Consider the following 72089-nt stretch of genomic DNA (forward strand, 5'->3'; position numbering starts at 1 on the left):
GTAACCGAAATTACAAAGGTTAGACCGAACAAACTGCGAGTTGTTGTGAGTAGCTTGAAGCAAGCAAACGCAATTGCTAGCCACGAGCTCTTCACGAGAGAGTACCGCGTGTACATCCCTGCCAAGGACGTGAAGATCGACGGTGTGGTTACCGAAGGAAGCCTCACGGTCGATGACATTTTGCGTCACGGGGTTGGCTGCTTCAAGAACCCCCTGATTCAAGATGTAAAGATACTGGATGTCAAGCAATTGCATTCAGTATCCATCGAAGAAGGGAAGAAGAAATTCTTCCCTTCGGATTCCTTCCGTGTAACATTCGCCGGATCCGCACTGCCGAACTACATCTCTTTGGACAGGGTTCGTCTGCCTGTACGCCTGTTCGTACCGCGGGTCATGCATTGCCAAAACTGCAAGCAGTTAGGTCATACAGCCACCTACTGCTGCAACAAGGCACGCTGCAGCAAGTGCGGAGGCAATCATGCTGAGACCGCTTGCAGTGAGGATACTGAAAAGTGTCTTTACTGCGAGGGAACTCGGCATGACTTTTCGGCGTGTCCCGCGTACAAACAGCGCGAGGAAAAAATAAAGCGTTCCCTCAAGGAACGATCAAAGCGCTCTTTCGCAGAAATGCTGAATAGTGCTGAGCCACCCTCGACAGGAAACATCTTTTCCTTTTTGCCAACCGATGAGGGTACATCTGACGATCCCGTCGAAGGGTGTTCTTATGCCATGCCAGAAGGATCTAGGAAAAGGAGAATGATCAACTCTCCTAATCTTTCTCGCAAAGGTCGCAAGATAACCCCTAGCGGAATGACCAATAAGCCAACACAAAAAGGAAGCGGTGAAGAAAAACCGAAGCAAGTACCTCCCGGTTTTAATTTTAAATCAAACCAGGAGTACCCACCGCTTCCTGGGGCAACAAAAACCCCTCGTGCACCCATTTCTCGATCAGAAGATAAAAAAGAAACAGGGTTCATAAAATTTTCTGATATTGTGGACTGGATATTTAAAACATTCAACATACCAGATCCCCTACAAAATATTCTTCTTGCCCTTCTTCCTACAGTGAAAACCTTTTTGATGCAACTAGCAGCAACTTGGCCCCTCATTTCAGCTATCATATCTTTCGATGACTAATACGGCGAAAGAGGTTAGGAATTTTATCACTGTATTACAGTGGAATTGCAGAAGTATCATCCCCAAATTCGATCTATTTTCTCATTTAATAAATACATACAAATGTGACGCATTTGCGCTCTGTGAAACCTTTCTCAATTCAAACGATCAACTCAATTTCCACGATTTTAACATTATTCGTCGAGATCGAGACTCACACGGTGGAGGGGTACTTTTAGGGATTGAAAAGTGCTATTCCTTCTTCCGAATCGACCTCCCCTCGATCTCGAATATTGAAGTCGTTGCCATTCAAACGAATATGAATGGAAAAGACCTATGCCTTGTTTCGTTATATATGCCTCCATTCGCGCGGATTGAACAGAAGCATCTCATTGATATAGCAGAGTTGCTTCCCGCGCCTTTTCTGATATTGGGAGATTTTAATTCTCACTGTTCGCTATGGGGGTCGCTGTACGACGACAACCGATCTTCTTTAATCTGTAACTTGATCGACGACTTCAATATGACAGTTTTGAATACTGGGGAAGCGACACGTGTACCTAATCCTCCAGCACGTGAAAGCGTGCTTGACCTATCCCTTTGCTCGACATCACTAGCGTTAGATTGCCGGTGGAAAGTAATCAACGATCCCCACGGTAGTGATCATCTTCCAATCGTTATATCAATTGCTAATGGTTCAACTCCCCCGAACCCAATCAATATTTCCTACGACCTTACATGTAATATTGATTGGAAGTGTTATGAGTCTATTATAGCGCAATCTATCGAGACTCACGAGGAACTTCCTCCGGAGGAAGAATACGCGTTCTTAGCTGGCTTGATAATCGACGCCGCGACTCAAGCTCAGACGAAACCGATACCCGGGGTAACGATTAGACAGCGCCCTCTCAACAAATGGTGGGACAAAGAGTGCTCTGAGCTGTACGCGCGAAGGTCCGCGGCGTATAAGGACTACCGGAAGTACGGCACTGTCAACCTGCTTCGAAAGTACGAGGCACTGGGCAGGCAGATGAAGAGCTTAGTAAAGGCGAAAAAACGCGGGTACTGGCGGCGGTTCGTAAACGCGTTGTCCAGGGAAACAGCGACGAGCACTCTTTGGGATACCGCCAGGCGCATGCGGAACCGTGACGTTTCGAATGAAAGCGAGGAGTATTCAGATCGCTGGATACTCGATTTTGCCAAAAAGGTCTGTCCAGACTCTGTACCGGAACAGAAAACCTTTCGCGACGCGTTATTAGTAACTACGGAAGAGCCTCCATTTTCGATGTTGGAATTTTCAATGGCTCTCCTGTCGTGCAACAATAAGGCTCCAGGGTTAGATAGAATAAAATTCAACCTGTTGAAGAATCTACCCGACTCTGCAAAAAGACGCTTGTTGAATTTGTTCAACAAGTTTCTTGAGCTAAATATTGTTCCGCATGACTGGAGGGAGGTAAAAGTCATTGCTATTCGGAAACCCGGGAAACCTGCCTCTGATCACAATTCATATAGGCCGATTGCGATGCTCTCTTGCCTCCGGAAATTAATGGAGAAAATGATCCTCTTACGGTTAGACAAATGGGTCGAAACAAACGGGTTACTTTCAGATACTCAATTTGGCTTTCGCCGGGGCAAAGGGACGAACGATTGCCTAGCGTTGCTTTCTACTGAAATTCAACTAGCCTTTGCTCGAAAAGAGCAAATGGCTTCTGCGTTCATGGATATTAAGGGGGCTTTTGACTCTGTCTCTGTAGAAGTTTTAAGCGCGAAACTTCATTCGCAGGGAATTTCACCAAATTTGAATAACTTTTTGCTAAATTTGTTGTCAGAAAAGCATATGTATTTCTCACATGGCGATTCGACAACTTCCCGAATTAGTTACATGGGCCTCCCCCAGGGCTCATGTTTAAGTCCTCTCTTATATAATTTTTACGTCAATGACATCGATGAATGTCTTGCAAATTCATGCACGCTAAGGCAACTTGCAGACGATAGCGTTGTATCCATTACTGGTGGCAAGGCTAGCGATCTGCAAGGACCATTGCAAGATACCTTAGACAATTTGTCTGAATGGGCTCTTAAGCTGGGTATCGAATTCTCTCCGGAGAAAACTGAGCTGGTCGTTTTTTCTAGGAAGCATAACCCAGCTCAGCTGCAGCTCCTACTAACGGGTAAAACGATCTCTCAGGTTTTAGTCGCTAAATATCTCGGGGTCTGGTTCGACTCCAAATGCACCTGGGCTTGTCATATTAGGTATCTGACACAAAAATGCCAACAGAGGATTAATTTTCTTCGTACGATTACCGGAACTTGGTGGGGTGCTCACCCAGGAGACCTTCTAAGGTTATACCAAACAACGATATTGTCAGTTCTTGAGTACGGCTGTTTCTGCTTTCGCTCCGCCGCAAACACGCACATTATAAAATTAGAGAGAATACAATATCGTTGTTTGCGTATTGCCTTGGGTTGCATGCAGTCGACCCATACGATGAGTCTTGAAGTGTTAGCGGGTATTCTTCCGTTGAAACATCGTTTTTGGAATCTCTCTTACCGGTTGCTAATTCGATGCACAGTTATGAACCCATTAGTAATTGAAAATTTCGAGAGGTTGGTCGACCTTCAATCTCAATCCAGATTTATGATTTTATATTTTGACTATATGGCTCAAGATATTAATCCTTCTTCATACGATTCCTCCAATGTCGCACTTTTAGCTACTTCTAATAATGCTATATTCTTCGACACCACCATGAAACAAGACATTTCTGGTATCCCGGATCAATTGCGACCCCAAGAGATCCCTAAGATTTTTTCCAATAAGTTTAAACATGTTAGTTATGATAAAAGGTTTTTCACTGACGGATCTAATCTAGATGAGTCCACTGGCTTCGGTGTTTTCCACGAAAATTTTACCGCCTCCTACAAACTCGATGCTCCTGCTTCCGTGTACGTCGCAGAACTTGCTGCTATTCAGTACTCTCTTGGAATCATCGAAACCCTACCCATAGACCACTACTTCATCTTCACAGATAGTCTCAGTGCCATTGAGGCTCTGCGATCAATGAAGCCTGTGAAGCACACCCCGTATTTCCTGGGGAAAATACGGCGGTTTTCAAGTGCTTTAACAGATAAAAATTACCGGGTTACCTTAGCGTGGGTCCCTTCTCATTGCTCGATTCCGGGTAACGAAAAGGCTGACTCTTTAGCTAAGGTGGGTGCTATTGACGGCGATATTTATGAAAGACCAATTGCTTATGATGAATTTTATAGCATTTTGCGTCAGAGAACACTCAACAGTTGGCAATCATCATGGAACTCAGATGAACTGGGACGGTGGCTACATTCCATTTTTCCTAAGGTATCGACGAAAGCATGGTTCAAGGGGTTGGATGTAGGTCGGGACTTCATTCGCGTGATGTCCAGACTTATGTCCAATCACTATACGTTAAACACGCATCTCTTTCGTATAGGGCTTGTAGACAGTAATCACTGCGTTTGTGGCGATGGCTACCATGACATCGAGCATGTTGTTTGGTCGTGTACCGAATACGGTGGTGTTAGGTCTGAGCTTATAGATTCCCTTCGGGCCCGAGGAAAACAACCGAACGTACCCGTTAGAGACATTCTGGGAAGCGGTGATCTCCAGTACATGACACAGCTATACGTGTTCATAAAACACGCTGGTATTAAAATATGAAACTCTTCTATCTATTTGTTAGATTACCATTCCCGCTACACGCTGAAAGAAGATGATACACTAAGCTGGAGACACTCAAACGAAGACTCGGCATCTTTATGCTCACGCAGACACCTCAGTCCAAACTGCTCAAATAGAACATAACTGCTTAGCCATGTACAAATAAATAAATCGTATAACTCAATATAGTTAAAATCAAAATTGTAACTCCCCTCCTCTCACCTTAAATCCCCACTAGCTCGTAGTCAGCCGCGAGAATAAAGAAAAGGCCTCCCTCTTTTCCCTGCTAATTTAGAATTTAAAAAAAATGTACTTGGCTCAGTTAAACATAAATTGTATCGTGCCGTGTCAAATAAACTATTTAAAAACTAAAAAGAAAAATCTGTATACTTGGCAGCCCTGTGTAAAACCGAAGAATACTGCAGAATATACAGGGTTGCCGGATCTGCGATGTATTAACTACTTTACAGGGTTGAAGTTAAACACAACCCGACAATCGGTACCGTGAAATTCTAGGATTAATAATAAAGTAAGTATAGAGAGTTTAATGAGATGAATACGGTCTCTAAAGAAGAGGGAAAATATTGAAAATGTTGAAGTTTAATCGATGTTCTATTGATAAATCTTTAACATTTTTCCCAATTTTCTTTAGAAACCATATTAATCTCTTCGAACTTATTTATTATTTATTACACTATTGGACAACAAACAATAAATAATAATAAACTTATTTATACTTACTGTATTCAATGCACTATTTGACCTGGCTCAATAATCCTAGATTCAAACCTTGTTTGAAATTTTCGGAACAACACAGTGTATTTAGTTTTGGTTTATAAGTTTATTACTTTTAAATTACGCATGAAGTCTTTGAAATTCTACATAATTACTTTTTATTATGTTCAGATGATTTTCACTGAAATATGCTTTCAATATCATGCATGAATGGTCATCAACTATATTCTAATGAAAACTTTTGCTAGGCTGCACAAATTCCTTCGTTTACTATCCTCTTATGTAACATTACAAATAGAACCTAACATACCTCGGTTAGAATGCGAATTGTGGTGTCGATCATTTTATGACTATACGCGCTTGCAGCAGAGATTCTACAGATGATGGCATCTTTAGCCGTGGGTAAAGTCAGCATACTACTATTGGTAGTGGCACGACTTTATCATGCTTTCTGCCGATGTCGATGAAGTTGTATATTTGGTATATCTATGATATAGTATGTTGTTTCGTTCAATATATTTGATTTCAATTAGGTAAATGATATTAGTAAATAAAAATAATCATGTACAACAGTTAATTATCTTTCTACATTCAATATTTTTAATTAAATATATTTATTTAAGTTTTTTCACAATACATGCCATCTGCTTTGATGCTGCTCTACAAAATTTATGTTATGCTTTTCCTAATATGCGGATATTCGTTTTGTGGAAATTTTGCAGGTGTCTTTTACTGTTTTTTTTCTTATGTTAAATACATTAATATGCATATCAAAAAGAGTTAGTTAGGACTCATTCGGATTTTATGTTGTGTTATAAGGACAATTTATTCTTGTTGTTTTGTATTAGTCTTGCCCAGAGTTTATTTACAACAACTCAAAAATCTAAATTGCACTTTTTTGGTTAAAATAAATGGAATGAGGTAATTAACATTACCCGAGTGCTTCAATCAGATGTTTTCCTCCTATTGATAACTTCTCGAATTGTTGTTATTAGTATGCAAAAAATTTAAAATGCTTTAGCAACTATTTGAGCAGTTGGTTTCTCTCAGACTAGAATAAATCTTTGGCGAAAAAGATTACAAGTTGATAACATTTGGCTTTATTGTTTTGTTATCCGTCCACTCTAACTGGTAACCAATTTGAAATGTGATCATTTTATCATGAGAGTGTATCAAATAGATATTGTAATCTATAGACATTAACACATAAAACAATCATAGTTGATGATGGTGGTCAAGGATGCATTCACTTGTGTTCGCATTTCATATTGCATCTGAATGTCAATGCATTAATACCAAATGGCCGTATTTTTTTTTTGGTCAATTACAAATAGCTGGAAATAAAAAACTGAAAAACGTGAAGCTGAAGTCCAAAAAGCTAAAATTTCGGAAGGCTGAAAACACACGAGGCAATCAGACTACTAAAAAATCTTTCTATTGTTCTATTGTTTCTATGTTTGAAATGTATGTTATCCCCACTCGCTATCACTTTTTTGGACAGAACTAAGAGATAACGCCAAGGAATCAGTAGATGTAGAAAAACTAATCAACTTTATCAGGAATGATTTAACGTTAGTCGTCTATATTTTCAATTTTAAAACGGTTGAATACGATTAACCATTATTTAAATTTTTGTTCGTATCATAATATATCGGAGCACACAGTAGAACTGGAATAGATTATTTAGTTTGAGAGTGGTGTGGCTTATATCATTCAGTGCATTGTAGTCAGAGTTGCCCCAGGCCCTTTTTAACTTCAGCTTGTCGTAATTAAGCTTTTCGAGACTCAACCATTCGTTACTCATCTAATTTGTTTTTTTTTGTGTTCCCTATCAACATTAATATATTATTCCGATTTTTTGGGACTATAGTATAACGTCAAAAATCATAAAAATATTATGTTTTCAATGTGTTGTAAGTCTTGCCTTTTATATGGTTTTGTTCTGTCTTTAAAGCTACAACTTAGTGTCAGTAGTAATATTGGGAGGGGAGTTTATGCTGTGTAATACTAGTCAATAATGCTAATGCTCCCATTATCATACATATTTTTATCCAAAATTTCATGAATCTGTTGGCGGCTTCATTTATCATTGCTGCCAACAAGTATCGTGTACATTCCGCCTGTAACGATTCAACTTTGTGTGTTTCAGTCACCCTGTTTCAAAGTTATACTAATTTAACACTTTCAAAGTTTAGTATAGCCTACAACTCAGTAACCGCATAGAAACTGTTCTCATCACTATTGTTGTTTGTGTTCGTTGGGTTCGCAGTGCAATTTCCACATGCTACGCTGTTATTACCATTGGATGCACCATTTGTGTGAGTATTTGTAATCTTTTTAGTAGCGTAGATTACCTCTTTTAAATCACTTTTGACAACGTTCATATTCGTGGAATCGTCGTGATAGACAATCTGCCCATCTTCATCAACCGGTGGCGGGGGTGGAGGCAGTGGTTCCTCTATTAATTCGGGTGGCGGTAGCGGCAGGGGCAAAGATTGAATTTGGGTTGTGGTCATGGTATTAACGTTTGTTGTTACGGGAGGTGATGGTAAAGGATCAGTGATCGTAGTCATCGTATTTTCATTAGCTGTGCCAGTTGATAGATTTTGTTGTTTTGTCTGTTGGGTATTTTTTTTCTTCTGAGCTTCAATTTCCAGGGCCTCTATTTTTGGAAGCGGAATTGCTTTTAGTGTGGCAAACTTACTATTTTGGTCTATCAATTTGCGTTTAACATAAATTTCATCTTTCGAGACTAGTGACTGTGAATTTTTCGGAATGGCCGGTAGTGGTGTGTTAATGATTGATGCTAGTGGTTTTGTTGTAGTTGATGCTGTTGAATTGAACGTAGTTTGATTTTTAATTGTATTGTTAGTGGGTTTCATGGTACCATATGAGTTGTTCCCATTGTTTTGATAACTGCAAGAATTGTTCGTTTGACTGTTAGTGCTACTGCTGTTACTGCTGCTAGCATTGTTGTTCAAGTTTTGATTGTTTGGATTTTTTAACGAAGAACAAATATAAATTTGCTTATCGCGTTCATTGACGGAACTATCGTTTAGACTTGGTATTGCTTGAACTGTTTCTAGTGCTTTCTGTGGATTGCGTAGAGGCGGCAGTGGGGGCGGATTATCTTCACTATAGTGACTTTGCTCAATCATTTTTCGATTAATAGTCATAGTGTGACTCGGATGACCCACTGAATGCTGGTGATGTCTAGCGTTTGGGGGCATCTGCTGATGCTGCTGTTGCAAAAGCTGTTGCTGCTGCTGTTGATGTTGCAGCTGCATTGGTATTAGCTGTTGCTGTTGTTGAGGACTCAATGTGTGATAATGCTGCATATTCGGCGGGTGAAACTTCTTATCGTTACAGGCGGCGTAACTTCAGTAAAAATCATTAGCATCCAGTGTTTTGCAGTGCTTGCTCAAAGTAGCATATTTGCCATTGTTTGGGCCTTGCATATGAGTTGGGCTATTGTTATGAGAAGGTAAACGACCGAGGGTGTGTGTTCCACCTGGTCGCATCATGGCTTTATGGTGATGATGCATATGAGCTTGCTGTTGTGGAGTCATTTCATGTTTAGCATTGCGTGCCGGATGTGCCAGTGTGTGCGAACCGCTAATCACCGGTGGGCTACAAGAAAACCTAAAAGTTAATATTGAGCTAATAACTTCAAATTACTAACTTTACCCCTTATGAATGTGTGGCATTGCTCGCGTAGAGGCGTTTTGATGATTTTGTGATTGGAGTTGATGGGCTGAGACGTATGACTGTTCTTCTACCTGAGCATAATCGTTCCTTAAAACAGAAATATTTAATGTTGCAATATTATTAAAAAAATAGGGTAGCACGCGGGTGTGTTCAATTATGTTTAACCCATCTTGAGGCTACACAATCGGGTTTTCACATAGCATGCAAAACGTTTAGAATTATTGATATCTTGATATACAGGTCGGACTCGATTATCCGAAACATCAGAAAATTTTTTATTCCGGATAATCGAGTTTTCCGGATAGTCAAATCACAGAAAATATATTCAAATTAGTGGTTAAGGAACATAAAAGAAATATTTCCTTTTTTATTTTACTTGTATGATGCAGTGGCGTAGCCAGAAATTATTTCTGAGGCGAAAAGGGCTAAATTTCAAAAAGCAAAAAACATGTTTCATGCATACCGGAAATGACATAAATGGTAACAAATATGCCAGAAGGGATGGTGAAGGTAAAACTTCGGAACAAAAATTAGAAACGAACACCGAAAAAATTGAATTCCGGATAATCGGGTCTAAATTTCCAGATAATCGAATTCCGCATAATCGAGTCCGACCTGTATTCTGTGTTTATTTGTCACCGAATATAACTACCTTTAGTATCCCACAGGGATTTAAACAATTCAAAAAGTAAAAATTTATTGGTTGAAAAGCTGAACTATTAACGAAAAATACCAACTTTTTTTTTATTTTTCTCGAGCAAAAAGATAGGTATAGTATAATACTTAAACAACCTTGGATATCATCAGCGGTCTTATCATTTGAAAGACTCCATAAAACAATACATTTCCAAGCAACATAGGGCAACGATTTTAATCGAATTGCAGTAATTCATTATAACTGGAAATTAAGTACGTATTCTTCACTTTCAGATATATTCCAACTTTCGAGTCGTCATTAAATGCTCGAATGCATGCTAAAATCGGCTCGCTTTGACCAAACAAAGTCCGGTGAAAGGTTGGCTGTGATAACGATGTATTCGGGAGAGTCCTATAAGGTACGCGAGAGTTCATCTTTTCAAGTAGTTTGGGGGCATCAATTTCACCGTACAACATTTTCGTCCCGAACAGTAGTATCCTTGTAGTAGTATCCTTCGTTGTTCCAGTGTATCGGGAGCCAGTAGTCGACATCTGTCAGAATAAGGTGGCAAACTATGGGGATTCCTCCAAGGCAGATTTCGCAGTGCAAACGAATGGACCGCTTCTGGATACGTTCGATTCTAAGGTTCCACGAAAGTTGATGCGGTTGCCACACGATTGACGCATTCTCTAAAATTGGGCGGACGATAGCACAGTACAGTGACTACCAGCAATGTAGGTGCGAGAAGTCTCTGGCAATCTTAGAGAGGAAACCTAACTGCCGCGTTGCTTTGAAAATGATCGCTGTTTGGTGTGAGTCAAAACTCATTCTAGAGTCCAGTTTAACTCCCAAATCGGACACTTCAGTGACTCTGGGGATGATTTTCCCTTCAATGCTATAATCAAACAATATCGACTGTGATGTGCGGTGGAACGATATGACCTGACATTAATTGACGCTAATTGTCAGTTTATTCCTACGGCACCAATCAGCAAACGTGGTCAGCAAGTCTTGTAGAAGCCGACAATTCTCTTCAGTGCGCACTTCAATATAGATTTTTAAGTCGTCAGCATATAGCAGCTTGAAACCTTCTTTCAGAACAAAGACTGTGTCGTTAAAAAATAAAATGAACAGTAGCGGGCCGAGGTTGCTACCTTGAGGCACTCCCGATTTGTTTAAAAACGGTCTTGAAACAAAACCGTCAACGTTGACGCGAAGTTCCCGCTCCGTTAAATAAGATTCCAACCAAGACGTTAGTTGCGAAGAAACACCAAGGCGAGTCAGCAGAAGTATTTTATGGTCATTTTTATAAAAAGCCGCCTTTAAGTCCGTATAGATTACGTCAACTTGCGCTTTCTTTTCCAGAGATATATGCATTCTGACGTAAAATTCAGCAAATTTGTTGTTATTGATCGACCTGGCATGAAGCCATGTTGGTCGACAGATATGTTGCATTTTGTTGCATTAAGAATTACCCTGCTCATTATTTTCTCAAATAATTTTGAGACTGCCGAATGACTTGTGATTCCACGATAATTAGTCGCGTCATATCGATCTCCTTTTTTTAACACGATACAATACAGCGGCATATTAAAATTGCAGGCAGACCATCGAAACCAGGTACATACGATCGCTTCAACTTTTTTGTTGCTGACAAAATCATATCTGAACTCACGGCAAACACTCCTAGATCAATGAGGTCGATAGGAACGATACGAATAGCTTTAACGATCTCTAGTTCAGAAACGCGATTTGCTTCGAAAACAAAATGCAAAATGTTTTGCGAGTAACTGACTTGATTCTAAAGCAGATTAAAATATACATTTTTGGGATAGCAGTACATTTCCGCTTCGAATTGACATACCGCCAAAAACCACTAGGATTTGCTCTTAATTTTATCTGCACACGCAATACGTAAGATTTATATAAGGTAGCATTCAATGAACGGTACGCGTTACTGGCTGACTGAAAATCTCTTGTTGTCAGGCGTTCGTTGGCGGCGAAGTTTACGCTGGAGTGCATTTCACACACGTTCCAATGATCGTAAACGAGGATTACTTCATGCAGGTGAAGCTGGCGGTTGTGTTCTTGGAACGTTACAAACAATCCAATCGTTCAAAATGAAAAAGAATTTTTCTGCCATAACAATAGGGTAGCACGCGGGTGTGTTCAATTATGTTTAACCTATCTTGAGGCTACACAATCGGGTTTTCACATAGCATGCAAAACGTTTAGAATTATTGATATCTTGATATACAGGTCGGACTCGATTATCCGAAACATCAGAAAATTTTTTATTCCGGATAATCGAGTTTTCCGGATAGTCAAATCACAAAAAATATATTCTAATTAGTGGTTAAGGAACATAAAAGAAATATTTCCTTTTTTTATTTTACTTGTATGATGCAGTGGCGTAGCCAGAAATTATTTCTGAGGCGAAAAGGGCTAAAATTTCAAAAAGCAAAAAACATGTTTCATGCATACCGGAAATGACATAAATGGTAACAAATAAGCCAGAAGGGATGGTGAAGGTAAAACTTCGGAACAAAAATTAGAAACGAACACCGAAAAAATTGAATTCCGGATAATCGGGTCTAAATTTCCAGATAATCGAATGCCGCATAATCGAGTCCGACCTGTATTCTGTGTTTATTTGTCACCGAATATAACTACCTTTAGTATCCCACAAGGATTTAAACAATTCAAAAAGTAAAAATTTATTGGTTGAAAAGCTGAACTATAAGAAAATTATAACTTTAATGTAATAGCAAAATTGCTATGAACCTTAACAAAAAATACCAACTTTTTTTTTATTTTTCTCGAGCAAAAAGATAGGTATAGTATAATACTTAAACAACCTTGGATATCATCAGCGGTCTTATCATTTGAAAGACTCCATAAAACAATACATTTCCAAGCAACATAGGGCAACGATTTTAATCGAATTGCAGTAATTCATTATAACTGGAAATTAAGTACGTATTCTTCACTTTCAGATATATTCCAACTTTCGAGTCGTCATTAAATGCTCGAATGCATGCTAAAATCGGCTCGTTTTGACCAGACAAAGTCCGGTGAAAGGTTGGCTGTGATAACGATGTATTCGGGAGAGTCCTATAAGGTACGCGAGAGTTCATCTTTTCAAGCAGTTTGGGGGCATCAATTTCACCGTACAACATTTTCGTCCCGAACAGTAGTATCCTTGTAGTAGTATCCTTCGTTGTTCCAGTGTATCGGGAGCCAGTAGTCGACATCTGTCAGAATAAGGTGGCAAACTATGGGGATTCCTCCAAGGCAGATTTCGCAGTGCAAACGAATGGACCGCTTCTGGATACGTTCGATTCTAAGGTTCCACGAAAGTTGATGCGGTTGCCACACGATTGACGCATTCTCTAAAATTGGGCGGACGATAGCACAGTACAGTGACTACCAGCAATGTAGGTGCGAGAAGTCTCTGGCAATCTTAGAGAGGAAACCTAACTGCCGCGTTGCTTTGAAAATGATCGCTGTTTGGTGTGAGTCAAAACTCATTCTAGAGTCCAGTTTAACTCCCAAATCGGACACTTCAGTGACTCTGGGGATGATTTTCCCTTCAATGCTATAATCAAACAATATCGACTGTGATGTGCGGTGGAACGATATGACCTGACATTAATTGACGCTAATTGTCAGTTTATTCCTACGGCACCAATCAGCAAACGTGGTCAGCAAGTCTTGTAGAAGCCGACAATTCTCTTCAGTGCGCACTTCAATATAGATTTTTAAGTCGTCAGCATATAGCAGCTTGAAACCTTCTTTCAGAACAAAGACTGTGTCGTTAAAAAATAAAATGAACAGTAGCGGGCCGAGGTTGCTACCTTGAGGCACACCCGATTTGTTTAAAAACGGTCTTGAAACAAAACCGTCAACGTTGACGCGAAGTTCCCGCTCCGTCAAATAAGATTCCAACCAAGACGTTAGTTGCGAAGAAACACCAAGGCGAGTCAGCAGAAGTATTTTATGGTCAATTTTATAAAACGCCGCCTTTAAGTCCGTATAGATTACGTCAACTTGCGCTTTCTTTTCCAGAGATATATGCATTCTGACGTAAAATCCAGCAAATTTGTTGTTATTGATCGACCTGGCATGAAGCCATGTTGGTCGACAGATATGTTGCATTTTGTTGCATTAAGAATTACCCTGCTCATTATTTTCTCAAATAATTTTGAGACTGCCGAATGACTTGTGATTCCACGATAATTAGTCGCGTCATATCGATCTCCTTTTTTTAACACGATACAATACAGCGGCATATTAAAATTGCAGGCAGACCATCGACACCAGGTACATACGATCGCTTCAACTTTTTTGTTGCTGACAAAATCATATCTGAACTCACGGCAAACACTCCTAGATCAATGAGGTCGATAGGAACGATACGAATAGCTTTAACGATCTCTAGTTCAGAAACGCGATTTGCTTCGAAAACAAAATGCAAAATGTTTTGCGAGTAACTGACTTGATTCTAAAGCAGATTAAAATATACATTTTTGGGATAGCAGTACTTTTCCGCTTCGAATTGACATACCGCCAAAAACCACTAGGATTTGCTCTTAATTTTATCTGCACACGCAATACGTAAGATTTATATAAGGTAGCATTCAATGAACGGTACGCGTTACTGGCTGACTGAAAATCTCTTGTTGTCAGGCGTTCGTTGGCGGCGAAGTTTACGCTGGAGTGCATTTCGCACACGTTCTAATGATCGTAAACGAGGATTACTTCATGCAGGTGAAGCTGGCGGTTGTGTTCTTGGAACGTTACAAACAATCCAATCGTTCAAAATGAAAAAGAATTTTTCTGCCATAACGTCAACATCATCATTATTATCGAGAACCGTGTCCCAGTTAACGGTAGTCAAGTACTGCGAGAGTGCCATAAAGTCCATTCTGCGAAAGTGCAAGTGACGCTCCTTTGGTCTTTCGACTGGATCGGCATATCCCGCATGCGTTGGCAAAAATAAATCGAGAGGAGGATGATGGGAGTCGACGGGCAGCAACAAAGCCGGGCAATTGATTACTTCGATCTCACAGTTAGGCAAACAAAACACTAAATCGAAAATGCGATCGAGCGAGCAACACATACTGCCATACCGTTTGCACATGTTACGAGATCACCACTGTTTCACACGCAAATGTTTCGCTTGTTCTTTTTAAAGCAACAACGAAACAGGCTGAATTAATTACCTAAATAGCAATAAAATTCACCTACAGTCAACAAACAACACATACTATCGTTTTTTGCATATGTTCCTAGTTTCTTCCACCTCCAATCGTCTCGGTGTGAGTGTATCAGTTTATTCATCATATGCATACGGATTATAGAGGAAGAGATGCCAGGTATATTTTTTCCCGTCATATAGTAACGTTGAAACGTTGATGATTACAAACACTATCTCATATGCTTCTTGAAGTCACATCACGATTTGTAAACTATGTTAGGGAAAAACAGAAACATTTGCTTTCTTGCAAGCGGATGCAAGCCATGTTGCAAACACACTCATCGCTTGATGGATACTCATTTAGACCTCTTCGATTATACAAAGCTTGTGCTTATCTAGGAAACCCATATTCGTATCGCCAACAACTCTGATCATTTTGTATTACATATTTTGACGAAATTAGACGTGTTTCTAATTCGATACAAGGAAGCTATAGCAGATATTCTGCGTATGTGTGAATAAAAAAACTGAATCTGGTTCATATCGCTGCATTAATACAAATGCCGCGGCTGAAGACTCGCTACACATGCATTACGGTTCTTGGTTGTATATTCCACTGCAGAAACGCATACAAGCGCGTAGCTGTCTTTCTTATTACTTTTAGTTTGTTTCTTTTTTTGTCTAATGCGCAGTCATAAGACACAAAAAGTAATAATATGTTGCTCTGAAGTTACAAAATCTTCCCTGTTTGTGTTGAGTGTATTCTAACCAAGGGGACCCTATCTGAAATATATACGTTTGACAGTCGGCCACTTATCGGGCCTTTATTTGAAATACAGCCCCGAGGCAAATGCCCACCATAAATTCTATATACCTACTACTTAGGTCATTAACTTCTTCACTCCTTTAAAATAGAGCGAGATAGCATGCTGTCATCCCCTTGATCCTAACGATATAATTACTGTTAGAACCACAATAAGAAGCAGAACCCATTTTGCTGCAATCGCGAGCGAGAGTGTTTTCGCCCTGCATCTATGACGTCATAATGCACAGATTTTTATCTCTCTCATAAGGCGAATCAACTTTCTTTGTTTAACTTCCTATAGAAACCCCACATTGTACATCGGAATAAAGCTAGAATTGAATTTTGTCAGATTTCCGCGCGATTATGGACCTCACGGTAACAATTACAATGTTATTATTTGTGACAAATTTTTGAAGTATAAGGGCATCTTCAGCGGTGGTCTATTTTTGAAACAACTTCCCGATCAACCACTCTTTATGCACCTTTATGAAATGACAACAACTGAAATCAATCGATATAGGTTCAAAACTAATTGATAGCGATCGTTCTCGTTTCATGAAAAAACATAAAGAGTGGTTGGTCGGGTTTATACTAGATTTACACCAGCGAATAGAACTAGCTAATATAGACCAATTTTTCGTTCTCCGCACCGGTGTTGTATATCTTGTTGTTTTAAACCGCTGACATCTGTCACACTGTCAACAATTCAATACCCTATGTTATCAGTTTATGAGACTTTTTATAATAAAAAGCACTCAATATTTAACAAACGAAAATTCGATAATTTTTACGCACATTAAACGAATACTTTGGCAAGACACTTTATATCCACGAGACTTTATGTATTTGACCCGAGCGTAGGGACGTTGCGATACCATTAAACATCGATACTTAGAATCGATACCTGTATCGAGAGCAAGTACTGATATTCCGATAGTATTGAGGCTAAAGTATCGATACCTAAATTTATCGTTGTGCGATACCAGTTCGTTCAAAATATAGGTCATTATTCTTTTTTATTATTTATTCCTCAAGATAAAACGTTTAATTCTATTAAACCATTTATATAGACCATTCTACAAGACGTTTCTGAACTCAATCTATGAATGAAATTTTGACAGAAAGCTCGGAACCGCTGACATAACGCACGTAAAAGCAACATCATCAACAGCAGAATACGTGACACCTGTCAGTTCGTAAAATGGTCTATAAATTTACTGAATCTAGAAACACCAGCTTCTGCAGAAACTTAGTCGAAAGTCGATTACGCTTTTCCTTAATAATTGATCCTGTTTTCGAAAAAAACCGCTTGCATGGCTCTGTAGATTTTACCTTCGGATCTGCATGACCGTAGAAAAGGATCGTTCCCGTAGGTTAATCTACAGAAATTTCTGTTAAATTGGCATTGCCGATGAGATGGCATGCATGCATACGATGCATCAAAATGGCACAGGAAACAGCAAGTTTTCTGCTCCGTTCGTTCTTCTTTACAGAGTTGTTTCGAGTCTTTTCGATACTGAGAGGTGTGTATCGATATTGATGAAGCATCGCTGGTAAAACATAGATACCAAATATACGAGTATCGGAAGTAGAAGGATCGATTCTATATTAGTATCGGTGGTATCGCAATGTCCCTACCCGAGCGTCAGTGACATTTCTCAGGATGGATTGGTACGATCGAAAAATTTCTGCTACAAGTAGGGCTTCGGAGGATAGCGAAAAATATTTGATCGCGTAGATGTTCATCTTCCGTTTTCGTCTCATCAATCTTTCAGAATCTTGCAGTTCTTTCAGTTTTGAGGATATTGAAACAAGCCTGCATTTTGAACGTTTTTAGTTCAGTGTCTTCAAGGAACATTTTTCTGGCCTCTCAAGGTCTTCTCTAGTCCCACTACAATTAAGGCGATTAACAAATAGCCAACATATTTGTCATCTTGGGGGATGATGGTTGCAAACCAAGTAGTTGAACCTACGGTTATGGTCTTCCAGAATTCCTCCTTTTGCTGGCCGGTTTCCTTGAAGCCAAAAACGACAAACCTGTTCATTTTATTCTTCAGAAAAGCCACAAAAATTAATTGTGAATTGTCATAAATAACTTTGTTTTATTTATTCCTCAACACTCGCAAAACGCTCATATAGAAATAGCTGAAAATGAGGTATTCAATTAAAATATGACATTTCATCCACCTATTGGTAGCGTACAAAGGAGTATTGAACGATCTGTTTCTTGTTCCAAAAAGTGACAAAAATAGACCAAAACGTATACCAGTTTCAAATTTTTTCAATTTAGATCTGGTATAAAACAAAATTTACACCATCGATGCAGCAGTGAATTTGAGTTTGTTCCAAAAAAATAGATCAAAACAACGATTTGGACCACCGCTGAAGATGCCCTAAGTAATCTTTAATTAAAGATTCGTAGGTCATCTTCCTTTTAACTGAAATCCTATCGTTAATTTGATTTCATTCAGCAAGAATTCTAATCGCTTATACATATTTGTCACAAATAGTTTTCACTTAGTTTTAAACTGGTTACTAGTACTGATGTTTTTCCAAGGGGTCTTCATTGGAAATGGTCGGGTTTGGCTTTTTTCAAACCCATACACGATTTGTTTTTTCGGTTGAAACCCGTACCCGAAACTTTTTTTTTCGATCAAATCCAAACCCGACCCGAACCCGAAATTTTTTTTTATGAATCCTGACCCGAACCCGAAGCTTTGAAACCCGAGCCCGACCCGAACCCGAGATTTTTTGGGGTCAATTTTTTGAACCAATTCAAGGCTTTGAGCCTCGAACGGTATTGAAATGTTAGTTGCTTGAAATGAGATATCATTATCTTATAAATATGCTTATTCGATATAGTCGGGTTTCGGGTTTTCAAACCCAAACCCGACATTTTAAAACCCGAACCAGCAATTTTTTTCCACCTAACCCGAACCTGACCCGTACCCGACACCTTCAAAAATTTTCAAACCCGAACCCGATCCGAGCCCGACACTTTCAAAAATTTTCAAACCTGAACCCGACGAGTACTGGTCAGGCAACTGGGCGACAGTTTCGATAGACGAACGCAATTATGGTCAAATGTGCCATAAAAAATTCACAAGCCTCGTTAAACCCAGAATTAGGTCGCTTAGGTCGAATTATATACCTAGTTAACCAGGAAGGTAAGAGCCTGCTTCTATTTAAACTAGTCATATTAGTTAAGAATATTAACTAGCACATTCATTTAGCATCAGCAGCAGTGACAGCCAGAAATCCTAGAAGAAGAACTATTTCGTGTAAATCCGTAGATTGTAAGGATTTCTACGGATTTTTTCTTCTTGGTAAAATTTTGAATGAAAGTTTGTGTATACAACCAAACGACGGAGGTACATAGTTTTATTATCACTAGCAACCATATTTTTCAAATGGTATCGAATTGCGGGAGAATTTTCTTATAATTTATTAAATCTCGTCTCGTCTGACCAATTTTGGCATTGCAGGTAACGAGTCGGCTGGATTTTGGACGAGTAGCTCCTTTGTCACTCAGCTGTCACCAGCCAAGTTTCACTCGCGTTCCCTAATATTCCCTAATACAACATTTTGCTCGCCTCGTCAGTGCTCGCGGGCGAGGCGAGTTGCTCGCCCCCAAAAGTACACTCTGCCTCATTCGGGTGTAGTCCGGGACAAAAAGGATAGTCCGGAGAGCGAAAAAACATTTACGGGGTAAAAGGTGTAGTCCGAGTGTAGCTACACCGCGGAAACGAATTTGACATAAGTAATACGGAAAATTTTGCGTGTATGTAGCGCCATCAGGGCCGGCGGTTCGTATGAGTAGTAGTACCCACTTGGAAAATATCCCTATAATATATAATATATACGGAATTTTCGGACAAAATAAAAAAAATGTGATGTTTCCTATGTTCTAAACTTAAAATTGCCGCGCTTATATGCAAGCGGCAGATTTTTTCATTGATATCGTTAAGGGAGAGGTTATAAAGCTACAGATTCATGTTCAGTTGTGAAGTTTCTTAGAAACAAGGATTTTTTTAAATCGTTCCCAAATTTGTTTGTGTTCTCTAATTAGTCATGACAATACCAGGCTTGTTGTAGCGAAACAGTGTTTTAAACTAATTTACACCGAATCAAAAACTCTTTGAAAACTACAATTGTTTAAAATTGGTTCAATCACATGGCGATTCTATATTCATATCTAGATAACATTTCAAAAGGTCCTATCTGCTTTCATCATTTTCCGGGGCGTCTTCTAATTTTGGTAATGCCCAAGCGTCATTTTCGTTCAGAAGGCTAGAGTGATCCCTCCGCTAACAACTTGTGTAATTAACTTGCGAATGAAAGTGATCGATAAAAAAAATCGGTCAAAGCAGATAGGACCTTTTGAAATGTTTTTCTATATATGCAGTTTTTCCAAGCTGTAGACGCAAAATGGAAATAAGATTAAAAATGATAACGATAAACTAAAGTTGCTTTTTATGCGAGGGATACGTGACGCGTGAAAAAAAAACGCATCTTTACTAAAATCCACGTATTACCACCATATTTAATAATGACCATTCCTGCTAAAAACTTGTACATCGGAGTCTTTTTTTACGCGGTTGATTGAACCGCGGTGGAAAGATTAGATCAGGTTTACTCATATGAAATTTATTTGATACCGCGTAAAAATAATCTTCAAAATTGCGTGAAAATACTCCGCGTTATTGTTGAAAAGTTGCGTCTATTAAAACGCTTAAAAATAACCCACGTGGAAAAAGACCCCAGTGTATAGGGTATAAAAATCAACTTCAAGCTGTAGTTTTTTGTTAATGATTTTGCGATGAGCATTTTTAATTCACAAGCGATGTGTGTCGATTTTTTCTATTTTTTTAAAGCATCAAAAAGTGTTAAATACATGGCTGTTTTTTTTTTGTTTTTTTCGCTAAGACAGGTCTGCTAAAAATTTCAAAAACATTTTTTCGATTGAATTAACTTGCATTTAAAAGTGAGTCATTTTCCTACAATCGTGTACACGGTAAAGTCATTTTTGTGAGAAATTATCGTTCGATATAGTTACGTAATAAGTTGTAAGTGTAGCTCATCAGGCTGTGATTAGATGCGCTTAAAATCGCTAAAGCTTTCTCCCTATTGCTCAAATCTCTGTGAAAATTTGGGAGAAAGTTCTCAAGAAGTTGTACTTTAAATTAAATTGAGAGGTAGAGTAGGGAACATATTTTAAGCAGCTTTAGCAGCCGCCTGTGTATTGAGACGAAATACTCGAAATGTATAAAGTGAAATACAAACATGGATATTAGAGTGGGTCACGGTTATATGGGAACGACATAATGACATAACGCACGTAAAAGCAACATCATCAACAGCAGAATACGTGACACCTGTCAGTTCGTAAAATGGTCTATAAATTTACTGAATCTAGAAACACCAGCTTCTGCAGAAACTTAGTCGAAAGTCGATTACGCTTTTCCTTAATAATTGATCCTGTTTTCGAAAAAAACCGCTTGCATGGCTCTGTAGATTTTACCTTCGGATCTGCATGACCGTAGAAAAGGATCGTTCCCGTAGGTTAATCTACAGAAATTTCTGTAAATTGGCATTGCCGATGAGATGGCATGCATGCATACGATGCATCAAAATGGCACAGGAAACAGCAAGTTTTCTGCTCCGTTCGTTCTTCTTTACAGAGTTGTTTCGAGTCTTTTCGATACTGAGAGGTGTGTATCGATATTGATGAAGCATCGCTGGTAAAACATAGATACCAAATATACGAGTATCGGAAGTAGAAGGATCGATTCTATATTAGTATCGGTGGTATCGCAATGTCCCTACCCGAGCGTCAGTGACATTTCTCAGGATGGATTGGTACGATCGAAAAATTTCTGCTACAAGTAGGGCTTCGGAGGATAGCGAAAAATATTTGATCGCGTAGATGTTCATCTTCCGTTTTCGTCTCATCAATCTTTCAGAATCTTGCAGTTCTTTCAGTTTTGAGGATATTGAAACAAGCCTGCATTTTGAACGTTTTTAGTTCAGTGTCTTCAAGGAACATTTTTCTGGCCTCTCAAGGTCTTCTCTAGTCCCACTACAATTAAGGCGATTAACAAATAGCCAACATATTTGTCATCTTGGGGGATGATGGTTGCAAACCAAGTAGTTGAACCTACGGTTATGGTCTTCCAGAATTCCCCCTTTTGCTGGCCGGTTTCCTTGAAGCCAAAAACGACAAACCTGTTCATTTTATTCTTCAGAAAAGCCACAAAAATTAATTGTGAATTGTCATAAATAACTTTGTTTTATTTATTCCTCAACACTCGCAAAACGCTCATATAGAAATAGCTGAAAATGAGGTATTCAATTAAAATATGACATTTCATCCACCTATTGGTAGCGTACAAAGGAGTTTTGAACGATCTATTTCTTGTTCCAAAAAGTGACAAAAATAGACCAAAACGTATACCAGTTTCAAATTTTTTCAATTTAGATCTGGTATAAAACAAAATTTACACCATCGATGCAGCAGTGAATTTGAGTTTGTTCCAAAAAAATAGATCAAAACAACGATTTGGACCACCGCTGTAGATGCCCTAAGTAATCTTTAATTAAAGATTCGTAGGTCATCTTCCTTTTAACTGAAATCCTATCGTTAATTTGATTTCATTCAGCAAGAATACTAATCGCTTATACATATTTGTCACAAATAGTTTTCATTTAGTTTTAAACTGGTTACTAGTACTGATGTTTTTCCAAGGGGTCTTCATTGGAAATGGTCGGGTTTGGCTTTTTTCAAACCCATACACGATTTGTTTTTTCGGTTGAAACCCGTACCCGAAACTTTTTTTTTCGATCAAATCCAAACCCGACCCGAACCCGAAAATTTTTTTTTATGAATCCTGACCCGAACCCGAAGCTTTGAAACCCGAGCCCGACCCGAACCCGAGATTTTTTGGGGTCAATTTTTTGAACCAATTCAAGGCTTTGAGCCTCGAACGGTATTGAAATGTTAGTTGCTTGAAATGAGATATCATTATCTTATAAATATGCTTATTCGATATAGTCGGGTTTCGGGTTTTCAAACCCAAACCCGACATTTTAAAACCCGAACCCGCAATTTTTTTCCACCTAACCCGAACCTGACCCGTACCCGACACCTTCAAAAATTTTCAAACCCGAACCCGATCCGAGCCCGACACTTTCAAAAATTTTCAAACCTGAACCCGACGAGTACTGGTCAGGCAACTGGGCGACAGTTTCGATAGACGAACGCAATTATGGTCAAATGTGCCATAAAAAATTCACAAGCCTCGTTAAACCCAGAATTAGGTCGCTTAGGTCGAATTATATACCTAGTTAACCAGGAAGGTAAGAGCCTGCTTCTATTTAAACTAGTCATATTAGTTAAGAATATTAACTAGCACATTCATTTAGCATCAGCAGCAGTGACAGCCAGAAATCCTAGAAGAAGAACTATTTCGTGTAAATCCGTAGATTGTAAGGATTTCTACGGATTTTTTCTTCTTGGTAAAATTTTGAATGAAAGTTTGTGTATACAACCAAACGACGGAGGTACATAGTTTTATTATCACTAGCAACCATATTTTTCAAATGGTATCGAATTGCGGGAGAATTTTCTTATAATTTATTAAATCTCGTCTCGTCTGACCAATTTTGGCATTGCAGGTAACGAGTCGGCTGGATTTTGGACGAGTAGCTCCTTTGTCACTCAGCTGTCACCAGCCAAGTTTCACTCGCGTTCCCTAATATTCCCTAATACAACATTTTGCTCGCCTCGTCAGTGCTCGCGGGCGAGGCGAGTTGCTCGCCCCCAAAAGTACACTCTGCCTCATTCGGGTGTAGTCCGGGACAAAAAGGATAGTCCGGAGAGCGAAAAAACATTTACGGGGTAAAAGGTGTAGTCCGAGTGTAGCTACACCGCGGAAACGAATTTGACATAAGTAATACGGAAAATTTTGCGTGTATGTAGCGCCATCAGGGCCGGCGGTTCGTATGAGTAGTAGTACCCACTTGGAAAATATCCCTATAATATATAATATATACGGAATTTTCGGACAAAATAAAAAAAATGTGATGTTTCCTATGTTCTAAACTTAAAATTGCCGCGCTTATATGCAAGCGGCAGATTTTTTCATTGATATCGTTAAGGGAGAGGTTATAAAGCTACAGATTCATGTTCAGTTGTGAAGTTTCTTAGAAACAAGGATTTTTTTAAATCGTTCCCAAATTTGTTTGTGTTCTCTAATTAGTCATGACAATACCAGGCTTGTTGTAGCGAAACAGTGTTTTAAACTAATTTACACCGAATCAAAAACTCTTTGAAAACTACAATTGTTTAAAATTGGTTCAATCACATGGCGATTCTATATTCATATCTAGATAACATTTCAAAAGGTCCTATCTGCTTTCATCATTTTCCGGGGCGTCTTCTAATTTTGGTAATGCCCAAGCGTCATTTTCGTTCAGAAGGCTAGAGTGATCCCTCCGCTAACAACTTGTGTAATTAACTTGCGAATGAAAGTGACCGATAAAAAAAATCGGTCAAAGCAGATAGGACCTTTTGAAATGTTTTTCTATATATGCAGTTTTTCCAAGCTGTAGACGCAAAATGGAAATAAGATTAAAAATGATAACGATAAACTAAAGTTGCTTTTTATGCGAGGGATACGTGACGCGTGAAAAAAAAACGCATCTTTACTAAAATCCACGTATTACCACCATATTTAATAATGACCATTCCTGCTAAAAACTTGTACATCGGGGTCTTTTTTTACGCGGTTGATTGAACCGCGGTGGAAAGATTAGATCAGGTTTACTCATATGAAATTTATTTGATACCGCGTAAAAATAATCTTCAAAATTGCGTGAAAATACTCCGCGTTATTGTTGAAAAGTTGCGTCTATTAAAACGCTTAAAAATAACCCACGTGGAAAAAGACCCCAGTGTATAGGGTATAAAAATCAACTTCAAGCTGTAGTTTTTTGTTAATGATTTTGCGATGAGCATTTTTAATTCACAAGCGATGTGTGTCGATTTTTTCTATTTTTTTAAAGCATCAAAAAGTGTTAAATACATGGCTGTTTTTTTTTGTTTTTTTCGCTAAGACAGGTCTGCTAAAAATTTCAAAAACATTTTTTCGATTGAATTAACTTGCATTTAAAAGTGAGTCATTTTCCTACAATCGTGTACACGGTAAAGTCATTTTTGTGAGAAATTATCGTTCGATATAGTTACGTAATAAGTTGTAAGTGTAGCTCATCAGGCTGTGATTAGATGCGCTTAAAATCGCTAAAGCTTTCTCCCTATTGCTCAAATCTCTGTGAAAATTTGGGAGAAAGTTCTCAAGAAGTTGTACTTTAAATTAAATTGAGAGGTAGAGTAGGGAACATATTTTAAGCAGCTTTAGCAGCCGCCTGTGTATTGAGACGAAATACTCGAAATGTATAAAGTGAAATACAAACATGGATATTAGAGTGGGTCACGGTTATATGGGAAAAAAACGATGATGTTATTTTTTGCTCCCATACACTTTTCATGTTCCTTATGGGTCCTACAACAACTGTGTAAATTTTCAGATCGATCGGAGAAACTATATTTTTGCGCTTGTTTTTCAAGTTTACATACGATTTTATATGGTAAAATCCACTTTTTCCAAAGGGGCCGTTCCTAAACCACGTGGTCATATTTTGCTTACTTTTAATACCCCCCGTCGGCGGCACTGCTTAAGCCGTTTCTTACCCTATATATTAAAGGAGGTCAGGTTTGGTTTTTTTTTACCAGTACCCGACCTGTACCCGACTCATTGAGAATTTTTCAAACCCGTATCCGATTCGATTCCAAAGTCTTGTTTTTTAAACTACCCGTACCCGACCTGATTTTTTGTATACCTGAAATTTTAATATTTTCTAAATGAATTAGTACTTTGATATATTAATTTATTTTGTTAAACAAAAGTAGACTACATACATTTTTAACTAACTGACAAGCTATATATCATTTACACTAGTGAAGAAAAAATAGTTGAGCATGAGCGTGAGCTTGATTGATCACCACCGGTTGCCACTTCGTTACTGACCAGGATCGAACGGAATTGGACATGGAATTTATCAATTATTGCTTGGGATTTTTAGCTATTCGATGTGCTTCTCCAATGATCCCTGCGTGCTGATCAGTACCGACGCCTGCCGGTCCAGAACGTAGATCAAAGGAAGAAAGAAGTAAAGGAAAGTTAGTTCGATACTTGTTGCTACTGGAGAGCCGGATATACTCCTGCACACTCCATCACGGGTATGGAGGAGATTTGTGTTAGTGTGTTTGTCGCATTCCTTTTCGAAATTTCACCGTATGTAGTATCGCGATTCTAATTCTATCGACTGCGAGAGAGCGACGACGCGCGCGTTCGTCTACCCAAAACCCAATCCCAGAGACGTACAAATGTTATTTCATCACGAGAACGGAGTGGAGGGTATGTGTGTATCACGGTTCTATCGAAGCAAGAGAGCAAAGTTATTTCAGAAGCATATAAATGTTCTCTATCGCTAGGTGATTCTAGGGAGTGGTGATGGTGGTGATGAGGAGCCTGAGAATTAACCCATGCTTAAGTCCTTTGATAATTAAAATGGCCTGCTTCTAACAAGATTCGAACTCACGACCATCTGCTTATCAAGGCGGACTCTGTAACCTTGTGGCTACCAGCTCCCTCACTAGTGGAGAAAAAAATAGTTGAGTTTAAAAAGATAATTTATCTACACGAAAAGAGAGGGGGTCGAAAATGATTAAGAGAATATACATTTTCGTTCAAAAAAATTTTTTCTTATTGCTCTATCTCAATGTACAACTTCTTGTGAACATTTACCAAATTTACATATAAATTTTACCATACGCCTACGCAAACTTTACGCCAGTGATTTTATTTTTTTATCAATAATAGTATATTTCCGTGATTTTAGTTAACCTGCTGAGCCCCCATGATATACAACGCAGGCCTCTTGAAAACGGCCATAACTCCAATAGTAATTGATATTTTTTATAAACCAAAAATTTTTCTATTAAAAATTATACCCTTAATGAACAAAAATACTCCATACACCAAACTGAACTTAATCAAAATCATCGATGGAACTAAAATGCTGGTGATAGAAGTTAGTGCGTTTTTTTTTCGATTTGATTTTGCCACCTTCCTGGTTTGTCATTATAGCCTTTTTTTCAAAAATTTTTTTGTGGATAAACGTAACTGATTTAAATCTTCCAGGAAATGCAGTGCATTTAGTGCTAAAGTAATGCACACTATGCTGGAAACAGCGTAGAAGTTGGGGGTGCAAATTTTTATGAAAAATGCTTTGAAGAATCCTGAAACTTTCCCTTTAAAAAACCCATTTATTATAATCTTACGTTTGGGTTAAGCAATAGAGACCAATTAAATAAAAAAAATAAAAAATAATAATAATAAAAAAATGTAGCATGCAAAGACATCCTCCGATGTCATTGTCTTCGCCGATCGGCGAGCGCTTTTGGTCTACAAGCGTAAAATCTTGAGTTGAGATTATCAAAAAAGGGGTTGTGGCGCAGATGCATGAATCTGTATGAAGTATACAAACACGCGGATATTTTCAAGTTGTTGGAACACGGCAGATTACAGTGGGCTGGCCATGTAGCATGTATGGCGGATGAGCGACCAGCAAGCATAATATTCAGCAAAGACCCGGAGAGAGGCTGGCTACTTCGAGGCAGACCCCGCACCCGTTGAATGTGTGTGTTCACGAGGATACACATATATTCCGATTTTTAAAAGGTCGGGTTTTTATATTTCGTATACTGTATAAGATGTTTATTTAAAGATTTAGCCAAAATGCTAGTTTCCCTCAAAGAATCAATTTGAAAATAAACTTTCACGTCTGAAATATTTATCGTTCCAGTTCCAAAGGAAAAGTTTTGAAATTTGCAAATATTAGGTCAAAATCGGCCTTAATATCTGTATACACAGCGTCAATTATCGATTCAGCTTCCATCTCTAAGATATAGGTTCTTGTGAATTTGATCAAGTTAGTCGACACAGAACGACCCGGCTGATCAGCCGAAACATAGTTTCTATCACTGTTCAGATTTACAATGCGGACGATAATGCCAAAGAGTTTAGATCCAGCAGAAAGACTGATACTTTCCCTATAGCTACTCACGTCTCGTTTTCACCATTTTTGAATACAGGAAACGTGAGGGATTGTTTCCACAGCGCTGGAAACTTCCATTGCCCAAACGATTCGCCAAAATTCCGACTGAGAGGCACGGTAAGGGCGGAAGCACAGCGACACAAAATTATTGCAGGAACACCATCAGTAGAGCCTAGGAGTTTTTTTTATTTCTTGGCAGCAGCAATGACCATAGTAGGAGTAATATCAAAAATATCCAGATTAACAGCACCAACAGGAACACTTGACGCAGATGCAGCTAGGTGAACATAGAAGTAAAATGATCAGCAAACAATTCGCAAAAATCCAAAGATTCTGTGCCGTCTAAGATCACACATTGACGAGATGGAAGAGTTTTAGTCAACTCACTAACTGAATTGCATCTGCAATACGTGGCATTTGTGAAAATTTAGCCCACGGTACACATCTCTTGCAAATTTAAAAGCACGTTTGTTGAAGGGTGCTTGTTGCTTGCGAAGCAGTCTTATCGCCCACGTCCATTTTGTCCAACAATGCTATCTAATCCAGAGAAGAAAGATGTTCAGCAAGTGCATCAAAGTTGATTCGAAGATAGTTAAGAGGTGCTACACCATTAGCAGCAGTAGGAACTTCAACTGGATGAACGGGAATTAGCAGGAGTTCAAATCCATCCATCACAGTAGCGCTAGCAGTTTGCAACAAGAGAAAACTGTCATATTGTATTGTCATATTGTCCACTCTCCCCATTCAGCCAAGAAATTTGACCCCGTTACCCCGAATGGAAATTCTGGCGTTTGTGGACCCTTTGTCACATAATGCACACATTAACAGGATATGCTCATGCATACAGGAAATAAGTTTTGAACTTCTTTTAGGAGCTCCAAAGAAGCTACAAATGGTCGACTTCGAGTCGCCACTTCGAATTTTCAAAGGCATAAGACTTAGTAATACAGTCGAATCGCTTTATAGCGACATCTTAAGGGACCGCCGTAAAAAAGAAATGTCGCAATGAGAAGAAGAATTTTTATGTATGTGAAACAGAAGGGAAATGCGGCAATAGAGAGATTTGTCATTATTAAAAAAAATATTATAGAGAGATTCGACTGTAGTTAATGCGTCACCTGTGAAAACGCTATTTTATGTGTGTTATGGTAAAGCAAACTTAAGGGGTTATATACCTTTTTAGTTTTCAAAAACCCGAAAAAAATTTTATTGTATTATCTTTAAATACAACATCTTGAAAACATTTTCACAAATTTTCATAAAGATCTGAGCAATAGGAAGAAAGTTAGAGCGATTTGCAGCGCGCCTCGCTACGGCCGCATAAGCTAAACTTGAAACTTTACACGCGATTATCTCGGAATAGTGTTTTCCGAAAATTGACTTTGCCGTGATCCTGATTGCGGGAAAACTACTGAACCGATTTCCTTCATCTTTTTTTTTAATTCTCGTTATTAAATTTGCCGGTCCTTGAACGATCGCTTTTTGAAACATACAGTTACATTTTGCCGCAAAAAATTTTTAATGCAATTTTTAGCGCTCAAAACGTGCATTTTTTGGGAAAAACGTTCCCGTTTGCACTGAAAACAAAATACTCATAAAAGCGATCGTTCAAGGACCCGGCACACTTCTAAACCAATGAAATAATATGAGTTTTTTTATTTCGGTCGACCCGCTGAGTCTCTATCAGGATCACCGCAAGCCTCTGCAAAAAAATAGCGTTTCGGGGAAACGGCCATTACTCCAGTAATAATTGGTATATCTCAAAATCAAACGTATTTTTTTGTTGTTGATAAACTTTACTTTCAGAAAAATACCCCTTTGAGGCAATGAAAATGGTGCTATGCACTTAAAAATAGATTCAAACTTCCCTCATTTCTCTCGACCCCTTAAAAAAGCGTTTTCACAGGGGACGCATTAACTATTTTCGATTCTCATGCTTTTGAAAATTCGAAATGATGCTTCGAAGTCGGCCATTTGTGGCTTAAACACAGTTTCCCCTTAAAATGTCATAAATCAGCACTTCTTCCCCAATCTTGTTGAAATTAGCCGTTCGTATCTTAAATAGTGTTAAAATCTTCACTTACCTTTTTCGAATATAAATCCACGTGTGAGAATCCACCCAAACCATGACCGTTAGTAAAATAGCGGCCATGAAGCTAGCAACTAACATAAGAACGAGCCCAAGCAGTCCTCCTTCACATAGTCCACGTGTGGCGTTAAGATAACTGTAGTGCACTGCTTTGCAATCCACCAACGCAGTCAAACCTGTCAGGATTCGTTCGCACAGTTTAATATCAGCATTGACAGAACCCAGCTTCGGCCCTAGTCCAGCATTTTTAAACAGCACTGGGGAGATTCTGAAGAAAACAAATTCAAATTATTTTGGACGCAAATTCGTTGAGAACTTCATTGATTACTTAGATACAACACTCATGGCGTTTCGAGCATTATTGATTGCATTTTGAGATTCTCGAAGTCGTTGGGTGAAAGGGTTGGAGCGTGCAATATCACATTGGGTATAATATAACAGTATATCAGACGGTAACTCATTAGGTGCTTGATGGACCAAAAAATCAGCAGGATCGTTGCATAGATCTCCCACTGCGACGGATGTTGACAAGTATAAACCAGACATCAACCATGACCCGGTAACTGCTAGCAGCCCGCATACACTGAACAAGATCAATGCACAACGTGAGTGTCGCGCTACACCGACAAGAAGTACCGCGCATAGAACTAGCAACAAAGCAAGAATAGCTACCGTTCCGGGCCATCGTATTAGCTCCCATTGATCTCCTTTCTAGAACAATATTTAATTATATCGATATAGTTTGCAGATTGAAAATTATTACCGATAAGAAATCTGTTATTGTCAAACCAACTAACGGCCGACGAATATCGTTTGCTGCATTCTTTGCAATAGTTACGTTTCCTTTGGTTATTGTTAGTGCCATTTGGAGCTGCACCAAAGCAGTTAAGTTGTTTGCTTTAGCATCGAAAATGTCTTCTAGTTCGGTAAGTTGTTGTTGAATTTTCATAGTCAATGTGTTCTCTAGTATAAAAGTTTGGTTACGAACTGATGACACAACATTATCTACTTTTCGACCAGCTTGCAGTACTTCCAGTAGACCATTGTGAAGATCGTCATTACCGTATAAACCAAGGCCGATGGCCGCGCAACACAAAACCGTCACGATTGACAGTGTTACTTTGAGGCTGGTAATTGAATGCGCTGGACGGGGTTTACGGTCGCAGCATCTAGTCAAAAGGTATAACAAGAGTCCGAAAAGTGATACTATCAGCAGCGCGGCAGGTATCGATCCTAGGATTCCAAGACTCTGAAGAAGAGACAAAAGTTATTAGTTTTCTTGTTACGTTCGTATACTTTTTATTTAGTATATGAAGGTAGGTAAAAGATCAGGACAATTAAATAAAGCAGAAGGGTCAAAGTGCACAAATGAAGGCTGGGCGTAGTACTAAGCATAGTATGACAAACTGTTTTGGTTATGAACTTTTTATGAAATTCACACTGTGAAACTATTTTTATAGCTTAACTGTATAATATCAACTAATGTAGGATTCTAATGAAATCTGGTTAAATGCAAGCAAAAAGTTTGAAAAGTTATTTATTCATTACTTTGACAGAATTACTTGGCATAGCCCCTACTCAAGTAATTCTTATGAAACATAAACCACGGGGTAAAAACAGTCAGAGAACTGGAGTTTACCTTGTAAACAATTTTATTCATTTTAACCGCAGTGAGGTTAACAACTTAATTTTTTTTGAAAAGCACATGCTTTGTATGATGTGCGGGTAGAATGGGAAATTTATAGGAAGTTTGGTGGAGATGAAAATCATATCACCCAATGCCGTACTTGCCAATTGTAACGGCAACCATATGTGAAATTTTTAGATATAAAACTTATATTGAGAATAATTTCAATAATGAGTTAGATTTGCAAAACGAAGTGAACATTGATTTCGCTTTGGAAGCAATAAAATGTGCAATTATTGATCAATAATTATTGATTATTGATTTGATTCACCAATAATTGACGGAAATTTTCAACTTCCAATTCGTTTGAAAAATGTCCGTAGACGTCAATACCAACGTTCTCGTGACCCTGTTTTTAAAAATATTCATAAAGATATCTTCCTGCAAATTAAACATAGATTTACTCTTCTGAGAAACCAAACTTTAGAGACTAAAGTCGAAAAATTGAAACCATATTAAAAACTTTTTTGAAAGCTGTCGAAGATTCTTAAGTAACCTTCAAAGCCTATTCCAGTTTTGAGAGATGGTGAACGTTGTCATGTTTCCAATGAACAAAAGGCTCATAGACTTGCTTAGCAGTTCGAGAGTGTTCATAACTCGAGTTTGAATTTGAAAATAAAGTCACTTGACGTGTTTGATTTAATTTCTTCCCAGAATTTTTTATCTGCAGAAATAATTGAAACTAACTTAAATGCGATTAAACCAATTATTTAAAATTTCAAAAATATTAAAGCACCTGGTGACGATGGAATCTTTAACAGATTAATCAAACATCTTCCTGGGAGCACAATAGAAATTTTAGTAAAAATTTTCAATTGCTGTTTCTAAATTGTATATTTTCCCAAATTATGGAAAAATGCTGGATAAGAATTCAATCATCATAGATTTTTGATCACTCGAGCAAAGAAGAAAGGATAGAAAAAAACTGGACCATTTTAGAAAACAAAAATTAATTGACAAACTTAAATGGAAATTGACTGTTAACGTATTTTTTTATTCCTAGATTAGAGAGCTCCTAAAATTTTGAAACCGTTTGTATCTTTTACCCTTGATTTGTTCAAATCGCTTTCATTAAAGTCCATCTATAGTCCATCATTGTGTCTCACACATAGCCTGGTAGGAGATTCAGAACATTGTGGCATATGTGGGAGGCCAAAATGAGAAAATCGTGAATAAGTGATAAAAAGAGTTTATGGAAAATTTGCTTTATTTAACCGTTATGGAGAGTTCGGTGCGAGCGTTCGACTTGTGCGGTTCACTTTTCGAATGCTCCGTGTCGGTTCGACACACGCTATTGTTCTCGATTTCTATACGGCGTAACGGTTAAAGTGTAGAAAAGTGCCGAAACGTCGATATGATTTTGTTTAGCCCACGCGTGGTGTAATTAAAACTTTATTAAGTGCAACGGGTGGAGGAAAAGGTAATACGAAATGAGGTGGTTTCGTATTATCGGTGGAAGTGACGTCATTGTTAAAATCCGTGGAAGCTGTTACAAATTTTGATTAACACCTAGTAATCATATCCGGCAACGGAGTGGCTAATGAAGATGAAGGGTAACAGTGATTATGGTGGTTTGTTTGAGCTTGTACATTTCAAAACAAAGAAACAAAGTTTGGTGCGGTCTTTGTTGTCTGATCAGTGATGATTCCTGGGAGCAGCCATATTTCGGTGGCGGAGCGCGTTCTCCGCAAGCGTTTACCAAAACACCTGTGTGAGTGAGTGGGAAGCAAGAGAAGCGCGAGTGCAGGAAGACTGTTGCTCACGCGTACGATGCTTCTCGTATTAACATCAGTTCAGAGAAGAGACGCACCAAAAGACAAGCATTAGTATTGGGGATATTTTGCTTGAAATTTTTTCTTTATATTTGTGAATGGCAGAATGGATAGGGCAAGGGAGAGCAGCTTTGTTCTATTTGCCTTTGATCGAGTTTCTTTTTCTTCGACGCTTGGGCCGAAAAAGATGCGGCGCGAATAGCGTCGAAACAGTTCGGGATGTGTTCGAACGCGCGTCAGTTTTTACTGTTGAAACTATTCCTTCAAGTGAAGAAAGACGATGTTCGTGCCGCATCGTTCCCTGTACGACCTTGGCCTAACAGCGGGTGTTGAGATTTGAAGGGCATAAACTGAAGGATTGTTGCGAGTTTGTCATTTCTTCTGTTCTCTTTGCAATCATATGTTAACGCACACATCCTTTTTTTTTCGTTCGGTTCTAACGGCGATGGCCAAGCGGGAGTTTTATTCTTTCTGCAGCTTCGAACAGGCCGATTCCGAAGTTCTCTCGCGTACGTATGAAGGGCGCGGGCAGGATAATTGACTTTATATGTTATGTTTAATGTTAATTTATTGAGTTGCATCTCGTATGCGCGGTGGACTGACGTCGAAGGGAATACATCCGGCGCTGCTAGTTGGCCGTTCCGAAATTTAATGTTCGCGTTCTGACCCAACCAATCTAGATGTTTCGTCTAGTTTCATGCCCTTGTTTTATGATTTTTCTAGCTTTTGAACAAATATTGAAACACATAGACAATTTTTTTCATTTATTTTTGTTGAAATCTTTTCGGTCAGCATGGCAACTAAATTTCGATTGCGATTTTGAGGCATTTTCTAAAACAACTTGAAACTCTGTCTTGTCGGATATGCTTATTTGCATTTTTATAAATTTTCGAGCTATGAATGCATGAAACGTTGCCAGTTTTTGGACTCAGTAGGTATCTTGGCTTAATTATTCGAGAAGTAAGAGATGATCGGCGTAAAACATCGTGTCTCTGCGCGTATGCGTCGGTAAGAGGGAATGGAGCGGTCGTACATAATGCTCCGGAGTCCGGTGTAAACGAGTCTTCGGCCCGAGTGAGCTATGCTCATCTCAGGAATTTTGGGGTGTTGTGACTTCCGAGGTGTACCAAATCATTTATTCCCGAGCCCGTTGGCTCTATCCCAGCTCCTTTAGATTCAGAGTAGGTGCGTTTGCTTCGTATAGTTAATGATTTTCGCGCGCGTCATTGGCATAGGATCACGGGGTTGATAAACCGTTCGTATTCGTAATACGCGAGCCTCGTGCGTATCATCATTCGATTCCATCACTTGCCACGGAGACATAATTACATAAACCTTTGTCTCCTAATAAGCTTAGTCTTGGCATAACCGCTCAGCCAAAGATTGTTTGCTCGTTGCTTTTATGTAAGCGTGTCGCAAATCGAGTTCGGTTGATAAATATCGTGATTGATCTAATAACTACGCAATGTATACCTATCAAAGAATCGCGTCTTCTGAAGTGCGAATGCTTTCTCGAGAGCATTCGAAATTGGACATGAACAAATGTTCAAACATTTGAATTCTCCGGGTGATTGATACTTCGCGCTCGCTCCGCTTGTACATTTGCGCGGTATCTGACATTAAAGATACTTCGTTCGCCTCCGTAATGAGTTAACTTCGCGCGCAACCTCGTTAGATTCCGTCACTTACCACGGTGACGTAACCCTTCCTCTCCGTCGCAGTCGTGGAGATGCAGAGGTAAACTCGGTCTCCGATAACAACGACTGCTACAACTCCTTCCTTACAACATCCTTTCTTACCCTAACGATCGTAAGGACGTGGCCGGCGCCGTTATGGATCTATTCAAAGCGGAAGCTACTGAATTGTTGTACATTGAAGATGGTAAACGTATCCCAAGTTGCCATATACGTGGTTCCCTGTGCACCTTCACTAGCTCAGATCCATCACGGAGGAGCAACTACGAAATGTACGGTCGTTCAAGCTCAAGTTCAAGCTCAATTTGCTTTATTTAACCGTTATGTACTCGGCAATTTTAACACACGTATGTACTCGGCAGGGTACCCTGGTACCCACCAAAATAAAATGCTTCTTACTTCCTCAATTCTTGATCGATTTCCGATCTTGACCCGTCAAAATATTGGAAAATTTGTCTATTTTTATTATGCGGAACCTAGAGAGCCATTCGTATCCATATGGTTCCCGTAAATCCGGATCTTCGGGACCAAGCTCAAGATCGGGAATCTGCTCCGTAATGGCCATTTCGGAGAACTTATGAGATAGACTCAAAATGAATGAAAATCAACTCCTGGAGTGATTTCATGATTTTTGATACCAATGTTGGTCGGTTTTATTGACAATTGTACTAATTTGTCTGACCGGAACATGCTCCCGAAGATTCGGATTTACAGGAACCAGATGTGGTGTCGGTCGGTTTCGGTCTCGGATTCTAAAAGTAGACAGATTTTCCAATCTTTTGACGGGCCAAGATCGAAAATCGGTCAAGAAATAAAAAAGCAAGAAGCGTTTCATTTTGTGGGTATCCTGGTACCCTGCCGAGTACTCATGGGGTAAAAAAATTCGAAGCCTTCCCCTCTGACCTCCCTTGCTGCTATAAACAGTCTGATGATGCGAAATGGTTTATTTCCACTAATTAGGAGCATTCCATAGGTTCTAGCTGGCTGAGTTTAGGTTGTCCTTATTTTTTAAAGAAATAAAGTCTGAAAAGGTACCGGGGTACCCTGCCGAGTACATAACGGTTAAACCATCCCCAAAATAGTAACTTATTCTATGACACCAGGGAGACACATGTTGTTTCTGGATATTATCATAATACAAGATGAAATGCATTTCACACGATGGCAAAATCCATACATTCTCCTATGCCAAACTGTGGTCAATTGGTTGTGGTGACGGCACGACATCAGCACGCGAAAAATGTTGATATCTCACACTTGCATCCACGCTTATTGGCCAGTCCTTTGTGTATGCCTTATTGATACAAATGGGATCTGACAGAACGTAGAAATTTTAATAATTCAAAAATTTTGAAGATGTTTATGGTAGAATACACTGGGGTCGCTTTTTACGCGGTTGGTTGTACCGCCTTTAAAAGATTAGATAAGATATACTTATTTGATACCGCGTACAAAAGATCTTCCAAATCGAGTAAAAATAATCCGCGTTATTGTAAAAATATCCCGTTAAAAAACGTATAAAAACAACCCACGTATGATGAAGATGTCAATAAAAGAAATTTTATTAAATTTGTTCTTGAAACGAGAAGCATTCTATTGCCTTATAACTGAAATTCTTTAATGGCTTCTTTCGAGGTAATGAACGTTTTGAGCCCTTCTGCCAAACGAAATTCATAATTTTCCCATACATCCCATTCGCACCCTACATAAGACTTAATTTTCTAAGCCATTTCAACTAAAAATATGAATTGGCTTCAATAGGCTATTTCATGAACTGACAGGAAAACATAAATTTGCTGATATTGATGTTGCTTTGTCATGTATTATGTCAGTCGTCAAGTGCTATATGCCAAAATTTCATTCATAAATTGAGCAACCGTAAAACAGCCGATTCCTATTTTCATTTGATATGATTTGAAACGTCTCATAATATAGTATATACAATTAGAAATATACAAATTCCATACTATAGTTACATACTGCAGTTAGTATCGACGTGATATTATATTTAATATGTTCTCAAGAACATATACGACGACTAAAGGCTAACCAGCAATTATTTTTGGCTCAAACAAGACAGTCATTTTTACAACCCTCCATCCTAACCCCTGTTCGAATTTGACTTTAATTTAGGAATGAACCATTTCAAATGTTATGATAAAATTACTGACTCACAATATCTAGATAAAACACTTTTTGGAATAATTTGCATTTTTGAGCGAGAATTACGGTAAAGAAAAATTATTATTGAACTCTATTTCTGGTTCATAAAGGTTTTATATAAGTATTCAAAAAACATTATATCATATTGTATATTACAAAATATTTATATTGTAATGTATATTACTGTTTCTCTTTTGGTAAATCAGATTTGATCCTCTGTTGTTATTTTATTTTTCGAGTACATAGTATATCTATAATTATAATTATTGAAAATTTAATTATTCGAACATTTTGATGTTCTGTTTATACTGTGTACTATTCCATTAATACTTTAACAATACTTTATACAAACTATATAAGCGTATGGCTCAATTTAAAATGTACAATAGTCACATGAGGCGAATCAGCCACAGGTTAAAAACCGCAAAAATAAAGACAAAAAAAAACAATCACATACCTCTAGGTAAACTTCATTCGACGGACGAAAAGTGTTGTTAATCCGATGAAACGTAATATTGTAATGAGGTAGCGCATGTAAGAGTTTGGCGATCAATGGCACTTTATATTGATCATCATCTTCAGGATAACCCATGATTGGTGGCGAAGAACCCTGCATTGTGCCAATAAGTCACATATATACACGCACTAACACTACACTACACTCAGTGCTATTTTAACTAATGAATGATTGGACTTCGCAATTGAATATCCTCTCTTCAATTATGCAAACGACGCTGACAAATTGCTTCTCTTGAGCTGTTTTACATTTTGTTGTTTCGATTGGAAAGATTTCTGTCGGCACTACCTTGGGTCATTCCACAATCATCAATACTTTTGTTAAAAGAAAAGAAACTAGAACCTATTGAATTATAGAAGATGTGGTGTATGGCGACGAGAAGGGTAAATCTCATACGCTACCAGCGAAACACCACTAGATTAAAGTCATCTTTTACTTGAGTTTTTTTTTTCAGCACACACTTAAGACATCGTTAATTATCCTTACAACATTAATTGAGTTCGTACTTCATGTTACTAATACTTGGTGCACGTTTACACACTTTTTGCGCTATTAATTAGAGCTCTTGAAACTGTCTGGAAAGGTAAAGTATAGCTTTTTTCCTTGAAAAGTAAAGAAGAAAACATTTTATGCTCTCGGTCACACCCTTGTTTTCGTTCTTGGTCCTGGCAGCATAGTACATAGCATATCTGTGCCAGGCGAACCAAACTGGTAAAGCATTAACCGAATATAAGAGAAAAGAAAGTTTGTATGCGGCAGCTGGGGTGAACCTTTTTGAGAGCGATATTTCATGCAAAACAAATTCTCTCAGATGGATTTGGCTCACGTCCCAAATGCGAATATGGTAGGAAGTGAGAAAAATCCAATCCGGCAATCGACTTTGTTACGATGTAATGTGTGTAAAGCTCACTGCTCACTTATGGTGATATTTTTGAGCTTGTCAAACTTTGTTCACATCACACTATGGGACATAACTTGTAAATGCTTGGACAAAATATGTTTTTTGGTTCTATGTAGTATGTAGCTGTGTTTATGACACGTATCGGGTTGTTTGGAGAGTTAATGAAGTCTGTGTTTTTTGTAAAGTGAACCAGCAAGAAGGGCTTTAGAAAAAAGCCGAGACGCTCTAGGACCAGTATTTCCGAGCCCGCGTTAATTCGAAAATTCACGAAAATTTTTCTGAATTAGCGTGATATCGCGTAAAAAACCGCGTTAATAAAAAAATCTGCGTAAAAATACCGCGTTAATTAAAAAAATCCGCGTATAAAAAAACCGTGTAAAAAACCTTACTGTATTCTTAGAACTCACAGAGCGGAAATACCCATTCCCGGCAAGTGATGCCGAATCGCATTTAAGTTTGACAACTATACTTGAGAAAAAAAAATATGGTAAGAGAACAGATTGATCTTTGATATGCTATACAGTTTGTGTTAATTGTATAGTTGATGAGTATTAAGAGCTTGGAGGTCATTTTTAAGGTTAAAGATGGATAGGGTTAAGGCTGTTTTCCAAAAATCGCAAGTCGCCATCTTGGAATTCAAAATGGCGTCTCAGGTGATGCCGATTCCGAAAATAAATACAGGGGGTAGACAAATTGATTGAGACTGGCAAAATTTTGTCAATTTTTTAATAGCCAGAACTTCACGAAAAATTAAATAATTTTAATGAAACCGGTTTCATATTAATGGAAAACTATTCTGGTTTCCTATTATTACTTGAGAACTTGACGTGACCAATTAACACCGGAAATATTCAGGATTTTTGAGTGTGTATCAAAATGTGTATTTTTGCAATGCGTTGGACTATTTCTGACATCTTATTTCTTTTGGTTTATATGTTGCTAATGAACTAGACTATTTGACACACACTACCAAAATCCGGATTCATGCCGAGTTCATTGGTACCCAAAAGTTGAAAATCCGTCGAGGAACCATCGAGATATGAATTAATTAAATATGGGTGTTGTTTTTGGCAGTTTTTTCTCTTGTTGGATACAATTTTTATTGGGTACCCTAGCAGAACACAAAAAACTTTGTGTAGGCCTTATTAAACCAAGCAACTTTGCAAACTTTTTTTGGAAACTTATCTGGATCAACATTTAAAAAGGTTTGAAGTATTCAAACCTCTCTCTTATAAAATAACATATCTGAATAATGACGAGAGAATGGTTGTCAATGGATGATTTCTTGAAAACTTTCTGAATTTTTATTTATAAATATTAAAAAATTGAATTTCAGATCCTACACTGAAAATATATGATTTTAAAACCAAAAAGTCATTTTAAAAATATCGGTTATTTCAGATTTTTTTAAATGATGGTTTTAAGATAGACAATCTTGTTGCCTAAAATTCTTCAAAACAAACCACAGTGGAAACTCTTAAAGAAAAAAAGTATTTCTTAGAAAAACTTTTTCGTCTTCTACCGTGCGGACCCGAAATCCGTACACTTAAGCACTAGAGAATATTGATTGATCAATAAAAAATTATATATTCACGTTACCTTTTTCATTACAGCTTCTGGTAACGCTTTGTTCTTTATTTCATCGATATTTACGATCACAAAACCGTAAAACTACTCTTAATTGTGTTTAAATGATGTAAATAATTTCCATCTCTTGATTCGAAATCCGTACACTTTTCTATGATCGTAATCCGTACAGTTTTGAATCAAAATCCATACAGCAATATGATAGCTACAAACAACTTCAAAATGAGGCAGATTCATCAAAGCATGCATTGCCTTGATGAATCTGCCTCATAATGTACAAAAAAAAAACCTAGCTAATGATAAAACTTTGCGCAGTAGAGTATGAATTTTTCAAATATGGTAGTGAAATTTGAAGATCGAAGTTTCGTCTTTCTATTATTATTGCTCTCATGGTCTCAACTTGCAATCGCGACTTATAATCATTTCATATACTGTTAACAATAGAGAATGTCCTTTTCAGTACCAGGAGAGCCAAAAGGTACTCAGTAACTTTAACAAGTTCCTGGCAGTTTAGAAACTGATCTTTCATTTTGTAAATTATTGGAACCCCATCACTTTGCAACTGTTATTTGTTTGTGTTAATTAAAGCAATATTTGGAGATTTTCCAAAGTGTATTCAAAAAACGATTCAAAGCGGCAAAAACAAAAACGGGACGGTTAAAAATGGTCCTAAAACGGTATGCCTGGTCAGTCTATTAAAGAAGGATGGCAGTTTAAAATATAATAACTGACATAGACTGACTAGAATTGATAAATAACCCTATGTGTACGGATTTAAAATTGTCCCACAAATCGGGCTCTACATCCGTACAGCATGAACCATGGTGAATACATACCTTTTATATGATAAATTCCTTATAATCAGCACGTAGAACACTAAATGCCTGCCTCTCACATCAATTCGCAACTATTAAATCTTCGCAATCACAGGAAATGCACTTCAAAATTAGTTTTCTTCAGGAGACATTTTTAAGCGAATTGCTAACAACAAACAAAAACAACACGTTTGACGAACAGGCGAACATATTTTTATTTTTAATGTTTTTGTTTCCAAGTCCATCGATTTATTTTCAACGCAGATATCATGGCAATATTAAGTTTAATAAAACTCAGTGATTATTGTTTGCATATTAACTTTACTGTTATGGATAATTGCATGAAACCTACATGGTGTACGGATTTCGGTACTGTACGGATTTCGGTCCCGCACGGTATGCACCCAACAGCAAAAACAACTGCTAAAAGCATACTTAATTAATTCATATCTCGATGGTTCCTCGACGGATTTTCAACCTTTGGGTACCAATTAACAAGGAATGAATTCTTGTTTATTGGAAACATATAAACCCAAAAGAAACAAGATGTCAGAAAAAGTTCTACGCGTTGCAAGAATGCACACACACTTCTAAAATCCGGAATATTTCCGGTGTCCGGTGATTCCATCATATTTATTGAAAAATGTCTAAACAACAAACCAAATGAAAAGATTTTTTTGGTTATTAAAAAAGCCATCGATATCTTTCCTTTTTTGCAGCAGTATTGTCAGATTTTTCTCCCGTTAAATTATTTTATTCAATGTTTTATGAGCCTTACAAAAATATCAGAAGTACGCAAAACTGAATAAAAAAGTAAGCAAACTGTTGTTACATATGTTCTATGAAAATGAAATTATTTCATATTTTTTCATTCCATTATGACGAGAAAACTGAAATTATAATAATAGAAGTGCAATAAAGAGAGAAGAAAAAGAAAAGAGGTATAGACTAGGGTGGGGAAAAAAGATCGATTTTCCAGAACCAAGTTTTTTTGGTTCCTTTTGGGGCCCCAAACAACCCTAAACTCACCTGAAGTCGATTGGTTTTGTCTCCGCTTGGCGCATTGCATTTCAAATTTGTATGGAAATTTAAACCTACATTTTTGCATTTACCTTTCTAAAAAGCTCAATAATGCTCTAATAATGCTCTACATTATGTTGAAGTATAGTATTTTAGATGCCTAAAAAGTTTGCAGAGGACACTGAAAAGCTAAAATGTTCCTAAGAAGAGCTATAGCTGTTCACAGTTGAGTATGTCAATTTAAACGCAGAAAATCTTATTTTCTGCCAACATTACCAATGTACCGGCGTTAGTAGGATTCCCATCAAAAGTAATCTGCCGTTACGAGTTTGTACACTCAGCTGGATCAAGCAAACAAATTGAGGTCAATATTCTAGGCGTACAATGAATCTACAACGTGTTTTAGAGGTTACTTCTGATGGAAATCTAACTGATGCCGGTACACTGGCAGTGTTGGCAGAAAAAATGATTTGCAACATAAATTTCGACATACTCAACTTTGAACAGCTCTAGTTTTTTTTGGGACACCCTAGCTCTTTAGTGTCTTCGGCCAAGTTGTTAGGCATCAAAAAACCTACCATTTGAAGTTATGAAACCTATGGTTTGAGTCATTTTGAGCTCTTTAGAATGAAAAATGCATAAAAGTTGGTTTTTCCATACAAATCTCCATATAAATTTGAAATGCAATGCGCCAAGCGGAGACAAAACCGATCGATTTCCGATAAATTTAGGATTTTTTGGGGTCCCAAATATAACAAAAAAAACTTGGTTCTGGCTGTCTGCTATCAAGTTTCGTTTTTTCCATATCACGATTCCCCACCCTAGTATAGACCGATAACTTTTATTAGAAAAATTTGATTGTTGGAAAATAATTGAGAGAAAAAATAGTTGAGGAGGTTGTCTATAAGACTAACTGCTTCACCCCACCTCAGTTATGAAAAACGAGTCTTTCCCAACGATCTCAGCCTGGGCAATTGTGGATCGTGGTGTGTACACTCTTTTATCAGAGTGATGATTAAGTCACCCACTTATCATCGGCGTGTAGAGGGGTCGGTCAGTTACAACCTAGAGGATTTACAACTTGACTATTAGAGTGCAAATTTTTCATATAATTCTGATAAGTATCTTAAATTGTCTCCAGGTCATTCCCCGTTTGCCAGAGATCAGCCAGCCCTCGTCCCGTCGTTGACGATCATCAATCGCATTTTCACTACTTCCGATCGACTGTGAGTGATCTCACAGGACCCAGATTTCACTTGCTACCTATTGTTTAGGCGAGAAAATCCGGTAGGTGGAAAACTTCGTGCTTAGAATCTGCTCTGCTTTTCTTGTTCTCTAGTTGTGAGTGTACTGAGAGTGCCACACCTACAAAATCAATATTTCTTTTTTTCTTTAAAAAACACACTGGAAATTTAAACAAAATCCATAAAACCTTCGTAACACAGGTAACCGATGCTTACATAGTACATCAAAATGAAAAGTAATGAAAAGGATTTAAACACCATTTCTATAATTTTTCAGTAGGCTTGTCATTTCTCCTCAGAGAATCACAAGCTTGTTGGAAAATATCTTTCACTGCGAAAACAACTGCTCTCGCAGTGGTGGGCGAAGCAACGTACTTGCTTGAAGAGAGCAGCGAGTCGATGGTAATTGGGTAGCTTGCAAAAAACACCGTGGTGGAATCTGAAATATCTCTCCAGAGAGATAAAAAACTGGTGTGGTCTTTCTCACACAAAAGAACATTACGCTGAATAACTACACAGTGCTTTTACTGTGTGTCTCTTGGGCCCATATCAGATGAGGGGAGCATCTAGATAGGAAAGTAGATTGCATTATTTGCTTTGTATCTCGAAACTGAGAAAAAAATCCAGCAGCCCGTCACGCATGTTTACTATGCTTCCGTAATTATTTCAGCCATACAAAATAAGGAAATTATTATAACGATTACTAACACAATTACATTTACTTCAATAGAATTTCTTCTAAGAACTGTAATTCATACTTAGAGCTCTCATAAGCAAAGTGTTGGTACAATTCATAAGATAGATATAGGGTGGGATGGAATATTCAGCGGTCCATTACTTCCAATAATCGAAGAAACCGGCCAAAACTCCAGAATTTCGATCTACATCGACCATTTTATTTACGAGTACATGAAATACCGTTTACCATATAAAAGTCTATGAGCAAACATCTCTCGCAAAAAATCAACCGTAATTGTATTGGAAGCCAAATGATTTGAAAATTTGAAGAAAATAATCGACAATTATCGACTTGAATTAATCTTTGGCCACGTGTCAAGCAAACTGAGTATTTCTCACAAATGGAAGAATTTTTCATTCCTAAGAGGGCATATACATTTTCGCATAGGTTTAGTCAAAGCATTTTAGCTCAGAAATCATTAGTTGTACACAAAAACTGCATGGAAAGGAATTGTAGGGCTTTAGAGGAAAATGTACATACAATTTTTTTTTGCGTCGGTAATTAGCACAACAAAAGTGGCGAAAAGAAGTCCAGAATGGAGAAATGAAAAATAAATTTTCTATAGAAGGTTAAGTTTTTCAGAAAATATTTTATTTCGACCTTTTTCAAATTATTTGTATTCCAATGATTTAAAATTTGTATTCGTATTCCAATGATGAAATTAAAATTAAAACAGTTATTTTGAATCGAAAAGCTTATAATAATTAACTTCATGCACGCATCTATTTTTAGGGTATTTTGAATCTAATTTGAGAAAATTAAAAAATAAGGACAGAGAAAAAAGTTATGAACAAATTGATATTCTTTTACTTGTATTTTTCCTCACATAAAAATTTCGTTTTAATGCACAGAAGGTTGCATAAGCCACTTACAATTACCCTGTATTGTAAAATATTATTTGTGGACCTTTCTTTTGTAGCTCTACAGTAGTGAGTATAGTTATTTTTTGAAACTTACATTACTCAAAAACAATTTAATTGCATTATTTTGAATTTAGTGCCCCTGATTTGTTTTTTCATATAGAGTACTGACAAGCTGCTGCTATTGTTACAGTTTTGAAGCGCCAGATGTCACGCAATGGTTCTGGCAGCATTGTCACGTAATGGTCTTGATCATTTTTTTCATTTTCAGAACGTTTGGTCAGTACTCGGACTTTATATGGTATTTCCTTACAACGCAACCCTCGCCAACATTTGGGATTGTTTGAGTTACGATTCTGACATATTGCGTTGACGATATAACGTGGAAAATGGGTATATCCTAGATCAAGTAGTTCATACTGCAAAGAGAAATAATATTGAATGTTTCAACTAAGCTGAGGTTTATTCATTTTTGACATATGACTGCAAATGCATGATTTATGAAAGTGAGGTATGTGTTATAAATAATCTTCAAAGTGTCTCATAAGACATACTATTTTTTTTTCTTCAAGGTTTTTCACAGTGGCTGAATACATTAGCAATTTATCCAAAATTTATGCTTGAAATAAGTTTACAAATGTGTCCTGAGTGCCAATATGCTAAAGAAACCCTAAAAACTATATGTACAACACGAAAATGCCGCTTTTAGGTTTTTCCCGCTCCCGTAACATTTCCTTGATTTTTTCATACTCACAAATAACTACGATCATGTTTTTTTAAACACTCGATTTCGAATTAATGGAAAAATAATTTTATTTATCTTAATTCAAGAAAGTTCGAGTGCATTTTTGCCACTGATGATTATTCCATCTGGACTTGTCCAAAAAAAAGAATAGCTGGCTCATTCCGCAATATGATGATGTTGGTCGTTCAAAATTTTATTCTCATCATTGAAAGTGGTGATGTCACGTTCCATTATTTCGTAAGCTTTAAATCTAATATTATTACTTTTCCAGATTGTAACGTGACAGTTTAAGTTTAATGATTAAAAACATTTACCCATTTTACTAAGGATAACCTCAGTTATATTATGAGGAAAAAAAACTCAGTTATATGACAGGTGTGACGTAAATCAATTAAGACGCATCAAGTATGTTATCAGACATAGACGAATATTGTATGGGAAGAAAAAAAATCCGTGACGTTACAACACAAACTTAACTCTATTGTAACTTAAGTTGTTTTCAACCTAGCTGAGATATTTTAGTGTCAAATCAATGAATGATTTCGAATAGCTCAGCGGTGTATGGCAGCAAGCGTAAACTTCTTGCCAGCGTGGTTTTGTCCGTACTTAGGTATGAGGTGCCAGTGTGTTTTAAAGCGCTCGCATGATCTGGAATGGGAAGTTTGGCGCATATCAAAGGATCACGTGCATGTTAAATATAACCCTTGTATGCCCAGTGCAGTTTTGCATATTTTAAGAATAACCAGTGGTGGGCACCGCTAACCGAAAATTTAGCGACGCTAATCGCTAAGTCGCTAACCGGAAAATTTAGCTCGATAATCGCTAAACGCTAAACGCTAAACCCACATTAGCGGAACTTCCGCTAATCGCTAATCGCTAACTTTTTAATATGTAAATAGTCATATCGCTATATTTATTGCTCATGTTTTGTAAGATTTGGACCACTTTGATCTGTTTTGGTTAAATAAACGAAAACAATTACTTTTTAAAGCTACTTACAGTAAGAGGTTCACGAAACGGTGTTCATATTTGATTTTGTAAAAACAAGAATAACAAATGTTATCTAGCTTGCATTGAAAATAGATACTCTTAGGAATGTTTTCATGAAAATTCAATTATTTTCTGAATCGAAAAAATAGAACCAAAGTTGTCATAATTTCAAGCGCATTGCAATTCATCAAAGTTGTTGGTGTGCCAAGAATTCAATCTAGACCTTGTGCTTGTTTTTCAAAATGCTCCTGTGGCTTGTACGATAACTGGAACTCCATTCTAGGGTGAAAAAACTGACAAGAGTAACTTTCGCAGTAAAGTATGTTCATCTTTCGAAGCAATTTACGTACGCCATCAGCAATTCACAGTTTTTCTAAATATTTCTATTGTCGCTTCTCCACAAAATTTAGCGAATTAGCGATTAGCGTTTCGAAGGCCAAAATATTAGCGACGCTAACAGTTTCGCTAACCAGCTCAAAAATTAGCGAAATCGCTAAATCGCTAACTGAATTTTAGCGTCGCTAATTAGCGAATTAGCGAATTAGCGGAATGGTGCCCACCACTGAGAATAACTCTTTTAACTCAATTGAACCTCAACCAAGTTTGATCAAACAAGTTTCAAAATAACAAAAAATAATGCTGAATCTACTTAAAGTAAACTCAATTAGGTGTAAATTACGATGAATTTGGAGAAGTGAGTAAAGTTTGATAAAAGCTCAAAAAATTGAATTTTGCACGAAATTACAAAAATTTTACTCCAGAGCTTGTTTTTGACCTTTTGCTTACTTACCTTACCAAACAGTCCCAAGCCGTGGTGTGGCCTTTGCTGTACGTAAGAGTCGTCTCCATTCCATTCGGTCCATGGCTGCAGCTCGCCAGCTCTGCAGTCTGCGTAGGGTCCGCAGGTCGTCTTCCACCTGATCGATCCACCTTGCCCGCTGTGCACCTCTCCGTCTCGTCCCTGACGGATTGGTTTCACGAACCATCTTTACCGGGCTGTCGTCTGACATCCTTACAACATGCCCAGCCCACCGCAGCCTGCCTATCTTAGCGGTGTGGACGATAGATGTCTCCCCAAGCAGCTCCTGCAGTTCGTGGTTCATTCGCCTTCTCCACACTCCGTTTTCCATCTGCAGTCCACCGAAAATGGTACGCAGTACCTTCCGCTCGAACACCGCAAGGGCGCGTTGGTCCTCCACAAGCATAGTCCATGTCTCATGCCCGTAGAGGACTACCGGTCTGATCAGCGTCTTGTAGATGGTTAACTTGGTGCGGCGGCGAATTCTACTCGATCGAAGCGTCCACCGGAGACCAGAGTATGCACGATTTCCTGCCATAATGCGCCGTTGAATTTCTCTGCTGGTATCGTTGTCGGCAGTTACCAGTGAGCCCAGGTACACGTACTCATCGACCACCTCGATTTCATCACCACCAATTCGAACTCGAAGAGGGAGGTTACTGATACTGTTACTGTCTTCACGTGAACCCCTTCCTTTCATGTACTTCGTCTTCGATGCATTGATAACCAGTCCAATCCGTTTGGCTTCAGCCTTTAGTCCGATGTACGTATCAGCCATCTTCACAAAGGTCCGAGCCACAATGTCAATATCGTCGGCGAAACCAAACAGTTGAACCGACTTTTGGAAAATCGTGCCACTCGTGTTAATCCCCGCTGTTCTAATGACACATACACTTTTGGCGAACCTCACGAATTTTCAGCTGCAAGCTTTGCTTGTTTGGAAAGATATCGCTGTGCGCCAGCTGAAAGTTGTTGGTCGCCTGTGACGACGGAAATATGCCATGTTCTTGGAACAGTTGCATCACCAGGTTGCGGCGTTGTTCGAGGATTTTTCGGTGGCCCTTTTCCTCGGCAGAATTGACGGACCGGGTCGATGGGGTTTTCGGTGTGCGCGGCGAGCGGTCGGTGCTGTCTGCTGTCATGTCTACAACCGAGAAGAAACCTTTGTACTGGTCCATGTTGAAGTCCGGTCCGAAAAATCGATTGCCAATTATGTAGGAACTGGAGGGGGTGGCCGTGGAGGACAGCGGAGCACTGCTATCCGATGTTAGGGGCGGTGGAGGTGGCGGGTGATGCTGTTGCTCCTGCTGCTGTAGTTGTTGTTGCTGCTGCGTTTGCTGGTGATGTACGTCTTCCAGTGGCGTTTTAAGCTGATCTTGATGTTTCTGCTGCTGTTGGGATTGTTTTTTACGATAGTTTTGGGTAAACACCCGGGGTGACGATGGCACTGAGATTGCACTGGGCGACTGGCAGTCCTCTGGTTTGAACTGGGGTAATGTTTTAAACTTCTTCTCGAAATCAACCTGGCGGAGAACGTTGTCCATATCATCCGGTTTAACTTTCTTGAAGAAATCCTTCGTTTTGGTGGTTGGCGAAATCTGCGGGCTCTGGAAGTCGTCCATTGAAGCCGAAGTTGGCGTTGGCAGCGAGGATGGCAGTTGAGACGAGGGTCCGTTGTTGCATTCATCCCGACCGTCTCCTCCAATGACGCTGGTTTGGTTGGTTGTGCAATTTCCGCCGTTGCTGTTGATACTGCTGGTGCTCATCTGCCATCGTTGCAACGGAGCCCGACCGAGCTGAGCCGGAGTCGGGGCGAGAATGAACTTTTTGCTTCCGGGAGCCTCGAAGTCATCGTCAGTCTCATCGGATGCTGCTCCTGCCGGAACGGCTATCTGCTGTTCCGCCAGTTCTGCCGAGGCTAGCAGCGTGCTCGAGGAGCAGGAATTGGGTGTGGCAGGCAGATTTCTGCCACCAGGTGACTCCGGCGGTTCGGTTGCTGGTGCTGTTGGTAGCCCTGTGAGTTGTTCGCGTTGACGCATAAACTTTTGCCGTCCGGCCGCAGTGGCTAGCAGCTGGTTGGGCGTTAGTATAGCAGTTGTGCCACCATTTTCGCTGGCTGATGTTGTTGTTGCTGTTGGTGATGATGATGTTGTTGTTGCTGCTGTTACTGTTGAAGGTGATGCTGTAGGCCTAATGCCGATGGCGATGGCAAAACTTGTTTCATGCTCATCAGTATAGTGTTACTGGTATGGTTTGCGTTAGCACTGCTAGTACTCGTTATGGTAGCATTGTTGTTAGTAGGATTACCATTAACATTCGAACTGATGGTATAGCAAATGGGATTTAAACTGATCGATTTACATTTATTGTCTGCCGAAACGAGCTGCTGTTGCTGTTGTTGCTGCAGTTCTTTAATCGAGGCGGTTGAGAAGTTGAAAATTTCCCCGTTTGCAGCTTGAGTTGTTATTGTTATTGCACAAAACGTCCGCAGGCTCGGTTTTGATGGTAGTCGGAGTTGAGACCGTCTGGTATTGGTCCTGTTGCTTCGCGATAGTCTTTGGACTCTGAGGCATTGTTTTAAAAGCTCCACCAGTGGGTTGAAACGGCGACACACCGACCGGGTTTTTGGGACTACCGTACGAGTAGCTAAGAGGTTGATGATGGTAACCGTGGTGTAACATACCACCGGGACCACCAGCTGGAGATTCGCAGTGCACCGTACTGATCGGACCCACCACCCCGGATTGGTGTGAAACTGGTGGTGGCAGCAACGCTGCCTTTATCGGTTTGGGCTTGCACGTTAGTGGATCCGACGGGGTTGTTGGAGCCGAGCTACTACTACTACTATTGTTGTTGTTACCACAGCCGGCCGCAATCGGTGCCGTCGCCGTTTTCGAGTAATCGGTCAGAACGTTTTGGTTACCGTCGTTCGAGTGCAGGGACGCTGCCATCGAATTTGAAACCCTTTGCCTTTTGTGGTACTCATTTTCGTCAGCGACCGTGACGTTCTGGTTGCCACAGTTTCCATCGTCCACGTCCGAATCGCTCTCCTTTTCGGCACACTTGAGATCAATTTCGACCGTCTCGGCAATGGGCTGCAACCCGGCGGAATCCTCCGCGATGACCATCTGATGATCATCGTCGGATGCTGCTCCATCGTCACCTTGCTCCATCTTTTCCACACCGTTATCGTCCGCCGTGAGAGTACCGCTACGGTTGGCATTGGTGGCATCGGTTGCATCCTCAGGATGAACGATGTTGTAATGGGCAATCGTTGTCGGAATGATATCATTTTGGTTACTGGGACCAGGCTCCATTGGAGTGGTCGGACTTTTTTCGTCGAACGAATCATTTCCATCGAAGGAATCCATCCGACCACGACCGTCCTTAGCCGATGAGGATGATTTGCGACGGTCTTTCGAGCACCACTTCCACTCGGGGTGCGCCTTGAAGTGGGCCTCCTTCACCTCGCTGGCTAGTTCGTGATATTTTGTTTTCTCTTCCGGTTTGAGAGCGTACCACCATTCGCCCAAAATTTTGCTGACAGTTCGATTGTCCTGATTAGGATGCTTCTGGTGTACCAGAGCGCGATGTCTTTTCGAGCAGATCATAAACGCATAAATAGACGACGAATTTTCGGATCTTTCTTGTTGAGTGGACTCTGTGGTTCTTTAGCCATCGTTGGAGGTCCTCCAGCACTACTGTTGGCTGCCTGCAGCGCGGCACTGCAGGTGCGTCGCTTGACTAGCGAATCATTCTCCGCTTTACTGTTTGCTACTCCACTTGCCTGGGGCTGATTCGGGAACGGACCAGACGCATCGGCATTCGTGGCCATTTCGCGATGTAGGTGGTTACCAACGCTCCCAGCACCGATATTGCTTTGATAGTTGTCTCTCCCGGCCAGTTGACTGTTATTGTTAGTATTGTTGTAGGTAGTTCTCACGGGCTCTGCTTCAAAAACATCATCATCTCCCTGATCGTCGTCGCAATCATCGTCGACAGCCGGCTCCGACGGGGGTGGAGTGCATATTTTGACCGTCGGCGATGCAATCATCGTGGCCGTTGGCTGCTGGGCTGGGGAATAGCCCGACTGCTGCTGATGGTGGTGGACGAACGTTTTCGAGGCCGGAGCTTGGATTATCGGAAGTAATGTATGCCATTGAAAGATGGAACCCGTGCTAATGCCGTTTTTTGGCACGGTCACTGGTTGATGTAGCTGCTGCTGCTGCTGCTGCTGCTGCTGTGGGATTGCCGCTAGATGTGGCTGCTGCTGGACGATCGTTTGTTGGATCTGGATCGTTTGCTGGGGCTGAATGAGTTGACCGCCAGCCTGTTGCTGCTGCGGATGAGGCCCACTTTGTTGGGCCGGATCTACTATTACCTGCTGTTGGCTTGGAAAGGAAGAATATAGTCCCGGGTGTTGGGAACCATGGGACGACGCTGGCGATATCCGAATCACGCTGGTAGCGTGACCAGTAGGGGGAAGCGAAACGATCGGCTGCTGCTGGGGTGGAGGCTGAGCAGGTCTCAGCAGCTCGGGCCGTATTAGAGGTGGCTGCTGTTGGCCAAGCCCTCCACCACCACCGGGGACACCGAATAAACCGGTGGGGTTCATTCCATGACAGCCACCTGGTGGTCCTCCGGTTCCACCCAGCCCTCCACCTCCGTACATAATCGGACTAGGAGTGTTGGTTTTGAACTTACTGTGATGATCGGAGGAGGACGGCGCCGGACTGCCGATGGGCATGAACACATTCTGACGGTTGCCGATCGTAACCGGTGACTGAGTTGTGCTGGCCAACGGCGACGATGCGTGACCCGTTGGTGACAAGAAAGAATTGCACGGTGTGGCTGACCGGGAACTGCTCAAGGACACTGCCAGTAGCAACATATTAAAATTATGATTTATCGTGGCACACTCATCAGCAGACATTATTTGTTCGTATTTCATTATTAGTTATTTTCAAAGTTCACCATTTGTATGATCATCGCTCCAGAACTACTCGTTTTCGCAACTTTATTCATCGCCAAGCACATTTCTTTTGACCTTTTACTAAACCGAATTGAAATCGGTCTAACAACAACAACAATATCGCACGCTAGCCTGGGTGGCTAATGCGGTCTCGATCAACTAGATTAGTTGAGAGAATTCGTTATCGATATTGTTTTCGGCACATTTTGCATGTTGTAGGATAAGTAACAACGATACACCGTGCCCCAGTGCAGAGTTGAGAAAATTTCCAGCTCGAAAAGATCCTCGACCTGATCGGGAATCGAACCCGATATCACAACCGTGTGGGAGAGCTAGCCGACCGACATCGCTAACCACAGAACCACGGGGACCACTTCTAATCGGTCTAACGATGATTAAATGAGAGCAAATTTAGTAAACTTCATCTAGTGAATCAAAATGAATAGAGTTTACCCTGAATTATTATTGCTTTTGTCTCCAAACTAGCTGTGATTGATATTTTTCAGTTCAGAAGTCATCATTTATCTTTAATATATCGAATAATAGTACATTTCTAGTAGAATGTATGGAATTTAAAGGTGATCAATTTCACCCCTATTTATCTCATAGTACCTTATAGAAATCTCGAATTTATTTCATAAGTTGACGATAGAAATTTCACCAATAGCCATAGTGGTTCAGTATGGTTTATATAGGGTGTGGAAGAAGTATACGTGAGATTGTGTTGGCGAGTCAAAAAATATCATCAACGTCCGTGTGAACAGTGACGTCATAACACAAATGGGTTTACGTGCTCTTATGGAGATTGTTTTTACGATTTGCATGTTTATGTTTATTTCAACAATAATTTATATGAAAACATATTCTAGATACACCAAGGAAGTGTACTGATCATGCACCGCTTTTTTGCTGTTTTATATCAAAACCAACTTATTTTCGCAGTGAAATATTAGTACAAAATCATTTCGAAAACGTTTACTGGTGTCATTATGAAATTGTCAACATAATTCAATATGCATGCCAATTTGGTTATAACATCTCTCGCACTACTTTCAAAAATCACTGCTAATTCTGAACTTAGAACAATATCATTTTATTTAAAAGCATTGCTCCCACAATTAGCATTTCTCCCAAAATTCATATAGGACTGTCCTGGCGCCCTTCCAGTTATTCCTCTCAGCTAGAACTATGAGAACGTTTTGAACACACGTATCCGTATCCACTTTAATCTCTAGGCTTTTTCCTTCGGAAAGCAGTATTAAGTTAATAATATTAACTAGTCATTTTTTCATGACTATAGTCAGTTATACACTACAAGGAGACTGCACATTTAAACATTGATCAATCGCCATAGTTTTCGTGGACAAATAACCGAATTTCTGAAACAATGCCATCACTTTACACTAAAACACTGCAGGAAGACGAAACCAAAACATTGGTATTCGCCCTGACGGAATTAAATCATCTTCTTCACACACATTGAACTGCCCGTATGCGAGTTTTAGGGAAACATATTAAAATGTTTGCTATCACATTCACTCTTGAAGAAATTCCTATCTTCTGCACTCATAGAGTAAACAAATTGAAGGTGGCAGCACCGTAACTCCGTCAGAGCGAATGGCGTAGCACTACTTCTCAACAACGGTAGCGTAAATAACATCATAGCAGTTTCGCACATGATATTAAAAAGTGATGTAGAGCACCAATACAACTACAATACCATTACCACACCCTATATAAACCATGCTGATAGTGGTTTCCTTGAGCACATACCAGTACACTAAAGTCGCTTTTTACGCGGGGGATACGTGCCGCGTAAAAGAAACCGCGTAAACTCCGGAGTCCGCGTAAAAAAACAGCGTAAATTCCGAAAAAAGCCGCGTAAAAAACCGCGTAAAAAGCGACCTTAAAAAAAATTATATAATTATATAAAAATATTATTGAAATTGATCAATTTCACCCCGTTCCATAGTACTTTTTAAAGTTCTAATATGGACTAAAAATGCAACAATTTTGACATATTTTTGCCGATTCAGTTCAGGGAAGAGCGTCGCTAGTTGTTCGATTGAATACATATTGCTACTTGCTGGAGCATGCTGGCAAGGGGCCGTTCCTAAACCACGTGGTCATATCACTTTTTATACCCCCCGTACCCCCCGTGGTCTTTTGGTCAACCCCCCCCCCCTTTTCGACTTTAACCACGTCTTTTCATTTGCCAAGTGCCAAAAATGCACTTTGTCCCATGGTAGGTAAATTTTTAATTTTTGGTATTAAATTTCTAGTACATTCTATATTTCGGAGTGAAAGATGCAAAAGCTTCATTCTTGACTTGATGGCAAAAATAAATTATAAGTCAGGAAAAAAGACCACGTGGTCATTTCGTTAACCCCCCCACCCCCATGCGTGGTCTTCCGTGGTCTTTTGACAAACCCCCCCGTCCCCCTCTTTATGACCACGTGGTTTAGGAACGACCCCCAACCTCTGTAAAACTCAGAAATCCAGGGTGGTGCTGTTTGGCAACATCAGACAGTGGAGGTGGAAACGGCAACGTACTTGAAGTCGTTTGCAGGGTTGGTGCAACGTTTTACACTATTTCTAGATAAACATTTCAAAAGATCCTATCTGCTTTTTTCGTTTTTCCGAAGCGTCTTTTCATTTTGGTAATGGTTCAGCTTTAGTAACTTCCCCAAGCGTGGTTTTCGTTCAGAAGGCTAGAGGGATCCCTCCGCTATCAACTTGTGCAAGTAACGTGTCATAAAACGTGTTCAATAAGTTGTGGTGATTGAATTAAAGTGATCGATCAAAAAATCGATCAAATCAGATAGGACCTTTTGAAATGTTTCTCTAGATTTCTATTCGACGGTCGCTGACGATTCGATATTTCATTCCGAATGTTATTAAACTCTGCTTACTATGGACAAGAGCGACTGTTCGTTGGATGTTTTTTTCCGTTCTACTTCTGATGTGGCAATTACTTGTACCATGTCCGTAATTCAAGTAGTTGGGGCACTGCGTACACTCACGTTGCTAAGCGCCACCTACGTGGTACCCTTCCAACTTCTGTGCCGTCGCCTATGACCTATTGCAAACGAATTCGTAGGGCAATATCAGGTGAGATTCATGGGGGCCCACATCATTACTGACCAGATCTTTGCACTGCAGAAATTACTCCAGAAATGCCACGAGTACGACGTAACTACGCACCACTTATTCATCGACTTCAAAGCAGCATATGACACAGCCGAACAAGATCAGGAATGGCAAGTTATACACGTACGATGATTCCCGGACAAAGTTACATGATTGGTCAGAACGACGATGGACGGAATTATGCGTACGGTGTGAGTTTCAGGGACACTCTCGAGTCCTTTAGAAACTCGAAGAGGGTTGCGGCAGGGTGATGGGCTTTCATGCTTGCTGTTAAATATTGCAATGAAAGGCGTTATTAGAAGAACGGAGATAGACACGAGTGCTACGATGTTCAGGAAGAACGGTCAGTTACTTGGCTTCGCTGACGACATTGACATTATGGTACGCAACTTTGGGACGTTGATGGAAACGGACAGCAGATTTAAGGTAGAGGCTGATCGAATCGGCTTAGTCATAAACACGCAGAAACAAAATACATGAAAAATAGAAGCTCGAGGGAAAAAAATCTTTGGGATCGGGTTTGAAAATGTCGGGTTCAGGTCGGGTCGAAACCCGATTATATCAAATAATCATAATTATAAGATAATGTTGTTCAGCCGTTATGTACTCGGCAGGGTAGCTGGGTACCTTTTCTGATTTAAAAAGCAAAGCCTTGGTGCTACATTCCGATTCGGAACTCGACCTTCTGTTTTTTATACACAGACTTTGCAGCCGACTGTATAGTGTACAGGACAATTGCGGGGCAAGCGCTACGATCCTACTGACACTAACAGTCTCTCCCGAGTCGAGTCTCGAACCTAAGACGACTGGCGTGTTTGGTCAGCATCGTACTTCGAGACCATCTGGGAGATTATTTTTCTGAATTAATTGCTTTAAAAAACAAGGATAATCTCAACTCAGTCAGCTGAAACTTATGGAGTGCTCCTAACTAGTGGAAATAAACCATTTTCCATCATCAGACTGTTAATAGCAGCAGGGGGGTCGGAGGAGTCTTCGAATTTTCATACACATAAGTATTCGGCAGGGTACCCGGGTAACCACAAAATAAAATGCCTCTTGCTTTTCTTTTCTTGACCGATATTTGATTTACTAATAATCATAGCCGAATTTAGGGGTCCCCCACACTTTGTGGACCTCACAAAAGTTAACTTCTCATGACACATGACGAAATACAAAAAAAATTAAATCCAAAAAAATCGTGTCACTTAAGAAAAACTAAGATTTTAATAAAACTAACCTATCAGCTTCCTTTAACTTGTATTTTGGTGGCATATTCCTTTATCGAAAAGGAGGCCCTCACACAATACTCTGCCCCCGTGCCTCTACAACGCTAAATCCGGCCCTGCTAATATTTATCATAAATATTTGAGCTGCTAACAAACCCCTCTGAATTGGAAAAACGAACTATAGACCGGGTTTGAAGGTTCATTTAAACTAAAAAACATGAATTATTCCACCTAGTGTTCTGTTTTTTATACACAGACTTTGCAGCCGACTGTATAGTGTACAGGACAATTGCGGGGCAAGCGCTACGATCCTACTGACACTAACAGTCTCTCCCGAGTCGAGTCTCGAACCTAAGACGACTGGCGTGTTTGGTCAGCATCGTACTTCGAGACCATCTGGGAGATTATTTTTCTGAATTAATTGCTTTAAAAAACAAGGATAATCTCAACTCAGTCAGCTGAAACTTATGGAGTGCTCCTAACTAGTGGAAATAAACCATTTTCCATCATCAGACTGGTAATAGCAGCAGGGGGGTCGGAGGAGTCTTCGAATTTTTATACACATAAGTATTCGGCAGGGTACCCGGGTAACCACAAAATAAAATGCCTCTTGCTTTTCTTTTCTTGACCGATATTCGATTTACTAATAATCATAGCCGAATTTAGGGGTCCCCCACACTTTGTGGACCTCACAAAAGTTAACTTCTCATGACACATGACGAAATACAAAAAAATTTAAATCCAAAAAAATCGTGTCACTTAAGAAAAACTAAGATTTTAATAAAACTAACCTATCAGCTTCCTTTAACTTGTATTTTGGTGGCATATTCCTTTATTGAAAAGGAGGCCCTCACACAATACTCTGCCCCCGTGCCTCTACAACGCTAAATCCGGCCCTGCTAATATTTATCATAAATATTTAAGCTGCTAACAAACCCCTCTGAATTGGAAAAACGAACTATAGACCGGGTTTGAAGGTTCATTTAAACTAAAAAACATGAATTATTCCACCTAGTGTTCTGTTTTTTATACACAGACTTTGCAGCCGACTGTATAGTGTACAGGACATTTGCGGGGCAAGCGCTACGATCCTACTGACACTAACAGTCTCTCCCGAGTCGAGTCTCGAACCTAAGACGACTGGCGTGTTTGGTCAGCATCGTACTTCGAGACCATCTGGGAGATTATTTTTCTGAATTAATTGCTTTAAAAAACAAGGATAATCTCAACTCAGTCAGCTGAAACTTATGGAGTGCTCCTAACTAGTGGAAATAAACCATTTTCCATCATCAGACTGTTAATAGCAGCAGGGGGGTCGGAGGAGTCTTCGAATTTTTATACACATAAGTATTCGGCAGGGTACCCGGGTAATCACAAAATAAAATGCCTCTTGCTTTTCTTTTCTTGACCGATATTCGATTTACTAATAATCATAGCCGAATTTAGGGGTCCCCCACACTTTGTGGACCTCACAAAAGTTAACTTCTCATGACACATGACGAAATACAAAAAAATTTAAATCCAAAAAAATCGTGTCACTTAAGAAAAACTAAGATTTTAATAAAACTAACCTATCAGCTTCCTTTAACTTGTATTTTGGTGGCATATTCCTTTATTGAAAAGGAGGCCCTCACACAATACTCTGCCCCCGTGCCTCTACAACGCTAAATCCGGCCCTGCTAATATTTATCATAAATATTTAAGCTGCTAACAAACCCCTCTGAATTGGAAAAACGAACTATAGACCGGGTTTGAAGGTTCATTTATACTAAAAAACATGAATTATTCCACCTATTGATTAAATCTAGCCTCTATTTATCGAAATCTCGTAAAATTTGAAAAAACTCTACGCCTTTTTCTACACAAACTAATAAGTTTTGACTATCTACCTAACTAACTGCCCCAAATATCCAATATGAAAAAGAGGTATTCCGTAACACAGTTGGTCCTATTGATATTGCTTTCTTCGTTTCTGTTTGTAGATCGACAAAGTATCACCCATCATAAGTACTTTTGAAACCTGGATGATGCTTAGAGTGCAGAATAAGAATGCAAGATGGCGATTTCCGGTTTCTAGATCACAACCTAAAACACCCGTGACGAAAATTACCATCGTAGAACCCATTAGTCATATGCAATAGAACACTGCTAGGCGGGGAAAGTATTAAGAAATGTTTTTGTGTAAAACCCCCCACCATCCGAGAAAAAAATATCACCGTGCTATGTAAAATCGGCTAATTAGTGATAAAAGCATACAGAAACGACCATGCCTTTGTAGAAATTACTACTTCTCATTAACTAGACATAACTAGAAGCACCAAGTATTACGGTGCAACATTAAAATATATAACTAAGTAATGTTGGCGCAACACTTCAATGAATTTGCATGTTGTTATGCTTCTATTTGAACTGCTTATGAACTAGTGTTACTCTCTCTCTCATTCTTCAAACACTTTTATCGCAAACACTGACCTTTGTTTGACATGCACAAGAGGTCGAACAATGTACATGAGAGTCGGGTGAATGATCCACGTGCTTTTCATTTTTCTTATCCAATCGCTTCACTGTAAGGTTTTCATCTTCTAATCTGCTATCCATAGTTGCATCGTTAACATCATTATTCAAATTATCTAAAAAGTGCTTTTGGTTGAAGCCGCCTGCCCATTCATATTTGTGACCTCGATCCGCTGGCGGGAAACATTTTATAACACCAGATTCTAGCAAAGCTTCGAACGTTATCGAATCAAACTTAGAGGACAAGAAAATATTCTCAAATAATGGTGAAGAGTTAGACACAAGCTTTTCCTGTGTCGGTATACCTAACACAGAAATAATACATAACGCAAAAATCTGAAAAAAATATCTTGCAGTAAACTTTTTCTTTCTTGCACAATTACTTCCTACCGTTGGAAACATTATCGTAATACTGAAGAAGATGTAAACAAGTCTCGTTTCTTTTATAGCGCTACTATATTATTTTCATTAGTATCCATTGACTACTAATGGCAAAGTGATAGAAAAAATACAATGGATTCTGATCTAGGATAAAACAATGTACCATAAATGACCTCATTGTATTGCACCTATCAGATATCACCTTTTAGAATTTTTTTTCTCTTCACCTTCATTTGGAGGTAAGCTCAATCTCTTCAAGTAATAAGAAATTTTTTGGTTCAAAACGCAGAAAAAGGTTTTTTATTCGGTTTTCTAAACGCAGCGAAATTATTATAGAAACCCGATCAAACGATTATAACAAACGGATATCATAAATATATCTGAACTTGATAGAAATAACAAAGCCTGCAATATTCTTGATATGCCAGAATGATAAAAAGTACAGAATTATATCAAATTCTGTTATCATACACTTGTATGTTCAAAAGTGTATTTTTCTAAAGCATATTTATAACAGAATTTGTTATTCAATTGACAAAATAGCGTACATTCTAACTAATTTTGATTTTTTTCTGCCAAAAACCTTACAAAACTTGTTATAATTTTTAATAATCAGTGAGTAATTTTAATAGAAATTTTGATATTTTAACTATTAACGAGACCAAGTTTAGAACACAAGTTGATGCAAAAAGTGCGTAACAATATATCAAGATTTGTTATAATGCTGATATTTTTGACTGATCGGGAAAGGAATAAAAAACAAAATAAAAAATCCGTTTGATATAGCCAGACAAATACCGTTTCAGACATCAACAGGTTTTTATAGGTAAAAAAAATACTAAAAGTGTTATCCGGATGGATCGAAATGGAAGGTTAGCTTTCACCTGACACAGATTCTGTCAGACCATGGCTGCTTTAGATAGTATCTGCATAGGTTCGAGCACATGAAATCCCCCATGTGTCCCGACTGTGTGGACACGGAGGACACCGATGAGCATGTCTTTTTCGTATGCCCACGCTTCGCGTGCGCAAAAAGCGTCAAGACGGCAGTGAGCGGGCTGGACACTCCGGACAACCTAGTGCGGAGGATGTGCGAAGATCCGAACATTCTTCTCCTGACACGTTAGTGAAAAGTTCTTCTATCATCGGTAATGGATGGTCGTTAATTTCCAGTTTTTTTAAGGGGGGTATTTGTTAGTAGCTTAAGTATTTATGATAAATATTAGTAAATAATGAGTATGTGTGTCCAATCACAAATGGTGACTCCTCAACACTGTTAGAAATTTGTAATTTTAATTGTTAGGATTTGTTTGCTTTCGCAATTAGGACTTATCATTCGTAGGGATTTAAACCTACTTGTCAGAAAAGGGGAAGTAAACTTACAACTAACTTAATTGCTCATTTATTGGCTATAAAGAGAGCTTATCGTAGCAATTGAGGATTGCAACAATTTTTGTCGAAAATTGTTAATAATTTTATTTGACATAGCTTCTAATGGTTCAACACAGTCTATGTAATTCGAGTGTACCGAACCAAGGAGGAGGCCTTAAAATCATTTTCAGAATTTTATTCTGAATCCTTTGAAGCGTTTTCTTCCTTGTTGAACAGCAACTTGACCAGATCAATACAGCATAAAGCATTGCTGGTTTAAAAATTTGTTAGTAAATCGAAAGTTTGTTCTTCAAACAAAGTTTAGAATTCCTGTTAATGAGAGGATATAAACATCTCGTATATTTGATGGACTTTGCTTGTATACTCTCAATGTGCTCTTTGAAAATAAGTTTTTTATCGTAAATTAGTCCCAAGTACTTAACCTTGTCAGACCAACATAGAATAACCCCATTCATCTTGACAACGTGATTATTGTTTGGCTTGAGGAAAGAAGCCCTAGACTTATGGGGAAAAACTATCATTTGAGTTTTAGAAGCATTGGGAGAGATTTTCCACTTTTGCAAGTAGGAAGAAAAAATATCTAAACTTTTCTGCAATCGACTGCATATGACACTAAGACTTTTTCCATTTACGGAAATGCTTGTGTCATCGCAGAACAATGACTTTGTGCATCCTGGAGGCAAATCAGGAAGATCTGAAGTGAATATGTTGTACAGGACTGGGCCCAATACTGAACCTTGGGGCACACCTGCTCTGACAGGAAATCTATCAGATTTTGAATTCTGATAGACAACCTGCAGAGTTCGATCAGTGAGATAATTTTTCAAAATTTTGATTAGGAAAATTGGAAAATTAAAAGTTTGCAATTTCGCAATCAAACCTTTATGCCAAACACTGTCGAATGCTTTTTTTATGTCTAAAAGAGCAGCTCCAGTGGAATAACCTTCAGATTTGTTAGCTCGTATCTAGGGTGGTCGGTATTACCGACTTTTTGAAAAACCGGTATTTCGGTATTCATAAAAATAAAAACCGGTAAAACCGGTAAAAATCCGGTATTTTTTTCGGATTAATACAAACCAGGGGTGACTCGTGGACTTTGAACCTACTTTTCCCACTACAAAATTCTTAAAATCATAGTTTGGGGAAGTAATAATGATTGTCCGCGAAAAAACGCGAGTCATTCTCTCTGTACTATTGAAAAATAAATAAAGATATAGGGCGTCGAACGTCTCCGGTAGTGGTTTTCTTCGGCCGGTTTTCTGCCGCAGTCTTATGCAAAAACCTGCCGAAGTAAACCACTGCCGAAGACGATACCTACTCAAATTTGGATTTGAAATTTATTTGTTGCTTAGCGTCTCAGGTTGCATCTATGTATGGACGTGTCGCTGCATAATCTTGTTTTTGCATTTATGAGTACCTATGCTTTATTACGGTTCCGTTTTTTTTTTGTAAGATTTGGACCTCTGCGACCATTGTTTTGATCTCTTGTGGTATATGTTCCACATACAACACTGGATAAAAATAACAGTATTGATAAACTTTAATGAATGAATCTAGTGATATGATTACGAAGAACATAATTTCAAAACTCATGTTAACATAATAAAACATGCAGATTTTATTTAAATTTTCTTTTACATCGCAAAACTTAGTTTCAAATTAGTGAATAACTTTAAAATTCTAAGAGAAACAATATTTGAAACTGCTGAGAAGGTTGTATGAATGAAGAAAAAAAAAATTAAAAAAATTGACGATCAGACTAGAATTTACTTTTTACGAATCCGACGGAATCGAAGGTTGATACTTATTTATTCTGTTCGATGCTTTTAAACAGTTCGTCCAAATTATTTATTATCCTAATTATTTTATTGATTTTAGCTCCTGATGGAGAAACGAAAAATGTGGCATATGAACAAGTTTGTAACTGAAATAGAAATAAATATTTGAAATGAGAGGTTGGTCAAAAATATATAAAAATATAGAAAATTATAGAAAAAGCAGAAATTTTAACACGAGCAAACCCGGGAACATTCAGCTAGTTACTAATAAAAGCCCGCTTGAGTATGAGTGACGAAGCTTCAAAGGAACAGTAATTTTAAGGATGAAATATTGGCTGAATATTTCATCCTGTAAACACTTTGTATCAACAAAAAATAAATTCTTAATCCACATTTATATTTATTTATTATTTCTTTAGTTTTACTTTCAAATAGCACAAAATGAATAATGACTTGCGTTTTTTCGCTGACATAATTGTGATTATAGACTAGTTTGATTTTCATAATTTGTAGTTAAACTGGTAGGTTCAAAACCCACGAGTTGCCTCTGTGAGTATGAGTATGTGAAGAGATTAGCTGTTCTACTTAAAAAATAAATGTTTTGCTTTATTGATATGAAGCTTTTGACATATTATCGATACACATAAACACATCGTCTGAATCCATGTAAAACAAGCAAAAAGATAACAGAAACTGATAAATAGGTAAGGGTAAATCAATATTCAATGTTGCTTTTGTCTAAATGTATCTATTATATACATCGTTTATTATATACATCTACCCACTCATTCAAGTTAGTTTCAATTATTTCTACAGGTAAAAAATTCTGGGAAGAAATTAAATCAAATTGACGTGTGAATTCATTTTCAGTTGGACTTACAAAATTCAAATTTGAATTATGAACACTCTCAAACTGCTGAGCAAGTCTTCGAGCCTTTTGTTTATTGGATACAAGAAAACGTTCACCATCTTTTAAAACTGGAATAGGGTTTGATGGTTTCTTAAGAATCTTCGACAGCTTCCAAAAGGGTTTAGAATATGGTTTCAATCTTTCAACTTTAGTCTCAAAATTTTGATTTCTCAGAAGAGTAAATCTATGTTTAATCTCTTTCTGTAAATCTTTTTAAATAATTCTAAAAACAGGGTCACAAGAACGTTGGTATTGACGTCTGCGGACAGTTTTTCAAACGAATTAGAAGTTAATTATTGGTGAATCAAATTTCACTTGAGCCTTTGGAACAGAATAATTCCTGGCATCAACAATTGCACATTTTTATGCTTCCAAAGCGGAATCAATCTTCACTTCGTTTTGTAAATCAAGCTCATTATTGAAATTTCTCTCAATATGAGTTTTGTATCTTTCCCAATTAGCCTTGTTATAATTAAAAACAGAGCTCATATGGTTTAAAACTGATTCATGTTATATAGAAAAAGTTATTGGAAGATGGTCAGAACCAAAGTCAGCCTGTGTGAACAATTCACTATATACATGACTTTGATCTGTAAGCACCAAATCAATTGTTGATGGATTTCTTACAGAAGAAAAACATGTAGGACTATTCGGAGACAAAATAGAATAGTATCCTAATGAACAATCATTGAATAAATTTTTGCCATTGGTATTACTTTGAGAGTTATTCCATGGTCGATGTTTAGCGTTAAAATCGCCGATTATGAAAAATTTTGAGCGATTTCTGGTGAGTTTTTATAAATCACCTTTAAAATAACTTTTATGCTCGCGTGTGCATTGGAATGGTAAATATGCTGCGGCAATAAATGAAATCCCAAGTTCAGTTTGAACTTCAATTCCCAAAGTTTTAATAACTTTCGTCTCAAGATGGGGAAGAGCACGATGTTTGATTCGGCGATGAATGACAATTGCAACTTCACCGCCGGAACCCTGAATCCTCTCATATCTATGAACCACGTAATTGGAATCATATTTTAATTTGATGTTAGGTTTCAAAAATGCTTCAGTAATAATTGCAATGTGCACATTATTTACTGTTAAAAAATTAAAATGCTCATTCTCATTGGCCTTCAATGAGCGAGCATTACAATTTAAAATGTTCATTGTTTTATTTAAAATCGTTGCTAAATTTTAAATTAGAAACAATTTGAATTGTAAAATTCGTTCCAATTTGAATGGCCTCAAACATGGATTTTGCCTGTAACATGGCATTCATAAGATCGAACATTGCCTGTTGCAGAAAAGAAAGTTTACCTGCCGTAATAGGCCCAAGCAGTTGACATTGGAAAAAATATTTTCGGTAGCAATATTAGCTGGGGTAGTGGTCCCCGTGGTTCTGTGGTTAGCGATGTCGGTCGGCTAGCTCTCCCACACGGTTGTGATATCGGGTTCGATTCCCGATCAGGTCGAGGAACTTTTCGAGCTGGATATTTTCTCGACTCAGCACTGGGGCACGGTGTATCGTTGTACTTATCCTACAACATGCAAAATGTGCCGAAAACAATATCGATAACGAATTTTCTCAACTAATCTAGTTGATCGAGACCTAGGGTGGTCGGTATTACCGACTTTTCGAAAAACCGGTATTTCGGTATTCATAAAAAAAACCGGTAGAACCGGTAAAAAACCGGTATTTTTATTTTTTTCGGATTTATACAAACCAGGGGCGACTCGTGTTCTTTTAACCTACTTGTTCAACAAAAAAATTCTGAAAATCATAGTTTCGGGAAGTAATGACAATCATGTCCGCGAAAAATGCAAGTCATTCTCACTGTACTATTTAAAAAAAAACTAAAAAATTCATATAAATTTTGGTTTTAAATTTATTTTTTGCTCAGCGTCTCAGGTTGCATCTATGGACGTGTCGCTGCATAATTATGGTTTTGCATTCATGAGTACCTATGCTTCATTACGATCCAGATTTTTTTTGTAACATTTGGACCACTGCGACCATTGTTTCGATATCATGCAAGGATGAAAAAAATCACTGACTCGGAGAATCACTCCCGATTTTTATCGCATGTAATCGTTTTGTTAGTTTTCATTTATCAACAATGGTACGGCTGCTTAGTTACAGAAATGAAAAAGAATCGTTAATGATAATTTCAGGAGAATCAATACTAAAAATTATCGTTTCCTGAAGACGAAAATTCTCTCTCCGATTTTTTTTCAGTTTAATAGTTTTAAGCTGCAATTTTTGCAATACATTCAACATTGCATCAATGATATAAAATGATGCCATACTCTGAAGATTTGTCTTACAATGATATAAAATTAGACTCATAAGGTATAGAAAGTATCAAACTAGTCTCTCGATAATTCTGTAATGTATTTCTTGGTTGAAACTTCCAAACTGTAGAGCAATTCAAGTCTCAATCTTGCCTGCACTTCATGTAGGGTAGTGAACGGCTTCGCCAGTAGTTTTCTTCGGCACGTTTTCAACAGCGATCTTATGCAGGAACCAGCCGAAGTCGTTCACCACCCTATATTACATGAAAGCTTGCATGTAATATAGGAACTTGGATACATGCTTTCTGGAAATCTGTTTGATGACTAGCGTTTTCTCGCGACCATGATTGTGATTACTGCCTCAAACTAGGATTTTCAGAATTTGTAGTTGAACTAGTTGGTTCGAAACTCATTAGTTGCCCCTGTAAGTATGAGTGTGTAAAGAGATAAGCTGTTTTATTTAGAAAATAAATATAAATTCAATGTTACTTCTGTCTAAATGTATTTATTATATATAGGGGAAAGTAGGTAAAGACGGACATCCTAAGGTTTAATCTAAATAATTACTCAGGTATTGCTATTTAGATCGCAGTAGTCAAACAAATTGAAACTCAAGGTCATTTGTTTTCATAATCATTTTTGGTATTAGTGAACTTCCTCTAAGTTTTATGTGTTTTGGGTCTTCAAAAATAAGACTACAAATTGCTGTTTTTTGACATGGTTGGGAAAGACGGACACTTGGGGTGGGTAAGATGGACACTACGAAGGTAAAGGTGGAGACTCACAAAAAAAGATGTAGTACGTTAAGTATTCTTTTGGTTTATGTGTTAAGTGATGGCCATACATTACTCTACGTTATTAGAGTCCACCTATACATCACGTGAACAGTTTGAGAGGATGGGTTTCGACGAAGGCGAATATTCTACGCCTATATGGCCTATTCTAACTGCTAAGTGATTAATATCTGCTGGTTTCTCTCGCGGGTGCACTTTGTGAACATCTGTAGTACACAACAGATGCTACATGTGAAAATTCTTGGAAAATCCGTGTGTCCATCTTTCCCTACCTTAGTGTGGTACGTCTTGCCCGACCTGGTTGTAAATTTTTCAAACGATCGTAGCTCTTCATCGGAACATCGAATTTTCACTGGATTTTCACTAGAAAACCGAGGAAAGACTAATTAATCACTTTACTATTGTGAACAAATGAAAACACGTAAGTTTCACGAGTTTTTCACTATTTTCCGTGGAATAAAAATTACATCAAATTGCGCGTTCACGAAAATATTCTTTGTTTTACTTACAAATTTGACAATTTGCTTGCTGAAAACCGATAATGCAACTCAAAAGCATTAACACACTATAAAGAAGGTATTCGCATCACTCAACTATCATAATACATTCTAGTTTGTGAAATATTAAAAGTGTCCATCTTACCCGCAGTGTCCGTCTTTACCTACTTTCCCCTACCGTCATTTGATTTGTAACGCCTACCTAAGTTGGTAGCATTCATTAGCCCTATAATGATTTATGAATATTGTGATAAGTTTTTTTTTTCAATGTTAAGAAAAATACCGAAAATACCGGTTTTTTCGCCTCTCCAATACCGGAATTTCGGTATTGAAAAAAATATCGGTTTCACCGGTTTTACCGGTTTTTGTTTTACCGGTAAACCACCCTATCGAGACCGCATTAGCCCCCAGGCTAGCGTGCGATATTTTTGTATTAGCTGGGGTAATGGGTATATTTTTATTTTCTACCGGTTTTCGTTTACCCCCATGTTAACGTTCATTTTCGAACAACCAACATTAGGTGAACTAATGTTCGAACTCCTGTTACCTGTGCATATGTTAAACGGGTATGCAAAGGAGTGGAAAAATTTGCTGGTGCAGCGGGGCTTGGAGAATTATGTTTTGATTGGGAAACTGAATTTTGTTTACCTTTCCATGCCTTAACAATGGCTAAACGGACAGGGCATTCGTAAAAATTTGACATATGGTTGCCGTTACAATTGGCGCACCGAAATTTCTTTATTCTCTTTCACAGGACATGTGTCATTTTTGGGAGAGTTTCCACAATAAAGGCATTTTTGGTCTATGTTACAGAAATTAGATCCATGGCCATATCGTTGGCAAGTACAGCATTGGGCGATATGCTTTTCACCTCCGCCAAACTTCCTATAATTTTCCCACTTTTCACGCACATTATTATATATATATATATATATATATATATATATATATATATATATATATATATATATATATATATATATATATATATATATATATATATATATATATATATATATATATATATATATATATATATATATATATATATATATATATATATATATATATATATATATATATATATATATATATATATATATATATTTTTATATATATATATATATATATATATATATATATATTTTTTTTTTTTTTTTTTTTTGTTTCAGGTGAAGGGGAAATTTGCATCCAAACCCCTGAGGTGACCAACCTCAGGGAGTGTGGGGTTGGTTTGAATCAGTGACCGGACCCACTAAAACCCCTTCAGTCTCCAGCCCATAATACTCCCCGGGACCACCGCTAGGTATTGCTTCGGGGAGCGGCTTTTGTGCTCTGTGCACCCTCTTGGTTCTTTAGGTCTTTTTGCTAACTTAGCTAACTAACCTGGAGACTGGCCGTTAGCTAACACTGGCGTGTCGGTGGTCAACCTGTCGCCTGTTTTGCAATTCTAAAACTATTTGAGAGGCGGCTGTACAAACCGCCCTCCAAATGTTTGGGTCTTTACACATCCTCCGAACTAGGTTGTCCGGAGTGGTGTCTGGCCCGCTCACTACCATCATGTCGCTCCGCGCATGCACAAAACGAGGGCACACGAAGAAGACATGCTCAGCAGTCTCTTCCGCTTCCGCGCACTCGGGACACATGGGGGACCCCGCATGCCCGAATCTGTGTAGATACTGCCTAAAGCAACCATGGCCTGACAGAATCTGTGTCAGATGGAAGTTCACTTCTCCATGGCGCCTCCCGACCCATCCGGATACATCCGGAATAAGTCGATGCGTCCATCTACCCTTCACGGAATTGGACCACTCCTGCTGCCATCTGATCATCGAGAATGATCTTCTGGTACCTCGTATGCCCCTTGTGTCACGTTGATCGAAGCATTCTACGTCCTCCTTAATGGCTATGCTGATAGGCATCATGCCGGACAGGACGCAGATTGCGTCGTATGACACAGTTCGATACGCGCTCGCAACCCTCAGGCACATGAGCCTGTAGGTACTTTCCAACTTACCCCGATGTTTACTAGTACCTAGTGCTTTGGACCACACTGGCCCGCCGTATCTCAGTATGGACGAAGTCACGCTAGCTAGAAGTTTCCGCTTGCTGCCGTACACTGCTGAGCTATTGGACATCATGCGAGATAATGCTGCAATAGCCATTGAAGCCCTCTTACAGGCATATTCGACATGGCTCCCGAAGGCGAGCTTGTCATCGATCATCACCCCCAGCAGCTTCAGGGAGCGCTTAGAGGCGATGGTGCAATTCCCGACACTGATCAACGCCTGTTGCTTCGACTTGCGGTTATTGACAACTGAAATCTCCGTCTTATGATGCGCAAGCTCCAGTTTTTTGGAGCGCATCCAGTCCTCGACGACGCTTATAGAGTGCGAAGCCGTCAACTCAACCTCCTCGATCGACTCGCCGTAGACCTCAAGTGTGATGTCGTCCGCAAACCCAACGATCACAACCCCTTGGGGGAGCTTTAGTTTCAGCACTTCATCGTACATGATATTCCACAGTACCGGGCCCAGGATGGAACCTTGTGGAACCTCTGCGGTAATTGGGACACATTTTTGACCCTCGTCTGTGCTGTAAACTAATAATTTTAATTTTTAATAATTTTTAAATAATATTCCAGAATCCTGTACAAAGATACCGGAATGTCTAGTTTCCGAAGCGAGTGGGCTATGGAATCCCAGCTAACACTATTGAACGCATTTTTCACGTCCAACGTGACGATTGCGCAATAGCGAATGCCCCATCTTTTACGCTGGAGTGCTACCTCTGCTGTTTTGGTGACGGACAGAATAGCATCCACCGTAGACTTGCCTTTTCGGAAGCCGAACTGGTTACTCGACAGACCGTTTGCACTTTCGGTGTACCTAACCAGTCTATTGAGAATAACCTTCTCGAGCACCTTACCCGCCGTATCGAGCAGACATATCGGTCTGTATGCCGACGGGTCACCAGGTGGTTTCCCTGTCTTCGGCAATAAGACCAGCTTCTGTCGCTTCCATCTCTCTGGGAATGTACAGTCATCCAGGCACTTCTGCATGACTTCCCGGAATAGTCTGGGGGCCTCTTTGATGGCCTTCTTCACAGCCAGATTCGGAATCCCATCCAATCCCGGTGCCTTGCTCACCTTCAGGGAGTTGGCGATCGCGATGAGTTCCTCGTTCGTAACCGTTTCCGCCTCCTCTGCCTCGGCACGGCTAACGCCGTCACTCATATTTTGGGTGTTCGGCAGGTTGGCCGACCACCTCTGGTCTGAGTTTGAGATACTGGAACGTCGGTGAAGTGACTCGCCAGCCGGAGGCCAAGGATTTGGCTCGTGGCGTGGAAAGAGTCCCTCTATGATCCGCTCAAGCATCGCTGGTGATTTTTCTGCGGGCGCCATCGCACCCTTAGTCTTAGCCATCACCATCCTATAGGCGTTACCCCACGGGTTAGTGTTGGCACTAGCGCACAGTCTTTCGAAGCACGCACGTTTACTAGCTTTTATTGCTCTCTTAAGCGCCGCTTTTGCGGAACTGAATGCCCCTCGACGATCTTCCCTTTCTTCGTCGGTTCGCGCACGTTGAATCCTTCTTCTCGCTTGAAGACACGCTCTGCGGAGGTCCGCTATCGCGTCGGTCCACCAGTAGACTGGTGGCCTTCCATGCCTAGGCTGGCGGTTCCTAGGCATAGTGGCGTCGCACGCCCGCGAAAGTAATGCAACAAGTTGATCAGCGCTCAGGTTACGAGTTCTGCTCGCCTCGTGTTCTAGTCTAATTGCTTCCGCAAATACCTCTTCGTTGAAGTGTGATATCCTCCAACCGCGAGGAGCTGGAGTGTTAATTCTACTCGCCACATGCGGACTCGTTTTACAGTCTACGCTATAACAGACCGCCAGGTGGTCGCTATGAGTGTAGCCATCGTCTACCCTCCAGTTCGTGATCAATCCTGGACTACAGAATGTCACATCGATGATCGACTCCACGCCGTTTCTACTGAAGGTGCTCTTCAAGCCGACGTTGGCCAGATCTATGTTGAGCTTCGCCAAAGCCTCCAACAAGATCCGGCCTCTCTGGTTTGTGCGTCGACTTCCCCACTTAGTTGCCCATGCGTTGAAGTCGCCCGCCACTACCAACGGTGATAGACCGATCAGCTCCACGGTGGTTCGGTCGATCATCCTTGCGAACTGCTCGGTAGACCAACGAGGCGGAGCATAGCAGCTGCAGTAGTACACTCCGTTCACCTTGGCAACCGCGTATCCTTCGTTTGAAGTTGACACTATCTCTTGAACCGGGAACCTGCTCGTCGTCCATATTGCCGCCATACCGGACCCGTCCGAAATTCAGTTACCGTTTCCGGAAGGAATTCGGTAGGGGTCCGAGATTATGGCGATGTCCGACAACGACTCAGTGACTGCTTGGTATAGCAGTTGCTGAGCCGCGAAGCAGTGGTTCAAATTTAGCTGTGTCACTCTCGCGCCCGTGGCTTG

At 39.1% G+C, this 72089-nt stretch overlaps 2 protein-coding genes and 1 pseudogene across 2 annotated transcripts; all 3 read right to left on the reverse strand.

The window, feature by feature from the left end:
- Positions 1–5634: 5634 nt before the first annotated feature.
- LOC129729336 (protein tweety) lies at positions 5635–38692 on the reverse strand. Its single transcript, XM_055687852.1, has 6 exons — positions 37938–38692; positions 30928–31413; positions 30493–30875; positions 30160–30432; positions 9236–9343; positions 5635–9178 (listed from the first exon to the last, which is right to left on the reverse strand). Exons 1-6 carry the CDS (start codon positions 38094–38096, stop codon positions 8929–8931), a joined length of 1659 nt encoding a protein of 552 aa, XP_055543827.1. The 5' UTR covers positions 38097–38692; the 3' UTR covers positions 5635–8928.
- On the reverse strand, positions 7750–8886 carry LOC129716877 (homeobox protein 5-like). Its single transcript, XM_055666722.1, has one exon. It carries the CDS (start codon positions 8884–8886, stop codon positions 7750–7752), a length of 1137 nt encoding a protein of 378 aa, XP_055522697.1.
- A 9883-nt stretch (positions 38693–48575) lies between the features above and the next one.
- Positions 48576–52630, reverse strand: LOC129716878 (putative transcription factor capicua; annotated as a pseudogene).
- Between the last annotated feature and the right edge of the window lie 19459 nt (positions 52631–72089).

This window comes from Wyeomyia smithii, chromosome 1 (assembly GCF_029784165.1).
Source record: "Wyeomyia smithii strain HCP4-BCI-WySm-NY-G18 chromosome 1, ASM2978416v1, whole genome shotgun sequence".
Taxonomy (NCBI): Eukaryota; Metazoa; Arthropoda; class Insecta; order Diptera; family Culicidae; genus Wyeomyia; species Wyeomyia smithii.

Coding starts and splice junctions, on each gene's coding strand:
- LOC129716877 (XM_055666722.1), bottom strand. CDS start 8,886: ATGCAGCATTATCACACATTGAGTCCTCAACAACAGCAACAGCTAATA.
- LOC129729336 (XM_055687852.1), bottom strand. CDS start 38,096: ATGCAGGGTTCTTCGCCACCAATCATGGGTTATCCTGAAGATGATGAT. Junction 9,344..30,159: donor TGGATTTATATTCGAAAAAG/GTAAGTGAAGAT, acceptor TTCTGTTTTAAG/GAACGATTATGCTCAGGTAG. Junction 9,179..9,235: donor ATGCCACACATTCATAAGGG/GTAAAGTTAGTA, acceptor GTTTTCTTGTAG/CCCACCGGTGATTAGCGGTT.